This window comes from Phocoena sinus, chromosome 2 (genome assembly GCF_008692025.1).
Source record: "Phocoena sinus isolate mPhoSin1 chromosome 2, mPhoSin1.pri, whole genome shotgun sequence".
NCBI lineage: Eukaryota > Metazoa > Chordata > Mammalia > Artiodactyla > Phocoenidae > Phocoena > Phocoena sinus.
Window position 1 is genome coordinate 55,101,105 of NC_045764.1, and position 72,089 is coordinate 55,173,193.

The 72,089-nt window shown below is 37.4% G+C and overlaps 9 non-coding genes across 9 annotated transcripts; all 9 read right to left on the reverse strand.

Annotated features, from left to right (window-relative positions):
* Positions 1-14,882: 14,882 nt before the first annotated feature.
* On the reverse strand, positions 14,883-14,963 carry LOC116750097. Its single transcript, XR_004348828.1, has one exon. It is a non-coding gene; the product is annotated as a small nucleolar RNA SNORD115 (small nucleolar RNA).
* Positions 14,964-16,968: 2,005 nt separating this feature from the next.
* On the reverse strand, positions 16,969-17,049 carry LOC116750098. Its single transcript, XR_004348829.1, has one exon. It is a non-coding gene; the product is annotated as a small nucleolar RNA SNORD115 (small nucleolar RNA).
* A 2,042-nt stretch (positions 17,050-19,091) lies between these two features.
* Positions 19,092-19,172, reverse strand: LOC116750096. Its single transcript, XR_004348827.1, has one exon. It is a non-coding gene; the product is annotated as a small nucleolar RNA SNORD115 (small nucleolar RNA).
* A 2,042-nt stretch (positions 19,173-21,214) lies between these two features.
* LOC116750095 lies at positions 21,215-21,294 on the reverse strand. Its single transcript, XR_004348826.1, has one exon. It is a non-coding gene; the product is annotated as a small nucleolar RNA SNORD115 (small nucleolar RNA).
* Positions 21,295-23,326: 2,032 nt separating this feature from the next.
* LOC116750100 lies at positions 23,327-23,404 on the reverse strand. The gene has a single exon (XR_004348831.1). It is a non-coding gene; the product is annotated as a small nucleolar RNA SNORD115 (small nucleolar RNA).
* Positions 23,405-24,393: 989 nt separating this feature from the next.
* LOC116750099 lies at positions 24,394-24,474 on the reverse strand. The gene has a single exon (XR_004348830.1). It is a non-coding gene; the product is annotated as a small nucleolar RNA SNORD115 (small nucleolar RNA).
* A 2,009-nt stretch (positions 24,475-26,483) lies between these two features.
* On the reverse strand, positions 26,484-26,564 carry LOC116750102. The gene has a single exon (XR_004348832.1). It is a non-coding gene; the product is annotated as a small nucleolar RNA SNORD115 (small nucleolar RNA).
* A 5,230-nt stretch (positions 26,565-31,794) lies between these two features.
* On the reverse strand, positions 31,795-31,873 carry LOC116750103. The gene has a single exon (XR_004348833.1). It is a non-coding gene; the product is annotated as a small nucleolar RNA SNORD115 (small nucleolar RNA).
* An 11,828-nt stretch (positions 31,874-43,701) lies between these two features.
* Positions 43,702-43,777, reverse strand: LOC116750104. Its single transcript, XR_004348834.1, has one exon. It is a non-coding gene; the product is annotated as a small nucleolar RNA SNORD115 (small nucleolar RNA).
* Between the last annotated feature and the right edge of the window lie 28,312 nt (positions 43,778-72,089).

A 72,089-nucleotide genomic window follows, 5' to 3' on the forward strand; every position in this document is an offset into this window, starting at 1 on the left:
ATCAATTACAAGAAAAAAATAGCAAAAAATGCAAAAACATGGAGTCTAAACAATATGCTACTAAATAGCCAAAGAGATACTAAAAATATACCTGGAGACAAATGAAAACATAAACACAATTTCCCAAAATCTTTGCAGCAAAAGCAGTTCTAAGAGGGAAGTTTATAGTAGGCTATAAAAGCTTACTTTAGAAAACCAACAAAGAAATCTCAAAGAGTATAACCTTACACCTAAAGGAACTAGAAAAAGAGCAAACAAACCCAAAAGTTATTAAAAGAAATAATAACATAAGAGCAGAAATTAAAAAACATAGAGACTAAGAAACAATAGAAAATTCAATGAGACCAAGAATCATCAAGAAAGAAAGAGAGCAGACCCAAATAAATAAAATCAGTAAAAAAAATGAAAAGTTACAATCAGCACCACAGAAATACAAAAGGTCATAGAGATTACTATGAACAACTATACACCAATAAAATGGAAAGCCTAGAAGAAATGAATAAATTCCTAAAAACATACAATCTGCCAAGATCGAATCAGGAAAAAATAGAAAGTATAAACACCCAATTACCAGTAATAAAATTGAATCATTAATGTTAAAACTCCTAACAAACAAAAATCAAGGACTAGATGGCTTCACAGGTGAATTCTACTAAACATTTAAAGAAAAGTTAATGCTCATCCTTCTCAAACTATTTCAAAAAATTGAAGAGGAAAGTACGTTTTCAAACCCATTCTACAAGGCCAGCATCACCTTGATATCAAAATCAGACAAAGACTATATAAAAAAAGGAAAATTACAGGTCAATATAACTGATGAATATAGATGTAAAAATTCCCAAAAATATATTAGCAAACTGATTTCAACAATACACCAAAAGGATCACACTTGACCATAATCAAGTGGGATTTATCCCAGGGATGCAAGGATGGTTCAATATTAACAAATCAATCAATGTGATACTCCTCATTATCAAATTGAGGAATTAAAAATCATATCACCTTCTCAATAGATACAGAGAAAGCTTTTGATAAAATTCAACATCTATTTAATATAAAATACCAACAAATTAGGTATAGAGGGAACGTAACATAATAAAGGCCATTTATGACAAACCCACAGCCAACATCTTATTCAATGGTGAAAAACTAAAATCATCATCTCTAAGATAAGGAGCAAGGCAGGGATGCCCATTCTTACCACTTTTATTTAGCATTGTATTGGAATATCTAGCCACAGCAATCAGACCAAAAAAAAAGGAAATTAAATTGGAAAGAAGTAAATGTGTCACTGTTTGTAGATGACAGGATACTATATATAAAAAATCCTAGGGGGCTTCCCTGGTGGCGCAGTTGTTGGGAGTCCACCTGCCGATGCAGGGGATGCGGGTTCATGCCCCAGTCCGGCAAGATCCCACATGCCGCGGAGCGGCTGGGCCCGTGAGCCATAGCCTCTGAGCCTGCACGTCCGGAGCCTGTGCTCTGCAATGGGAGAGACCACAACAGTGAGAGGCCCGCATACAGAAAACAAAAGTCCTAAAGATTCCACCAAACAACTACTAGAGCTCTTCTATGACTTCAATAAAGTTGAAGGATAGAAAATTCACACACACAAATCTGTTGTATTTATATACACTGATAACAAACTATCAGAAAGAGAAATTATGAAAACAGTCATTTACAATTGCATCAAAAAATAACATACCCAGGCATAAATCTAACCATGGAAGTAAAAGATTTGTACTAAAAATTCTATAAGACGTCAATGAAAAAAGTTGAAAATGACATAAATAAATGGAAATATACTCCATGCTTATAGATTGGAAGAATTAATATTTTAAAAATGACCATAGTACCCAAGCCAAACTTAGATTCAATTCAATCCCTATCAAAATACCAATGGCATTTTTTACAGAACAAGAAGAAATAATTCTAAAATTTTATTTAAAACTTTAAAAAAAGCCAAAACAATCTTTAGAAAAAGTACAAAGCTAGAAGTATCATGGTACCTAATTTCAAACTATAATACAAAGCTACAGTAATCAAAACAGTATGGTACTGGCACAAAAACAGACACAGAGGTCAACTGAACAAAATACAGAGCCCAGAAATAAGCCCATGCTTATATGATCAATTAATCTACAACAAAGGAAGAAAGAATATACAGTGGAGGAAAAGACAGTCTCTTCAATAAATGTTTTTTGGAAAACCAGACAGCTACATGCAAAAGAATAAAAATGGACCACTTCCTCACATCATATACAAAAATAAAAAAATTAATTAAAGGCTTAAATGTAAAAGCACAAACCATAAAACTCCTACAAGAAAACCTAGACAGTACATTCTTTGACATCATTCTTAACAATGTTTTTTTGGATTTGTCTTAGGCAAGGTATAAAAAGCCAAAAAAAAAAAAAAAGGGTGGGTGGGACTACATTAAACTAAAAGCTATTGCATAGTGAAGAAAACTATCAACACAATGAAAAGCCAGCCTAATAAATGGTAGAAGATATTTTCAAATGATATATCTGATAAGAAGTTAATATCAAAAATATGTAACAAACGCATACAACTGAACATCAAAAAAACCAAACCACCCAATTAAAAAACGAGCAGAGGACCTGAACAGCCATTTTTCCAAAGAAGATATACAGATGGACAACAGATACATAAAAAGATGCTCAACATTACTAAACATCAGGGAAATGCAATTTAAAAACATGAGATACCACCTCACACCTATCAGAATGACATTAAATAATCAAAATGACAACAAATAAGCGTTGGTGAGTATGTGGTGAAAAGTGAACTCTTGGGACTTCCCTGGTGGCATAGTGGTTAAGAATCTGCCTGCCAATACAGGCGACATGGGTTTGAGACCTGGTCCGGGAAGATCCTACATGCAGTGGAGCAGCTAAGTCCGTGCACCACAACTACTGATCCTGTGCTCTAGAGCCCATGAGCCACAACTACTGAGCCTGTGTGCCACAACTACTGAAGCCTGCACACCTAGAGCCTGTGCTCTGCAACAAGAGAAGACAATTCAATGAGAAGCCTGCACACCGCAGTGAAGAGTAGCCCATGCTCACCGCAACTAGAAAAAGCCTGTGCCCAGCAATAAAAACCTAATGCAGCCAAAAAATGAGAAATTTATTTTAAAAAATCATTGAAAAAAATAAAGAAAAGTGAACCCTCATGCACTGTTGGTGGGATTGCAAATTGGGGCAGCCACTATGGAAAACAGTATGGAGGTTCCTCAAGATATTTAAAAATACAACTGTTGTATAATCCAGCAATTTAACTTCTGAGTATTTACACAAAGAAAAAAAAACTCTAATTCAAAAAAATATAGATGTACCCCAATATTTATTGCAGCATTATTTATATAGCCAAGATGTGGAAACAGTATAAGTGTCCATTGATAGGTGAATGAATAAAAACAATATGGTGTATGTATGCAATGGAATATTATTCATCCATAAAAAGAATGAAATCTTGACATTTATGAAAACATGGATGGACCTATAGGGCATTATGCTAAGTGAATTAAATCAAATAGATAAAGACAAATACCATATGATCTCAATTATCTTTGGACTCAATTAACAATACAAACAAAAAACCAAAATAAAAACAGACTCACAGAGAAAAAAAATGGGTGGTTTCCAGAGGGATGGTGGGTGGGGGATGGGCAAAATAGGTGAAGGGAATTAAGAGGTATAAATTTTCAATTATAAACTAAATAAACGACTGGAATGTAGTATATAGCAGAAGGAATATGGTTAATAACATTGTAATAAATTTATATGAGGACAAATTGTTACTAGATTTATTGTGATTATTTCATAATGTATTTAATAAATGTCAAATGACTGTTAGTACACCTGATACTAATATAATATTATACATAAATTGTATTTCAATAAAAAATAAAATATATTAAAAGCTACAGTGACACCATTTTATATAAGGGACTTGAGCATCCCAGGATTCTATTATCCTCATGGGTCCTGGAAAAAATCCCCTATGGACACCGAGGGGCAACTGTACTTACTGCTCTGAAGCTAGCATGGTTGCTGAATGCTTATTCAGAAAATATCTTCACAGGAGTGGAATGGCTATTCAGGGGCTGAGCTGCCCAGTTCAGTCTTTCAGATGTCTCATGTGGCAAAAGCTGAACTGACCTGAGGGAGCCAGCAGCCTGGATGCAAGGCTGATGGTGTAGTAGAAGGACCTGATCTCACCTACTCTCATGAAAACACCAAAATCACAACAAACTGCTGAACAGCCATTGACAAAAAAAACTGGAACCTAGAGAAAGGATATTCTACTTCTGAAGAGGAAGCCACAACAAGATGGTAGGACAGGCACATTCATGATACAATCAAATCCCATAGCCACCAGTTGGGTGACCCACAAACTGGAAAATAATTATACTGAAGAGGTTCTCCCACAAGAGTGAGAGCTCTGAGCCCCACGTCAGGCTCCCTAGTCTGGGGTCTGGCATTGGGTGGAGGAGCCCCCACAGCATTTGGCTTTGGAGGCCAGTGGGGCTTGATTGCAGGAACTCCACAAGTTTTGGGGAAAGAAACTACACTCTTGGAGGGTGCACATAAACTCTTGTGTACACCAGGACCAGGGGAAAAAGGAGTGACTTCAGAGGAGCCTGGGCCAGACCTACCTGCTGGACTTGGAGGGTCTCCTGAGGAGGCCTGAGGTGACTGTGGCTCACTAAGGTGACAAGGACACTGGTGGTGGAGGTACTGGGGAGTACTCATTGGCATGAGCTGTTCTAGAGGCCATTTAGATATCAAGATGTGGTCCCACCCAAGCGCCCTTAGGCTCCAGTGCTAGGATGCCTCAGACCAAACAACCAACAGGGCCAGAACACAACTCCACTAATTGGCAGATAGGCTACTTAGAGTCTTTCTGAGGCCACAGCCACCACTAAACACACACCTTGCCACGGCCCTGTCCACCAGAGAGACAAAACCCAGCTTCACCCATCAGAGGGCAGGCACCAGTCCCTCCAACCAGGTAGTCTGAACAAGCCTCATCCACAAGGGGGCAGACACCAGAAGCAAGAGGAACTACAATCTTGCAGTCTGCAGATTAGTTAGACAAAATAAGATGGCAGAGGAATATGTTCCAGATGAAGGAACAAGATAAAACTCCAGAGGAACAACTAAGTGAAGGGGAAATAGGCAATGTACCTGAAAAAGAATTCAGACTAATGATAATAAAGATGATCCAAGATATCAGAAAAAGAATAGAGGCATGGACTGAGAAGATACAAGAAATGTTTAATGAAGAGCTAGAATATATAAAGAAAAAATAGAGATGAACAATAAAATAATTGAAATGAAAAATACACCAGAAGGAATCAATTGCAGAATAAATGAGGCAGAAGAACAGATAAATGAGCTGGAAGACAGAAAGGTGGAAATCACTGCTGCAGAACAGAATAAAGAAAAAAGAGCAAAAAGAAATAAGGATAGTTTAAGAGGTCTCTGGGACAACATTAAATGCACCAACATTCACATTATATGGGTTCCAGAAGGAGAAGAGAGAGAGAAAGGGCCTGAGAAAATACTTGAAGAGATAATAGCTGAAAATTTCCCTAATAAGGGAAAGAAAACAATCACCCAATTCTAGCAAGTGCAGAGAGTCCCAGGCAGGATATACCCAAGGAGGAACATGTGGAGACACATATTAATCAAACTGAAAAAAAATAAATACAAAGAGAAGATATTAAAAGTAACAAGGGAAAAACAACAAATAACATACAAGGGAATTCCCATAAGGTTATTAGCTGACATTTTAGCAGAAACTCTGCAGGCCAGAAGGGAGTGGCATGATATATTTCAAGTGATAAAAGGGAAACACCTACAACAAATAATACTCTACCATCAAGGCCCTCATTCAGATTCAAGAGAGAAATCAAAAGATTTACAGACAAGCAAATGCCAAGAGAATTCAGCTCCAGCAAACCAGCTTTACAACAAATGCTAAAGGAAGTTCTCTAGGTGGAAAAGAAAAGGTCACAACTAGAAACAAAAAAATTACAAATGGGAAAGCTCACTGGTAAAGGCAAAGAAAAAGTAAAGGTAGGAAATCATCCACATACAAATATGATATCAAAGTGAGCAATTATGAGGAGTGTACAAATGCAGGATATTGAAAATGTGTTGGAAATTAAAAGACCAGCAACTTAAAACAATCTTGTATATATATAGACTGCTATATCAAAACCTCGTGGTAATGACAAACCAAAAAACTACAATAGATACACACACTAAAGAAAAAGGAATACAAATACAACACTAAATATAGTCATCAAAAAGAAGAGAAAGAAACAAAAGAGGAAGAGAAGGAAAAAACCCTACAAAAACAAATCCAAAACAATAAACAAAATGGCATCATGAACAAACATATCAGTAATTGTCTTAAATGTAAATGGATTAAATGCTCCAACCAAAAGACACAAACTGGCTGAATGGACACAAGAACAAGACCTGTATATATGCTGTCTACAAGAAACCCACTTCAGATCTAGGAACACATACAGACTGAAAGTGAGGGAATGGAAAAAGTTATTGCATGCAAATGGAAATCAAAAGAAAGATGCCATAGCAATACTCATATCATATAAAATAGACTTAAAGACTGTTACAAGAGACAAAGAAGGACACTATGTAATGACCAAGGGATCAATCCAAGAAGAATATATAACATTTGTAAATATATATGCACCCAACATAGGAGCACCTCAATATATAAGACAAATGCTAACAGCCATAAAAAGAGAAATTGACAGTAACACAATAATAGTGGGGGACTTTAACATCCCCCCTTACATCAATGGACAGAACATCCAGACAGAAAAGCAATAAGGAAACATAGGCATTAAGTGACACATTATACACTTAATTGATATTTATAGAGCATTCCATCCAAGCAGAAAACACATTCTTTTCAAGTGCACATGGAACATTCTCCAGGATAGATAATATCTTGGGCCAAAATTTGAGCCTCAGTAAATTTAAGAAAATTGAAATCATATCAAGTATCTTTTCCACCCACAATGCTATGAGATTAGAGATCAAGTACAAGAAAAAAAAACTGTAAAAAACACAAATATGTGGAGGCTAAAAAAATGCTACTAAACAACCAATGGATCACTGAAGAAATCAAAGAGGAAATCAAAAAGTACCTAGAGGCAAACAAACAAACAAAAAAAACACCACAATCCAAAACCTATGGGACACGGCAAAAGCATTTCTAACAGAGAAATTCATAGCAATACAATCTAACCTCAGGAAACAAGAAAAATCCCAAATGAATTATGTAACCTTACACCTAAAGCAACTAGAGAAAAAATAACAAACAAAACTCAGAGTTAGTAGACGGAAAGACATCATAAAGATCAGAGCAGAAATAATTGAAATAGAGCCAAGGAAACAGTAGCAAAGATCAATGAAACTAAAATCTGGTTCTTTGAGAAGTTAAACAAAATTGATAAACCTTTAGCCAGACCCATTAAGAGAAAGGGGGAGATGATTCAAATCAATAAAATTAGGAAGGAGAAAGGAGAAGTTACACCTGACACTACAGAAATACAGAGGAACATAAGAGACTACTACAAGCAAATATACACCAATAAAATGGAGAACCTAGAAGAAATAGACAAATTCTTCGAAAGGTACAACCTTCCAAGACTGAATCAGGAAGAAATAGAAAATATAAAAAGACAAATAACAAGTACTGAAATTGAAACTGTGATGAAAAATCTTCCAACAAACAAAAGTCCAGGACCAGATAGTTTCACAGGTGAATTCTATCAAACTTTTACAGAAGAGTTAACATCTATCCTTCTGAAACTCTTCCAAAAAATTGCAGAGGAAAGAACACTCCCCAGCTCATTCTATGAGGCCACCATCACCCTGATACAAAAGCCAGACAAGGATACCACAAAAAAAGAAAATTATAGGCCAAATCACCAAGAAACATAGATGCAAAAATCCTCAACAAAAATACTAGCAAACCAAATCCAACAATACATAATAAAGGATCATACACCATGATCAAGTGGGATGTTTACAAGGCATTCAAGAATTTTTCAATATCCACAAATCCACAGCTTTCAAAAGAAAGCTGGAGTAGCAGTACTCATATTAGACAAAATAGACTTTAAAACAAAGACTGTTACAAGAGACAAAGAAGGACACTACATAATGATCAAGGGATCAATCCATCAATCAGTGTGATGCACCACATTAACAAATTGAAGGAAAAAAACCATATGATCATCTCAATAGAAGCAAAAATATAATTTGACAAAGTTCAACACCCATTTATGATAATAACTCTCCAGAAAGTGGGCAGAGAGGGAACCTACCTCAACATAATAAAGGCCATATATGACAAACCCATAGCTAACATCATACTTAATGGTGAAAAGCTGAAAGCATTTCCTGTAAGATCAGTAACAAGACAAGGATGTCCACTCTCACCAATTTTATTCAACATAGTTTTGGAAGTCATAGCCATGGCAATCAGAGAAGAAAAAGAAATAATTGAAAAGAAGAAGTAAATCTGTCACTGCTTGCAGATGCATGGCACTATACATAGAAAATCCTAAAGATGCTAGCAGAAAACTACTAGTGCTCATCAATGAATTCAGTAAAGTTTCAGGATACAAAATTAACACACTGAAATCTGTTGCATTTCTATACACTAGCAAGGAATGATGAGAAATTAAGGAAGCAATCCCCTTTACCACTGCATCAAAAAGAATAAAATACCTAGGAATAAACCTATCTAAGGAGGTGATGCTGATAAAAGAAATCGAAGATGACATGTACAGGTGGTAAGATATACCATGTTCTTGGATTGGAAGAATCAATATTGTCAAAATGACTATACTACCCAAGGTAATTTACAGATTCAATGTAATCCTTATCAAATTACCCATGACATTTTTTCCAGATCTAGAACAAAAAAATCTTAAAATTTGAATGGAAACATAAAAGACTCAAATATCCAAAGCAATCTTGAAAAAGAAAAAAGGAGCTGGAGGAATCAGCCTCCCTGACTTCAGACTATACTACAAGGCTACAGTAATCAAAACAGTTTGGTACTGGCACAAAGACAGATTTATAAATAAATGGAACAGGATAGAAAGCCCAGAAATAAACCCATACACCTATGATCAACTTATGTATGCCAAAGTAGGCAAGACTATACAATGGAGAAAAGCCAGCCTCTTCAATAAGTGGTGCCAGACAGTTACATGTAAAAGAGTGAAATCAGAACATTCTCTAACACCATACACAAAAATAAACTCAAAATGGATTAAACACCTAAATGTATGACAAGATACTATAAAACTCTTAGAGGGAAATACAGGCAGAACATTCTTTGACATAAATTGCAGCAATATCTTTTGGGTTCCATCACCTAGAGTAATGAAAACAAAAATAAACAAATAAGACCTAATTAAGCATAAATGCTTTTTCACAGCAAGGGAAACCATAAACAAAATGAAAAGGCCATCCACAGAATGGGAGAAAATATTTGCAAATGATGCAACTGACAAGGGCTTAGTTTCCAAAATATACAAACAGCTCAGGCAGCTCAATATAAAAAAACAAACAACACAATAACACAAATGGGCTGAAGATGTAAATAGACATTTCTCCAAAGAAGACATACAGATGGCCAAAAAGCACGTGAAAAAATGCTCAACATTGTTAATTATTACAGAAATACAAATTAAAACTACAGTGAAGTATCACTTCACACCAGTTAGAAAAGCCTTCATGAAAATGTCTATTCACAATAAATGCTAGAGAGGGTGTGGAGAAACGGGAATCCTCCTACACTGTTGGTAGGAATATAAATTGGTATGGCCACTATGGAGACTAGTATGGAAGTTCTTTAAAAGTTAAAAGTAGAGGTACCATATGATCCAACAATCCCACTACTGAGCATATATCCAGAGAATATATATCCATAATCTGGAAAGATACATGCACCCCAATGTTCATTGCAGTATTATTTACAATACCCAAGACATGGAAACAACCTAAATGTCCATTGACAGATGAATGGATAAAGAAGATGTGATATATATATATACATATATATATATATATATATACAATAGAATATTACTCAGCCATAAAAAAGTATGAAATAATGCCACTTTCAGCAACATGGATGAACCTAGAGATTAGCATACTGAGTAAAGTAAGTCAGACAGAGAAAATTATCACATGTTATCACTTATATATGGAATCTAAAACATTATACAAATGAACTTATTTACAAAACAGAAACAGGCTCACAGACTTAGAAAACAAACTTATGGTTACCAAAGGGGAAAGGTGGGGGGAGGGATAAATTAGGAGTTTGGGATTAACAGATACACTCACTACTATATATAAAATAGATAATCAACAAGACCTACTGTATAACACAGGGAACTCTACTCAATACTCTGTAATAATCTGTATGGGAAAAAAATGTGAAAAATAATAGATAGAAGTATATGTATAACTAAATCACTCTGCTGTACACCTGGAACTAACACAACGTTGTAAATCAACAGTACTTCAATATGAAATAAAATTTTAAAAATAAAATAAAAGCTACAATAATTTAAAATGTATGTTACCAGCATAAAGACAAATATATACATCAATTGAATAGAATAGTGAGCCCATAAATAAACCCACACATATATATTCAACAGACCTTCAACAAGGGAAATAAGAATACACAATGGAAAAATAGTCTCTTCAACCAGTGGTGTTGGGAAAACTCCAACACCACACGCAAAAGCATGAAACTGGACCCCTACCTTATACCACTCACAAATGTTAACACAAAATGTATTAAACACTTAAACATAAGACCTGAAACCATAAAATTCCTAGAAGAAAACACGGGTAAAATGGTTCTTGATGTTGGTTTTGGCCATAAATTTTTGATATGATACTAGAAGTGCAGGCAACAAAAGTAAAACTAAACAAGTAGGACTACATCAAATTGAAAAGCTTCTGCACAGCAAAGGAAACAACTAGTGAATTGAAAAGACAACCTACAGAATGGGAGAAAATATTTGCAAACCATGTATGTGATAAATGATGAATACACAAATACATAAGGAACTTGTGCAACTCAATAGCAATCATCATCATTCAATTAAAAATGGGCAAAAGACCTGAATATATATTTTTCCAATGAAGACAAATGCAAAAGAAGCTCAATATTATTAATCATTAGGGAAATGCAAATCAAAACTACAATGAGTTATCACCATTATGAAAAACAGTATGGAGTTTTCTCAACAAATTTAAAATAGAAGATTATATGATCCAGCAATCTGACTCCTGGGTATATAGCCAAAGGAAATGAAATCAGTATCTCAAAGAGATATCTGCACTTCCATGTTCTTTGTAGCATTATTTACAACAGGCAAGATATGGAAACAATGTCCATTCATAGATGAATTGAAAAAGAAAATGTATACATATATAAAATAATGAAATATTATGCATAGAAAATAAGAAAATTCTGTGATTTGTTATTACATGGATGAACCTGGAGGGCAGTATGGGAAATAAAAATACCCAGACAGAGATACAAAAATACAGTATGGTATCATTTATATGTAGAATCTTTTAAAAGGCCAATTTTATAGACACAGAGAATAGAATACCAGGGGATAGAGGAGAAGGGGAATTAGGAAGATTAGATCAAAGGGTACAAACTTTTAGTTACTAGATTAGTAACTAATCTAATCTAGTATATAGATCTAATATACAGCATGGTGAATATAGTTAAGAATACAGTACTGCATACTTGAAATTTGGGGGAAGATTTTAAGCATTTTCAACACACACACACACACACACACACACACACACACACACACATGAATTAACTCTGGGGTGGGGGATGGAGGTGTTAATTGTCTGGATCTTGGTACTTATATTATGATGTAGAGTGTATCAAACCTGTACACCTGAAATATATTCAATTATATTTGTCAATTATTCCTCAATAATTCTGGGGAAAAAGAAAAGCTCTTATTGATTTGAACTATAAAACTACCCACAGATATAATCATTTTGTCTTGAAAATTCTTACCAGATATATGTATCCTTAAGCCCTGGTGTCAGAGTAAACTGGAGACTGGAACATTTATTACAACATTCCTGGGTAGCTACCAGGTATTTCAGGAGATTGAGATTTCATTTTTTCATTATTATTCAATTTGAAAATAACAGTAGTCAAGGATGAGAACTATATCTCTAATGTATGTATTGTTCATGTGGACTATTCTATAATTTCTACACAAAGAATATTTTTCTTACTCTAAAAAGTCCAAAATACTTCTGTTGTAGACTAGAGATATATCAATCACAGACATAAACAAATAGATATTTGACAAGTCCTTGGACTTGCATATCTTCAAGGATGCAATATCAAGAACAATAATAATTAATCACAGCACGTACTTCCTTTCTAAGGAAAGAAGTAAAGCAATGTAAAAGTCAGAAACATTAAAAGGGATGTCAGTTTGCATATATTTTATCCAAGATCACATATCATAGGCAAAGCATATATATGAATCTCAAACTTGAGGCCTCAGTTGCCTGGGTCTCTTAATTGTGAGTAGTTTGCCAATGATTAAAACATATCACAACACTGTAACCACCCTGGAAATATACAATAGGAATGAATATGTCTAAACATTTTTAGGTTATAATAAATATCACCATAGAATAACAAAACTTCTCAAGTTTCAATTAAAGCAAATTCAGAAGAAAAACAAAAAAATTCTCATAAGAATTTTGGAAGTAGGCCGGTCTTTTATGAGAAGAAAACCCATTATAATATTTATGTTTCCAAATTGAATAAAACTATCAGAGAGCCCTGCTTTGCACTTGCCCAATGTTTTATTTGGAACTTTACAGCCACCACGTGGTACATTGGTGCTGTCATTCACATAACATCATAGACTGGGATATCACCTATTAACCAGACATGCAGAAAGAAAAAATGAGAACAAAAAGCACCATGAATTAGTATCAAAATTCCAAAGAATTTAAAAGTGAAGAGTACTAGAATCAAACTGAAACATTTGGAAACTTCCTGCTAATTAGGATCAGATATTAAGAATTTATTCAAGTAATAACTAATTTTTATCAAAAACACAAAACATGACTATTCACAAATATAAATAAAACAGTTCCAGAAAACTCTTACCCAGAATGGAAAGCTTTAATTTTGGTGTACAAGTGACCAGATTGAATGCAGGAAGATCTGATGGTAAAGGTACAGTCAAAAACAATGTCCAAAAAGTCATCTTACTAAATAGTATTTAACTAAAAGAAAAATAATGGAGAGTATTAAATGATTAGACATAAAATTTTTATAGGTAAATGACTTACATTTGACATTCCTTCATATCTAAAGAGAAATATACATTAAATGCACAAAAAGAATCATTAATTATGCAATAGTTGATTCATTCAACATAGGATGATTAAAGAATGAAGAAATTCATACTGGTTCTTCATTGTCTCTTAAAACAATGGGAAGCAGGCAAGACATTGGGGTTGTATTCTTGTCAATAAACACACAGACAATGTGGCTGTGAAGTCACGTGGATTTATGCTTTAGGAAGCAAATATCTGGAGACTGGCCCATGGGCTTACCATCAGTCAAACTGGCAAAAACATGCAAGGGAACTTTCAGGCCTGAAAAGAGAGCCATCAACTTTTAGTTTGGGGACCCCATCAATGGCCAGACAATGAACAACAAAAAACAGAAAGGCAACTACTCCCCCACTAGGACCACATCTTGGGCCACCACTCTAACTCATGCCTCAAAATGGTCTAACGTTGGAGATGATACAATGGCACCAAAGAGCTGTAAACAGATTTTCCAGAACTGTGGGGGTGGGAGGCAATATAAGAGGGCAGTGTCCACAGAGAAAAAGATTCCACATGAAATGCAGTGGGCCCCACTGAAAGTAGGAAAACAAAGAGAAGGGCCCATCAAAAGCAACTGGCATTAATTAGAGCCCACTATCCCTGAAAATGTCCTGGCAAAGCCCTACATAATATCAGGGGTCACATTTCAGCTCAAGTAATAGCCAGCAGTGTCTACAAACCAAGATCAGTGGACTGGTTCATGAATGCATCTGAATGAGTCCAGACTGGGGCTAGACCACACCATATAATAGATTCTTGGGAGACCACAAAGCACACACCACAAGTGACTGTCCCCTCAATAGATCAGCATTCTATGCCTCCAAATGTGCAGAAACGTGTGGGGATGTAGTTCAGGGTGCCAGGGAAGGAAACATTGACTCCATGTGCAATCTGACCAGAATTCAAGTCTAACAAAAGGCTATTCAGAGCCTGAGATCCTAGAATGTAGAAAAGACACCAGAGAAGGAATCCCATCTTTATGAGGATTGCGGTTCCCAAAATAACTCCCCCCTCCAGATGTTTTAAGATGGGCCTCCATCATAGTCCAAAGTCCTCTGAAGCCTGTGTCAAGGACCAAAGAGAGTCTCTCAACTCGAAACATTCAGGTCGTGGAAAAACCTTGCCAGAAGGTATAAGAGAAAAACACAAATCAAAAGAAAGAGATAAGGAAAAGCCACGCCTATGGCATCTGGGCTGGGCGGTGGAACTAGGGATCAGGAAAGAAAGCCAAAGACAAGACCACGTCTTGGCCATGTGGCAACCCCTAAACATGGTAGAGTCTCAAGAGCTTTCCTTCCTCCATACCCACAGCCCAGGGTTCTGTAAGGGACAGGGGTATCCCCAACCTCCTGCCCATGGATGGCCACCTCCATTGGGCCTCAGTGTAATCCTATTGAGCATGACATTTAGGTCATTCTCTCTCTTCAGGACCATATAAGTTCTCATCATAGACCCAACCGAGGCACTCCCCACACATTGGGGCACTGGCACCTGAGTAACCTTACCTCAGATGCTTTCTGGAAATGAGGGTGCTCAAAAGGAAGTGGGTATCTGTCTCTTCCAGGTGCTGGACCAAGGCTGACATTGATTGACCCACAGGAAGCAGGCCAAACAAGGAACTGAATTCCTCTGAGGAATTGTCTAGCTAGAGAGGAGTAGGACAGCAGTGAGAACTCCTACTCCATCACTTTAGGAATTGGGGGTCATGCATGATACACCTTCATGGATCAAATGATGCTACAAGACACACCAACAGTGATACATTCAGGAACACAAAGAGTGACAAAATGCACCTATACACATTACATAAACAAGTAGCTGAAATGCATATCTAAAACCTAAGTATCTACCTACATACCTACCAAAGCAAACACCTACCTCTCTACTCCTTACCTCCCTAAATCCTTTTATCCCTCCCTCCCACCCTCCATACATTATTACAAACATGAAGGAACCAGTGGACGAGTGGATCAGTGCATAAATGTATATATGAATAATATGTCAAGATATGTAGAAATGACGAATCCCTAAGAAACTTCCAAGAGAAGGCAGAGCATCATTGGCTCTCCTTCTAAAGCGAGAGACTCTCAGCCAGCAAAGTTCTAAGGATGAGTCTTGGGGAACAGAGGTGTTCCTCTGGGCTTGATCCTGGTCTGTGCAAGCATGGCTGATGGCATATTGGGCTTGGCCACTTGCCCACCAACACTCAAAAAATGAGGACATGAGTCCCAAAATTGGATGATCAAGGAAGCAGATATATGGAGATGGGCAAATGGGCTCAGCACCAGTGAAACTGGCAAAGCCCTGAATGGGAATGTTTAGGCCAGGACAAGAACCATTGACTATTGGTGCAGCGTCTCCATCTATGGCATGCCCAAGGCCTACAAACAACAGCACTGCAATTACTCCGTCCTAACCCCATAACATGGGGCCATGCCTCTACTTCAAGCATACAGGGGCTCATGATGGAGATGATACCAGGGCTCCTAAGGGTTCTCAACAGCTTTACTAGAAATGGACAGTCAGGAGTTTCTACTTTGGAGGGTGCTCTCTTCAAAGGCATTGACTCCCACAGAGGAAGAGCTCCCCAGGAGGATCACTGGACGGGAGTGGGAGGCAAAACCCATCAGAGGGCCCATCAGGAACAATTGGCCTCACTGAGACACCACCATCCCTAAAAGTGACCTGGCCAAGTCCCATTAAAGCTCAGGGACTGCCCTTCAGCTTCTCAAAAGCAAGCAGTGTCTACCTGCCAAGGGCAAGTGGATGGGTTCTTGAATGCCTCTCACCACCTCCTGGCCTGGGGCATGATTCTTCCCTACCGATGGTTCTTTGGAGAAGGCAAAGCACACATAGCAGTGACTGTCCCCTCAGTAGATCAGTGTGCTCTGCCTTGGGGTGGGCACAAACCAGTGTGGATGTTCCCCAGGGGCCCAGGGAAGGAAATGTTGTCTCCATGTGCAGTCTGACTATGTCATTAGATGTGGTGACATAGCAGAAATCAGCTGACTAGTTCCTTAGATGTGGTGCCATAGCAGAAATCCCCCATTTGCGAGGATTGAGGTTCCAGAAAGGACTACCCCGTCTTGACGCCTTTGATGTGGGCCTCCCCCATAACCCAAAGTCCATTGAGGCCTCTGTCAAAAATCAAAGACAGCCACTCACTCAAATCATTCTGGCTGTGACGAGACCCTTGCCAGAACATCTGACTGAAAGACACAATTTGAAGAGAAAGAGCTAAAGAAAGGCACCACCTAGGGCCTCGGGGCAGGCAGTGGAATCAGGGATCAGGAAAGAAAGCTGAAGACAGGATCACGTCTTTGCCACGTGGAAGCCTCTAGACATGGTAGAGTCCCAAGGGCTCTCCTCCAGGGATAGGTGGCCTCTACACTCACACTCCAGGGTTCTGGAAGGGACAGGAGAATCCCTAAACTCTGGCCCCTGGATGGCCACCTCCTTTGGGCCTCAGTGTAATCCTATTGTGCATGATTGTTAGGTCATAATGTCTCTTCAGGACCATATGAGTTCTCACCATTGACCCAACCGAGGCACTCCCCACTCATCCGTGCCCTGGAACATGAGTAGGCTTACCTCACATGCTTTCTGGAAATGAGGATGCCCAAAAGGAACTGAGTTTCTGTTTCTTACAGGTGGTGGACAAAGGCTGACATCACTTGCTCCATGGACAGTGGACCAAACTCAGATCTTCCTTCCCATGGGGACTTTGGCTAGAGAGGAGCAGGACAGCTGTGTCAACTCCAAGTCCATACCATTGGCATTAGGGGGTCATGCGTGTACACGTACATGCATCAAATGATGCTATGAGACATACCAACAGATGTCTTGTACATCTAGGAACACTTCCACAAACACAAAGTGTGCCCAAATGTACTTGTATGCATTAACATAAACACCTACCTGAAACGCATACCTAACACTCATCTACCTACCTATCTGCCTACTTACCTACCAACCCACGTACCTACATTTCTAGCTCCCCACCTCTCTACCTCTTTGCCTTTCTCTCTCCCTCCCTCCATACAAACATAAAGGAACCAGTGACAAGTGGATCTGTGTATGAATAGTTACATAACTAATGTGACAGGGAAGGAAGAATTGATGAATCACTAAAGACTCCCAGGTGAAAGCAGAGCATCGCTGGCTCTCCTCCCATCAGAAGGCCTGAGGCAAGGGCTTCTTGGCCAGTAAAACTCTATAGATCTGTCTTGCGGAATGGAGATGTTACTCTGGGCTCGATCCTGGTCTGTGTAATCATGGGGTGGTCGATGGGATACTGGGCTTGACCACTTGCCCACCAACACACAGAAAATGGGGCCAGGAAGTCCCACAGAATGGATGCGGGAAGAATCAGATATGTGGAGATGGGCCCATGGGCTCAGCAGCAGTCCACCTGGCAAAGCTCTTCATGGAACATTCAGGCCAGGGACAAGAGCCATCGTCTGTTGGTTCAGCGTCCATTCTTGTGGCCCATGGAAGGCCCCCAAACAACAGCAATTCAAGTACTCCCTCCTCAGCCCATGCCATGGAGCCACCCCTCTTCTTTGGTAAACAGGCCCTCAAGATGGAGATGATCTCAGGGCTAAGAGGGTTCTCAACAGCCTTACTAGGAATGCACACTCAGAAGGGGTTTCTCCTCTTGAGGGTGCTCTCTTTGAAGGCAGGGGCTCCCGGGGAGGAAGAACTCCCCAGGAGACTCATTGACCACTAGTGGGTGAAGCAAAATCCATCAGGTCTCATCAGGAAGAACTGGCCTCACCAAGACCCCACCATACCTGAAAGTAACCTGGCCAACTCCCATTAAAGCTCAGGGGCTGCCCTTTAGCTTTCTCAATAGCCAGCAGCATCTACCTACCAAGCCCCAGTGGACGGGTTCTTGCCTGCCTCTCAACTTCTCCTGTCCTGGGGCACGATTCTTCCCTACTGATGGTTCCTTGGAGACAACAAAGCACACATCACAAGTGACTGTCCCTTCAGTATGTCAGTGTGCTCTGCCTTCTGGTGCACTCAGACCTGTGTGGATGTTCCCCAGGGGCCCAGGGAAGGCAACATTGCCTCCAGGTGCAACCTGACTAGAACTCAAGTCTAATGAAAGTCTTTTCAGTGCCCAAGAAACTGGTCCTTATATGTGGTGCCACAGCAGAAATCCGCTCCTTTGCAAGGACTGAGGCTCCTGAAAGGACTCCCCCTTCTTGACGACTTTGAGGTGGGCCTTCCCCATCATCCAACTTCCAATGGGCCTCTGTCAAAAATCAAAGAGAGCCACTCACCACGAATCATTCAGGCTGTGGTGAGACCCTTGCCAGAATGTCTGACTGAAAGACACAATTTGAAGGGGAAGAGCTAAGGAAGGTCCCGCCTATGGCCTCTGGGCAGGCAGAGGAACAAGGGATCAGGAAAGAAACCCAAAGACAGGATCACATCTTCACCATGTGGAAGCCCCTAGACAAGGTAGAGTCCCAAGGGATTTCCTCCAGGAATAGGGGGCCTCCAAACCCACACTCCAGGGCTGTGGAAGGGACAAGAGAATCCTCAACCTCCAGGCCCTGGATGGCCACCTCCTTTGGGCATCAGTGTAATCCTACTGAGCATGATTTTTAGGTCATCATCTCTCTTCAGGACCATATGAGTTCTCATAACTGACCCAACCGAGGCACTCCTTATGCATCTGTTCCTTGGCACGTGAGTAGGCTTACCTCAGATGCTCTCTGGAAATGTGACTGCCCAAAGGACATGACTTTCTCTCTCTTCCAGGAGCTGGACAAAGGCTGACATCGCCTGTCCCATAGGCACCAGGCCAAAGTCAGATCATCCTACCCTTGGGGACATTGTCTGGCTAGAGAGGAGTAGGACAGCTGTGTCAACTCCTAGTCTATACCGTTAAGCATCAGGGAGTCATGCATGAACCCCTATATACATCAAATGATGCTACAAGACATACCAGCATATGTCTTGTACATCCAGAAAGACTTCCACGAACACAAAATCTGACCAAATGTACCTGTATGCATTAACATAAACACCTACCTGAAACGCACAGCTAATACCTATCTACTTACCTACCTCCCGACCCAACTACCTACCTTTCTAGCTCCCTACCTCCCTATCTCCTTACTTTTCTGTCTTCCTCCCTCCTCCCAGACTTACAAACATAAATGAGCCATTGGCCAATGGATCTGTGCATGAATAAATACAGAACTAATGTATTACGGAAGGAAGAATTGATGAATTGCTAAAGACTCCCAGGTGAAGACAGAGCATCATTGGCTCTCCTCCCCTCAGAAGGCCTGGGGCAAGGGCTTCTTGGCCCGCCAAACTCTATGGACATGTCTTATGGAATGAAAATGTTCCTCCAGGCTCGATCCTGGTTTGTGCAAGCACGGGGTGGCTGACAGCACATTGGGCTTGGCCACTTGCCCACCAACACTCAGAAACAAGGACATGAGTCCCCAAAATTGGATGATCAAGGGAGCAGATATATGGAGATGGGCAAATGGGTTCAGCACCGGTGAAACTGGCAAAGCCCTGAATGGGAATGTTCAGGCCAGGAAAAGAGCTACTGTCTATTGGTGCACAGCATCTCCATCCATTGCATGCCCAAGGCCTACAAACAACAGCAGTGCAATTAATCCATCCTAAGCCCATATCATGGGGCCATGACTCTACTTCAGGGAAACAGGGACTCACAATGGAGATGATACCAGGGCTCCTAAGGGTTCTCAACAGCTTTACTAGAAATGGACAGTCAGAAGGAGTTTCTACTCTGGAGGGTGCTCTCTTCGAAGGCAGTGGCCTCACAGAGGAAGAACTCCCTGGAGGATCATTGGATGAGAGTGGGAGGCAAAACACATCAGAGGGCCCATCAAGAACAACTGGCCTCACTGAGACACCACCACCCCTAAAAGTGACCTGGCCAAGTCCCATTAAAGCTCAGGGTCTGCCCTTCAGCTTCTCAATAGCAAACAGCATGTACCTACCAAGATCCGGTGGATGGGTTCTTGAATGACTCTCACTATCTCCTGGCCTGGAGCATGATTCTTCACTACCTATGGTTCTTTGGAGATGGCAAAGCACACATCACAAGTAACTATCTTCTCAGTAGATCAGTGTGCTCTGCCTTGAGGTGTGCAGGGACCTGTGTGGATGTTCCCCAGGGGCCCAGGGAAGGAAACGTTGCCTCCAGGTGCAACCTGACTAGAACTCGGGTTTAACGAAAGGCTTTTCAGTGCCTGAGAAACTAGTCCTTTGATGTGGTACCACAGCAGAAATCCCTCACTTTCCTAGGACTGAGGTTCCTGAAAAGAATACCCTCCTTCATGGCTTTGAGGGGGCCTCCCCCATAGTCCAACGTCCATTGTGGACTCTGCCAAAAATCAAAGAGAGCCACTCACCTCGAATTATGCAAGCCGTGGGGAGACCCTTGCCAGATTGTCTGAATGAAAGTCACAATTTGCAGGGAAAGAGCTAAGGAAAGGTCCCGCCTATGGCCTCCAGGCGGGCATTGGATACAGGGATTAAGAAAGCAAGGTGAAGACAGGACAACGTCTTTGCCACTTGGAAGCTCCTAGACACGGTAGAGTCTCAAGGGCATTCCTCGAGGGATAGGGGGTCTCCACACCCACACCCCTGGGCTCTGGAAGAGATAAGATATTCCCCTAAACTCTGGCCCCTGGATGGCCATCTCCTTTGGGCCTCAGCGTAATCCTATTGAGCATGATTTTTGGTCCTCATCTCTCTTCATGACCATATGAGTTCTCATCATTGACCCAGCTGAGGCATTCCCTACGTATCGGTGCCATGGCACCTGAGTAGGCTTACCTCAGATGCTCTCTGGAGATGTGGATGCCCAAAAGGATGTGACTTTCTGTCTCTTCCAGGTGCTGGAACAAGTCTGACATTGCTTGCTCCATAGGCAGCAGCTCAAACTCAGATCTTTCTTCCCCTGGGGATGTTATCTGGCTAGAGAGGAGTAGGACAGCTGTGTCACTTCCTAGTCCATACCATTAGGCATTGGGGGGGGTAATACATGTACCGCTATATGCATTGAATGATGCTATGAGACATACTAACACATGTCTTGTACATCCAGGAACATTTCCACGACCACAAAATGTGACCAAATGTACCTGTACGCATCTACCTGACACACATACCTAACAATTATCAACCTACCTACCTCTTGACCCACCTACCTACCTTTCTAGCTCCCTACCTTCCTATCCTTACTTTTCTCTCTCCTTCCTTCCATCCAGACTTAGAAACATAAAGGAACCACTGGACAGTTGGATCTGTGCATGAATAGGTATTAAACTAATGTTTCCGGGAAGGAAGAATAGATGAATCCCTGAAGACTCCCAGGTGAAGGCAGAGCATCATTGCCTCTCCTTTCATCAGAAGTCCTGGGGTGAGGGCTTCTTGGCCAGCAAAACTCTACAGACATGTCTTGCAGAATGGACATGTTCCTCCAGGCTCGATGGTGGTCTGCGCAAGCATGGGGCAGTCAATGGGACATTCGGCTTGGCCACTTGCCTGCCAAAACACAGAAAACGAGGCCATGAATTCCCATGGAATGGATACTTGAAGAAGCAATTATTTGGAGATGGGCCCATGGGCTGAGCACTAGTCAACCTGGCAAAGCCCTGCATGTGAACGTTCAGGCCGGGAATAAGAGCCATCATCTTTTGGTGCAGCAGCCCGTTTTATGGACCATCGAAGGCCCCCAAAGAACAGCAGTGCAACTACTCCCTCCTTGGCCCACATCATTGGGTCCCCCTCCACTTCGGGCAACAGGGCCTCACAATGGAGATGATCCCAGGGCTCAGAAGGGCTCTCAACGGCCTTACTAGGAGTGCCCCCTCAGAAGGGTTATTTCCTCTTGAGGGTGCTCTCTTTGAAGGCAGTGGCTCCTAGAGAGGAAGAGCTCCCCATGAGAATCACTGGACCCGATTGGGCAAAGGAAAATCCATCAGATGTCCCATCAGGTGTAATTGGCCTCACCAAGACACCACCATCTCTGAAAGTGACCTGGCCAAGCTCCATTTAAGCTCAGGGGCTGTCCTCCAGCTCTCTCAGTAGCCAGCAGCATGTACTTGCCAAAACCCTGTGGACAGTTTCTTACCTGCCTGTCAATTTCTCCTGTCCTGGGGCTCAGTTCTTCCTTACCAATGGTCCTTTTGAGACTGCAAAACAAACACCAAAAGTGACTGTCTCCTCAGTAGATCAGCATCCTCTGCCTTGAGGTACACACAGACCTGTGTGGATGTTCCACTGGGGCCCAGGAAAGGAAACATTGCCTCCATGTGCAGCCTGACTAGAACACAGGTCTAATGAAAGGCTTTGCAGTGCCTGAGAAGCTAGTCCTTAGATGTGGTGGGGCAGCAGTGTTCCCCCCTTTGCGAGGACTGAGGTTCCCGAAAGGACTCCTCCCTCTTGAAGGCTTTGAGATGGTCCACCCCCATTGTCCAACATCCACTGGGCCCACCGTCTCAAAAAGAAAGCCATTCACCTCGAATCATTCAGGCCGTGGTGAAGCCCTTGCCAGAACATCTAACTGAAAGACACAATAGGAAGAGAAAGAGTTAAGGAAAGGTCCCGCCTATGGCTTCCAGGTGGGCATCAGAACCAGCGATCAGGAAAGCATGGTGAAGACAGGACTATGTCTTTGCCACACGGAAGCCCTTAGACTCGGTAGAGTCTCAAGGGCTTTCCTAGAGGGATGGGGGCCTCCAAACCCACACCCCTGGTCTCTGGAAGAGAAAGGAGAATCCCCAACCTCCTGCCTCTGGATGGCTACCTCCATTGGGCCTCAGCATAATCCTATTGAACATGATTTTTAGGCCATCATTTCTCTTAACCATATGAGTTCACATCATTTACCCAACTGAGGCACTCCCCACGCATTCGTGCCCCCTTACTTGAGTAGGCTTTACCTCCGAAGCTTTCTGAAAATGAGGATGTCCCAAATGACGTGAGTTTCTGTCTCTTCCAGGTGCTGGACCAATGCAGACAACCCTTGCTCCATACGCAGCAGGCCTAACTCAGATCTTTCTTCCCCTGGGGATGTTATCTGGCTAGAGAGGAGTAGGACAGACAGCTGTGTCACCTCCTAGTCCAACCCTTAGGCATTGGGGGTCATGCGTGTACACCTTCATGCATCAAATGATGATACAAGACATACCAACACATGTCTTTTACATCCAAGAACACTTCCACGAACAAAAAATGTGACTAAATGTACCCATACACATTAACATAAACATCTAGCTGACACGCATACCTAACAACTATTTACCTATGTACGCCTGGATGTTCCCCAGGGGCTCAGGGAAGGAAACGTTGCCTCCATGTGCAACCTGACTAGAACTCAGTTTTAATGAAAGGCTTTTAAGTGGCTGAGAAGCTAGTCCTTAGATGTGGTGCCACAGCAGAAATCTTCCCTTTGCAAAGACTGAGGTTCCTGAAAGGATTTCCCCCCTCTTGACAGCTTTGAGATGGGCCTCCCCAACTGTCCGGGCCTCCCCAACTGTCCAATGTCCACTGGGGCCTCTGTCAAAAATCAAAGAGAGCCACTTTCCTCGAATCATTCAGACCATGGTGAGATACTTGCCAGAACGTCTGACTGAAAGACATAATTTGAAGAGAAAGGGCTAAGGAAAGGCCCCGACTACGGCCTTTGGTTGGGCTGTGGAACCAGGCATCAGGAAATAAAGCCAACGACAGGACCATGTCTTCGCCACATGGAAGACCCTTGACATGGTAGAGTCTCAAGGGCTTCCTTGAGGGATAGGGGCCTCCACACCCACACCTCAGGGCTCTGGAAGGGACAGGAGGATTCACAAACTCCTGCCCCTGGATGGCCACCTCCACTGGGCCTCAGCATAATCCTATTGAGCATGATAGTTAGGTCATAATGTCTCTTCAGGACCATATGAGTTCTCATCGTTGACCCGACCAAGGCAATCCCCACACCTCCGTGCCCTGGCACTTGAGTAGTCTTACCTCAGATGCTTTCTGGAAATGAGGATGCTCAAAAAGACGTGACTTTCTATCTCTTCCAGGTGTTGGACCAAGGCTGACATTGATTTCACCATAGGCAGCTGTCCAAACTCATATCTTCCTTCTCCTGGGGACGTTGTCTGCTTAGAGAGGAGTAGGACATTTGTGTCAACTCCTAGTCCATAGCGTTAGGCATTGGGTGTAGTTGCATGTACATCTTCATGCATCGGATGATACTACAAGACATACCAACAGGGATACATGCATAAACACAAAGAGTGACCAAATGTACCTATATGCATTGACATAAGTATCTATCTGAAATGCATACCTAACACCTACCTACCTACCTATCTACCAACCCACCTACGTACCTTTCTAGGTCCCTACCTCCCTAGCTCCTTATTTTTCTCCCTCTCTCCCTCTATATATACTAACAAACACAAATGAACCAGTGGACGTGTGGATCTGTGTATGAATGCGTACATAAATAATGTATCAAGGAATGAAGAAATGACGAATATCTAAAAGACTGCTGAGAGAAGGCAGAGCATCAGTTGCTCACCTCCCATCAGAAGGCCTGTTGCCATGGCTTCTTGGCCACCAAAACTCTCTGGACGTGTGCTGGGGAACAGAGACGTTCCTTTGGGGTCGATTCTGGTCCATGCAAGCATGGGGAGGTCAATGGGACATTCGGCTTGGCCACTTGCCTGCCAAAACACAGAAAACGAGGCCATGAATTCCCATGGAATGGATACTTGAAGAAGCAATTATTTGGAGATGGGCCCATGGGCTGAGCACTAGTCAACCTGGCAAAGCCCTGCATGTGAACGTTCAGGCCGGGAATAAGAGCCATCATCTTTTGGTGCAGCAGCCCGTTTTATGGACCATCGAAGGCCCCCAAAGAACAGCAGTGCAACTACTCCCTCCTTGGCCCACATCATTGGGTCCCCCTCCACTTCGGGCAACAGGGCCTCACAATGGAGATGATCCCAGGGCTCAGAAGGGCTCTCAACAACCTTACTAGGTAAGCACACTCAAAAGGGGTTTCTCCTCTTGAGGGTGCTGTCTTTGACGGCAGTGTCTCCCCTACTGGAAGAACTCCACAGGAGATGCAATGGCTGCTAGTTGTTGAAGCGAAATCCACCAGAGGGAGTATCAGGAACAATGCACCTCACCGAGACCCCACCATGCCTGAAAGTTACCTGCCCAAGTCCCATTAAACCCAGGGGCCGCCCTTCAGCTCTCTCAATAGCCAGCAGTGTCTACATGCCAAGACCTGGTGGATGGGTTCTTGCCTGCCTCTCACCATCTCCTGTCTTGGGGCATGATTCTTCTCTACCGATGGTTCTTTGGAGACTGCAAAATACACACCACAAATGATTGTCCCCTCAGTTGATCAGAGTACTCTGCTTTGAGGTGTGCTCCTCAGGGGCCCAGGGAAGGAAACATTTCTTCCATGTGCAATCTGATTAGAATTCAGGTCTAATGAAAGGTTTTTCATTTCCTAAGATCATAGCCCTTAGTTGTGGTGCCACAGCAGAAATCCCCCTTTGGGACGACTGAGGTTCCTGAAAGGACTCCTCTCTCTTGACTGCTTTTAGCTGGGCATCCCACATAATCCAATGTCCTTTGGGGCCTGTGTCAAGGACCAAAGAAAGCCACTCACCTCGAAACATTCAGGCTGTGGCGAGACCCTTGCCAGAAAGTCTGACTGAAAGACACAATTTGAAGAGAAAGGGCTAAGAAGGCCCCTCCTAAGGCCTCCGGGCGGGTTGTGGAACTAGGAATCAGGAAAGAAAGCCAAAGACAGGACTATGCCTTTTCCACATGGAAGCCACTAGACAAGGTAGAGTCTCACATGCTTTCCTAGAAGGATAGGGTGCATCCACACCCACATCCAAGGGCTCTGGAAGGGACAGGAAGATTGCATCCTCCTGCCCCTGGATGACCAATTCCCTTGTGCTTCAGCACAATCCTGTTGAGCATGATTTTTAGACCATCACCTCTCTTGACGATAATATAATTTTTCTTTTCTAATCCTTTCTGCTATTTTCATGTATCATTTTTCTTTCTTCAACATGCGTACTACAAAATATTTTAAAATTAATACATTATGCTGAATATTATTTCCATAATATTTTTTGATATTTAGAAGAAATATTTTTAGTGTTATTTTTTATTATATACAATATTTTTTGTTCTTTTTTACTTTCTCAATTTTCGGATTGATGTAATTGTATATGTTCACTTAAATGTCCTAAATATTTCTATTTTTTAATTATCATTATATATTTTTTGAATGTTATTATAGTTTTGTTTACCTTTCATTTTTTCCTGTAGAATTAGAATGGTTGTGAGTTAGTTTTCCTTTTTTCCACCTTTAGTGTTTAGGAAACATGAGGTCATTTCACTGATCAATTTTATTTTATTAAACACTGATCTATATTGTTATCTCTGTATTTTTCTCTTTGCATAAGAACTTCCCCAAGTTCTATTTCTGAAGCCACATGAGTCTTTGGATTACAAATAAAATAACAGTACAGTTGTCATTTTGATTTTTTAGTGATGCTTGAACATGAATTTTAGCCTTTTTGAACATGGTTAATCATTAATCATTAGAGAAATGCAAATCAAAACTACAATGAGATATCATCTCACACCAGTCAGAATGGCCATCATCAAAAAATCTAGAAACAATAAATGCTGGAGAGGGTGTGGAGAAAAGGGGACACTCTTGCACTGCTGGTGGGAATGTGAATTGGTTCAGCCACTGTGGAGAACAGTATGGAGGTTCCTTAAAAAACTACAAATAGAATTACCATATGACCCAGCAATCCCACTACTTGGCATATACCCTGAGAAAACCAAAATTCAAAAAGAGTCATGTACCAAAATGTTCATTGCAGCTCTATTTACAATAGCCAGGACATGGAAACAACCTAAGCGCCCATCATCGGATGAATGGATAAAGAAGATGTGGCACATATACACAATGGAATATTACTCAGCTTTAAAAAGAAATGAAATTGAGCTATTTGTAATGAGATGGATAGACCTAGAGTCTGTCATACAGAGTGAAGTAAGTCAGAAAGAAAAAGACAAATACCGTTATGCTAACACATATATATGGAATTTAAGGGAAAAAAATGTCATGAAGAACCTAGGGGTAAGATAGGAATAAAGACGCAGACCTACTGGAGAACGGACTTGAGGATATGGGGAGGGGGAAGGGTGAGTTTTGACAGGGCGAGAGAGAGTCATGGACATATACACACTAACAAACGTAGTAAGGTAGATAGCTGGGGGGAAGCAGCCGCAAGGCACAGGGATATTAGCTCGGTGCTTTGTGACAGCCTGGAAGTGTGGGATGGGGAGAGTGGGAGGGAGGGAGACGCAAGAGGGAAGACATATGGGAACATATGTATATGTATAGCTGATTCACTTTGTTATAAAGCAGAAACTAACACACCATTGTAAAGCAATTATACCCCAATAAAGATGTTAAAAAAAAAAAAAAGCCATTGTCATATTGTGTGTTTTCTTCAATATCTTACCCACTTTATAGGTACAGAAGAAATGAATTTCATAATCAATGTAAATATGCCTTCTTATATATTTAGTTAAAAAAATCACATCATCACCTGGCAACCACAGATCAGTAAATATCTCATCAAAAATATTGGATTTGCCCTTGATAATTCTTTAAAGTTAGTTGGTCACTCATTGAGAAAAAATACTTTTCATTCAGTGACACTAGCATAGTCAATTTTAAATGAGAATCTTATGGCATCATTTATAGCAGGGGTCCCCAACCCCCAGGCCACAGGCTGGTACCAGTCCTTGGCCTGTTAGGAACCAGGCCACACAGCAGGAGGTGAGTGGCCGGTGAGTGAGCTAAGCTTCATCTCTATTTACAGCCACTCCCCATTGCTCACACTACCACTTGAGCTCCTCCTTTCATATCAGTGGCAGCATTAGATTCTCATAGGCCTGTGAGCCCTACTGTGAACTGCACATGCCACGGATCTAGGTTGCATGCTCCTTATGAGAATCTGATGCCTGATGATCTGAGGTGGAGCTGAGGTGGTGATGCTAGAGCTGGGGAGTGGTTAAAAATACAGATTATCATTAGCAGAGAGGTTTGATTACACAGAGACCATAATAAATCAATTGCTTGCAGACTCATATCAAAACCCTATCTGTGAGTGGCAAGTGACAATTAAGCTGCATCTGGTGGCAGATTTATAGTGTCAAGTGAGTTGATGTACTTCAATTGTACAGCTGCATCTGGTGGCAGGCTTTAAGTCAGAATTCAACAATCATTTTAGTCTGTGCGTGGCCTTCCCACTATTTTATTTACTACTTCCATCCACAACTCTTTCCCATACTGTGCACTTTTCTCAGTCACAGTTTTGGTAAGCCCACAAGCTAACCCTAGCCAAAATGAATAAAAAACAAACTTTGCTGGAGAGCTTCTTTGAAAATTGGGAAAGACCCAATCATGAGACAGCAGAAGACTCCAATACTGCCAAATAAAAAAAGCTGTATTTAAAAGAAAATACCAAGAGTCCTACTTAAATTATGGGTTCATTGCAACAGGTGATTCACATTCTCCAAGCCCACTTTGTATTATATGTGGCAACTGACTATCCAACAAAGCCTTGAAACCTTCAAAAACTGCTTCACCACATGGAGACTAATCACCCTGAATTAAAAGACAAGACTTTGGAGTTTTTCAAAAGAACAAAACATGGACACGAAGAACAGAAGTAATTATTGAAGGCCACAACTTCATCAAATGTGTCTGCACTGAGAACATCATTCTTAGTGGCTAACGGCATTGCTAAAGCTAAGAAGCCCTTTACTATTGGTGAAGAGTTGACCTTGTCTTCTTCTAAGGACGTTGGTTGTGAACATTTAGGAGAGGCTGCAGTTCAAAAGGTGGCACATGTTCCTTTTTCAGCTAGCATCATAAATAGACAAATTGATGAAATAGCAGAGGATATTGAGGAACAATTGTTAGAGAGGATCAGTGAGTCACCGTGGTATGCAATCCAGGTTGAGGAGTCTACCAATGTTGACCACAAGGCAACAATGCTTGTTTGGGTGCAATATATTTTCCAGGAGGATGTGCATGAGGATGTTATGTGCACTTTTGTTGCCAACCAACACCACAGCTGCAGAACTATCCAAGTCTTTGAATGATTACATATCAGGAAAACTGAACTGGTCATTTTGTGTTGGTATATGCATGGATGGAGCGGCTGCCATGACTGGACGGCTTTGTGGTTTCACTGCTCGGGTCAAAGAGGTCACTTCTGAATGTGAGTCTACACACTGTGTCATCCATAGAGAAATGCTGGCTGGCTGGAAAATGTCACCTGAACTTATTAGCGTTTTACAGGATGTGATTACAATTATCAACCATATTAAACTACATGCCCTTAACTCACGTCTGTTCGTGCAGCTCTGGGAGGAGATGGATGCAGAGCACATATGTTTTCTCCTATACACAGAAGTGACATGGCTTTCTAAAGGTAGATCATTGGCCTGAGTTTTTGAGCTATGAGAGCCGCTCCAGGGATTTCTTTTAAAAAACTGTCACCACTGGCAGCACACTTCAGTGACACAGAATGGGTCACAAAACTTGCTTACTTGTGTGACATATTCAATCTGCTCAACGAACTCAATCTGTCACTTCAGGGGAGAATGACAACTGTGCTCAAGTCAGCAGATAAAGTGGCTGCATTCAAAGCCAAACTGGAGTTATGGGGGCAACAAATGAACATGGCTTTTTGACATGTTTCAAACATTAGCAGAGATTTTGAAAGACACTTAGCCAGGGACTTCTTCCTCCCAGCTGGTGCATGATCACCTATCTCAGCTTTCAAAAGAGTTTGAGCATTACTTCCGAACCACAAAAGACCCCTAAACTGGGAAGGAATGGATCCGTGACTCATTTGTGAATAAACCAGGTGAATTGACTGTCCGTGCTAGAAGAGGATCAACTGCTTGAGATCGCAAATTACGGTGGCCTTAAAAGTACGTTTGAGACAACTTCAAATCTCCATATGTTCTGGATTAAAGTCAAGATGTAATATCCTGACATTGCCACAAAAGCACTGCAAAGCCTGCTTCCATTTCCAACATCCTGTCTTTGTGCAGCAGGGTTTTCTGCAGTGACAGCAACCAAAACGAGATTATGGAGTAGACTGGACATAAACAACACACTTCGGGTGTCACTGTCTCCCATCACCCACAGTTGGGACAATCTAGTTGCAGGAAAACAAGCTCAGGGTTCCCACTGATTCTGCTTTATGGTGAGTTGTATAACTATTTCATTATACATTACAATGTAATAATAATAGAAATAAAGTGCACAATAAATGTAATGAGCTTGAATTATCCCCAAACCATCCCACCCCTCCCCCACGGTCTGTGGAAAAATTGTCTTCCACGAAACTGGTCCCTAGCGTCAAGAAGTTTGGGGACTGCTGATTTATAGAAAATTGTTTATTATATTATATACACTTGGTCCATATTAAGATCTGTAATTTTGTGTGTTTCTTAGTGTAAGTACTAAATTTTAAGCTTAAAATTTTAGTTCTTTAACAGTCCAACTACTGTATCTCAAATCTCTTTAATGGCATTTTCCTTCAGCTATGGGAGATTCTTTAGTACTTCAAAGTAGCACAAAGTTACTTTTAGAATCCTGTAAAATTATAAAAATATTGTTCTCATCTTGTTTGTTGAAGTAGATTAAACATTGTACTGGGGACCAGTGAATCAAAATTTCTCAACTTCAATATTACTAATTTCATGTTCAAATGAAACATAAATTTACATCAAGTAAGTCAGTCACTGTTTCAAAAGGAAATTCCATATTCCTATTCAGTTTACCTTCTGCTTAAATCTATTATGCTTAGGAGTGCATCTTCTTCAGTCAATTTTCTATTTGGAATATAACTATGACTAAAGGAATCTAGACACCGATCATCAATGCAGTGTTGCATTCCTTCGTTGAATGTCTTACTCAAAGACACATTGAGAAAAAAACAGTGGACTAATCCCTGAATGTACCTTACTATTAAAAATTATAAATCTCTGAAACAAAGTTTATAGGATGAGTATTTCTTTTTACTTTTTAGTAGATAGACAGGATTGGTTTACATAAGTTTCTTTTAAGGTTTCATTGTCTCAAGCACCAAACAAAATGTCTATAAAGGAAATAATGATTCCATATATATTTCCTTTTATTGTCACCTAGGTTTACCTTCATTTTAATTCTATTGATCATGATTTCCAGGTCATCATCTCACTTCAAGACTGTAAGTTCTCATCATTGACTGAAGCCCTGGCTTTCCATACACATATACACACTTGGACCTGAATATATGTACCAGCCAATTATGGCACCAATTTGGACTGGCATATTGACATATTCAGTGGTAGGTACCTGACTCACATTAATTCTCTAAGGCTGCAGGTCAAACCATGCTCTTCCTCTGTACTCATTATTTAAGTGTACAGGAGTAGGACAAGTATCAAAATATAGAACAAAGTCTTTCATGGAACATGGCTCTTGAAAGTTTTTCCTTAATGGAGCAATATGATAAATACTCAGAAAATGACCTAGTATAGAGGTTGTAGACTATTGACAACCCTACACAAGAATGACACAGAACACAAGTTTCTTTGGAGAACCACTCAGAACGTGTCAGGAAAACACAAGAGCATCCCAATTATCATCCTTTATCTATATATCAAAAGATGCCATACTGGTAACATTTGGCATTGTCTATTGCATATGAACTCTCCTAAAATGACACACCTGAAGCCTCTTGAAACTTGGAGTTTACAAATCAAGTATCAGGTTACCGGAAATAGTATTCATTTCCAGGCAGCCTCCATCATTCATAGCACATACATCATTATACTGAAAATAATGCATTAACATGATATTCAGGCACTGAAATTTATATATGGGTTTCCTCATTAATATAATCAACTTTAGGGTTAATAGAAACAGAAAATTACTGAATTTCACATTTTAATCTATGTTGGCAGAATTGTCATTTATTAAAAGTTATTCAATGGTCCTAAAGCAGCAAGACACTATTAGGATCCCATTCAATATTATATAAATATTGGTCTAGTCATTATAGAGACCTAGATGAGTATTGAACATTGATCTATATGCCAGTTAACAAAATTTTTCTTAACTGTTAATCATGTAAAATTCAAATAATAAGCAAATATTTTGTCATAAGATTACATCAAGTAGATCAGTCAATCAATAAGAACACCCCATATCAATATTCAGGCTGACTAAATGAATAAGTCTAAGTGCTTTAGGGTGAAACTTCTCTAGTCCAGTGATCTATTTGGAATGACTTTATGAGTAAGGCTGTCATTTGTCACTTAATGAGAAGGTGTAACTCTTAGCAGTATATCTTACTGTAATATGTAAAGAGAGAAAAAGAGCGAAGGATAGAACCCAAAGGTGCAACACTATTAGGAATTATAAATCATTAAACAAAGCTTAATAGATGAACAATTTTTCTTTACTTATAAGCACATAGATTGATTTAGACACATACGTTTTTCTTAAGGCTCCATTGTCTCAATTCAAATATATCTCCTTGAAGGACTGGCACCCATCTAACATATTAGTTTCACATATGTATAGGAGAAAACATGTTTTTTAGTGAAGTTAGTTTTAGTAGTTTTGTTTTCAGAAGTTTCAGTCTGCGATTGCCAAGTTTCAGCTCTATGATTAATCTTTTTACATTATTTAATCTCTCCATATATAGTAACACGCCCAAATCTAACTGTTGTTCTAAGTATGTGCAATCTTATATTTCAGTACTAGTAAGTGTATATTGCAATTGTTGAATAACTAATTGTTCAGTTATATGAGTGAAGGCTTGTGAAAAATATTTAGGTACTTTTTTTTTGCAGCAGGGTTTCATTCCCAGGTGTCCAATTCCAAATTATTTCTCAATTCCATTTTCACTTTTCTCTATAGTTGTATTCTGTATTAGGTTTTGATTCCACCCTGTTTGCATCTGAATTACATCTTTCTGCAATTGTCCCAAGGCACTAAGTATGTTTGTCCATATTTCTATATCAATAGAGTTTGCAGTTGTTATCCCAGCTTCTACTTACCTATAAATATGGTATTTAGTAAATCTCTTTTAGTTTGATCATGACACATTTTATTATTCATGTAAAAACTTTTCATAGTCATAAAGCCTATTGCATACAAGTAGAATTGAGTTGAATTGACTCAAATTAGAAGTAGTAATATTAAAAGCAATAGTCCATTTAATGACCCTAAAAACCTTAAGTATGGAGACTGGACATTGCTAAGTTCTAAATGAGGTAGGCTTATTTTTAATGGGACACTATATTTTGGGACTTTTAAAGGAAATATGCTATATAATTTGGGCTGGGATATGTCTTCCTCATTGTACATTCATTCCAGTTTTGTCAAACTGGACTCCAATGGCTATATAATGTAGAGAGCAGCTGGAGTTTTGTGTTATTGTTCAAGGACTTTCAATTTGAATATACTTGTATTTAGTTCGACTGGTTAAAAATTTCTTCCCATTAGTATATTCAATAACACAAAGGGTGATATTTAAGATTGTTTTATTTGGGTAAATAGGTCAACAGATAGTCTGTGGGTTTCATTCTTCTAAATTTAAACTATTCAATTGAAGGATATGAAGTATTATGGCAAAATATGTATTTCTTGAGTCCTCACTCCATATTCAGAACATTTGTAATCAATTCAAAATTCCCTGAGGTTAATATACTCACTTTTAAAGGAAGAAGGTCTAATACTGTAAGCTTCATGTTCAACTGATATAAAATAGAATAAGTATCAAAATTATAATGGTCAAGGTAATTAAGAAGTAACACAACAATCTATGTCTCCTACTGTCTGTCCACTAGACAAACTTTTTCTTCAGCCTGCATATTATTTTAAATTACTATCTAGAGAATTTAACCTTAAGGTTCTTAATGGAAATTGTGGCCCACTCAGTCATAGGTGTTGGTCTCACAAGAGAAGCATGCATCTACTTGGATTTCTTCTTCACCTTGATGTGAATTATCAACAAACCTGGTAGGATTCTATCTGGTGTGATGACCATCAGTCTGATATTGGAACAATTTGATATATACCAGGTCTCCTGTTCAATATTGATGGCATACCTCCTCAGGGAAATTTTTCCAGCGTCTGGCAAAATAAGTCCAGGGAAGCCTGCAAACTCTTTAAGTATTATATTTGATCATGACTATTTTTTATTGCATCAGATAATGGGTTAGGCTTAAATCCTAAATTCAAATATCTTCTAATTGAATTGAAATTTGCTTATTAGAAGGAGTTAACCTAATTTTAATGAAACCAATGGTAAGGCTTTGAGCCACTGCAAGTGAGTGGTTTGATGTAATTTAGACAAATAAATTTTAGGATATGGTTCATTAATTCCACTTGTCCAGGAACTGGAAATGATAAAAAGTAGGCAAAATTTGAGTACTTGTAGGATGTTACAAAGCTCCTAAATTACAAAATATATAATTACTTTCTCTATTGGATTCTAGATATTTAGGAATTCAAAAAGTTGAGATGATATAATTTAGAAAGGTGTTTTTCACTGCTGGAGCATCAGTTTTAGCCTATGGAAACATGTCTGGCCATCTAAACATCATACTCAACATTACTAAAAATATTTGATACCTTCTAAAGGTCTAATCTTGATCAAGTCCATTTGCCACCATATTCCAGGTAACATTGGCTTTAGATGGCTTCCTTGACTTATCTTAGGTGTTACCTGTAAATAACTTTTTTCAAACAACACATCTTTGTATTATTTACTGAATTATAAGTGCTGCAATATTCCAAAATATTCAGTATATTCCTTCTCTTTGAAGGAGTCTGTCAGTGGCATGGAAAAGTCACCCAAGCATTCAATGGAAATATTGTAAAGAAAAATTTCCATCATGTAATTCCCATTTTCCTATGGTGTTATTCTTATTTACCCTTGATTTATAACTTTCTAATTATTATAGAGTTAGATATTTCTGAAATTATGAATAAGAGTTTCTGGGTAGAAATAATGGGCATTTAATTTTTCCAGCCCAAAACTCAGTAACTCTTTTCACAACTTGGTCTGAAAATTCTTTTTTTAGATAATTTTTTTTCCAGAGTATGAATTTTACAATCAATAATATAATTCTGTTAGAGAATTTTCAATGACTCTAATACATTGGTGATTCATTTCCCATGTAATATTTTAGTTTCTACCAACGTTTGAAAACCTCCATTCTTCCAAAGTTGGCTGGTGGCCTAACAGACCATAAAGATATTTATTATCAGCATAGATATTCATTTTAAGACTAAAGGCTAGTCTAAGGTAACATTGGCAAGATGGTAAATAGGCATCCCTGTCCCTAGTTCCTTCACAGGAAAACAATTTAGCAACTATACACAGATGAAAATGCTGTCCTGAGTGTCTGACACCTCAGGGGTAAGGCTATATATAGTACACTGGTGGAGCATGAAAAAACAAGAAAACTACATCAAAAAGGGTTAGAATAAACATTTCACTTTTTATATGTCACCCCTTCCCTGAGCTGGAACAGCAACACACTGAGAAGGATCTTTTTGGCCCATGATTTCTCCAGTTGGGGAAAGAGAAACTAAGACATACATCCAACTTCCCCAGGGTCTCAGGGCGTTGTCTGAGAGGCCCACTTATCTCTCAGCTCACATGGAACGCTGAGGGAACTGGCATTGGTATACCACCTGGGGACAGCTAGGAACAAGGAAAAGGGTTATGGGTTCACAGTAACTTATACTGCAGATCTTTACAGAAGCCTTGTGCTCCTAACAGCAACATTGCCTTGTCCAACCAGGGCCCTTGCTACCAGCATTGTTAGAACAAGGAGTCTCCCACCAATCCCACCCAGCCAGAGAACACAGGTGCAGTCCTGTCCAACTATAAGGCCCAACTCACACCTCCCCCTATGACAGATCCCAGCAAGTGTCCTCACCCAACATCAGAGTATTGGTAGTTTGCCTCTCCTGTCTATGGGTGCCAAGAACTGGCCTTCCCATAATCCCAGGCTGAGCTGACTGGTGAATGGCTTTCTTCTGAAGCCAAGATTTAATGAGTTGCTTTAATGAGTTTGTATAAAAGAAACTAATACAACCACAATAACTAACCCTAAAGAAATAGAGATCTACCAACAACCTGATAAAGAACTTAAAATAATTGTTTTAAAGGAGCTCAGAGAACTAAAAGAGAACACATATAAACAACTGAATGAAATCAGAAAAATAATACATGGACAAAATGTGAAGTTCAATAAATAAATAGAAACAAGAAAAAAATCAAACAGAAATTCTAGAGCTAAAGAATACAATCATTGCACTACAAATTTCAATAGAGAGCTTCAGCAGTGCACTTGATCAAACAGGAGAAAGAATTAGTGAACTTGAAAACAAGTCATTTAAAATTATTCAGTCAGAGGGACAAAAAGAGAAAAGAATTTTTTAAAAAAGAAAGCCTACAGGAGTATGGAACACCATCACATGGAACAACATTTGCATTATGGGAATTCCAGAAGGAGAAGAGAAAGAGAAAGAGACAAAAATTCTATTTTTAAAAAAATGGCTGACAAATTACCAAATTTGTGGAGAGAAATGGATTTCATGAAGCTTAAGAGTCACAAAATAGCTTGAACCCAATGAGGTCTACACCAAGGCACATTATAATTAAATTGGCAAAGGCAAAGAGATATCCATGAAATCAGCAAAAGATAAGTGACTTATCACACACAAAGGAATTCACATACGACTATAAGTGGATTTATCTGCAGAAACCTTGTAGGCCAGGAGAGAAAGAAATAATATATTCAAAATACTGAAAGGAAAAAACACTTTGCCAATCAAGAATATTAAACTGGTAAGACTGTCCTTTAAAAATAGAGGTGATATTAAGACTTTCCCAGTTAAATAAAAAATTGAGGGAGTTTGTCACCTACCTTACAAGAAAAGTTTAAGGGTGCTCTTCAAGTTGAAATGAATAAACACTAAACAGGAACACAAAAGTGTATGAAAGTACAAATCTCACTTGTAAAAGTAAATATATAGACAAACACAGAATAGTGTTAATAGTTTTAATAGCGTATAAATTAGTTTCATCCTGCTACATAGTATAAAAATGAAAAGACAAAACTATTAAGAATAACTATAACCACAAGAACTTTTTAATAGATTCACAATTTAAAAACAGAAATAAAATCCAACATCGATAAATAAAGTTGAGCATATGGGGGAAAATAAAAGTGTAGAGCTTTTTATGCATTTGAAGTTGTTATCAGTTTAAATTAGACCATTATAACTATAGATAGTTCAATGCAAGCCTCATGGAAACCACAAAAGAAATAACCTATGGTAGATCCACAAAAGTTGGAGAGAAAATTACCAGTATAACTGCAAAAAGAATTATCAAACCACAAGAGAACAGGGGAACAAAGGAACTACAAATCAGACAGAAAACAATTAACAAAATGACAATAGTAAGTCCTTACCTGTCATGATACTTTCAATGTAAATGAATTAAACTCATGATTCAAAAGACATAGAGTGACTGAATGTCCTCTAAAATAACAAGGCCCAACCATATGCTGTTTACAAGAGACTCAGATTTATGTACATATATAGGCTGAAAGTGAGAAGGAAAAAGGTATTTCATGCAAATGACAACAAAAGAGAGCAGAAATGGCAATATTTACGTTAGGTGAAATTGACTTTAAGACAAAAAAAACTGTAATAAGAGACAAATAAGTCATTATACAATGATAAAAGGGCCAATTCAACAAGATGTAACAGTTATGATTATATATGCACCCAACACCCAACATCAAAGCACCTAGCTGACTTAGATTTGACAGAAGTGAAGGGTGAAATAGCAACAATAGAATAATAGTAGGTGACTTTAATAACCCACTTTCAATAATAGATAGATAATCCAGACAAAAAGTCAATAAGAAAACATCAGACTTAACACTATAGACCACTATAGACCTAATAAATATATACAGGACATTCTATCCAATAGCTTCAGAATACATATTCTTTTAAGTACACAAATATTCTCCAGGATATATTATATGTTAGGCCACAATGCATGTTTTAACAAAATCAGGATTATTGAGATTATCATGTGTCTTTTCCAACCACAATGGTATGAAACTAGAAGTCAATAACAGAAGAAATGTTGGAAAATTCACAAATATGTGGAAATTAAACAACACACTCCTGAACAACTAATGGGTCACAAAAAGAAATAAAAAGTCATAAAAGAAATAAAAAGTAAAATTAAAAATATCTTGAGACAAATGAAAATGGAAACACAACATACTTATGAGGTGAAGCAAAAGCAGTTCTAAGAGGGAATTTTATAGGAATAAATGCCTACATTAAGATAAAAAGAAAGATCTCAAATAACCTAACTTTACAATTCAAAAAACTAGAAAAAGAAAAAACTAAGCTCCAAGTTAGCTGAAGGGAGGAAATAATAAAGATCAGAGCAGAAATAAAGGAAATAGAGACTAGAAAATGCAATATAAATATTTTTAAGTTGTTTTTTTTTGTAAAAGATAAACACCATTGACAAATCTTTAGCTAGACTACCTGAAGAAAAAAGAAACACAAATAAAATTATAAATGAAAGAGGAGACATTGCCACTTGGACTAACTTTATGTTTGAGGGAACAGAAGCATCTAAAATCTCATGAGGGTTGACTACTACATAACATACTATTATAGTCTCTTGTGGGTCAGTGAACAATATTAAGTCAGCTTTGGGAATAGGAATATTAGGTGAATCAGACCAAGGTCCAATATCTACATCAGTGACTGTGAGACAGTCATATTCAACCTGTTTTGTCAGGATAAGGCAACATAGTAGCTGGGTTCAAGAGGCTACACTTGCCCAGAGTACTATTAGGATTAGAAAATAAGATTTGTTCATAGCTAGACTGGCAACACAGTGAGAAATGAATCTTAAAAACTTGTAAAATAGTAACATCATGAGGTATCTATAAGTAAATTGTGTTCCAAGATTAAAGCCTGAGTCTTTCAATCAGGAGAGTTTTTGCTATTATGCCTTGTAAATACCTTTGCATTCCCAGAGCAACAAAATCTAATAACACAGAAAAGTAAGCAATATGCCTATAATTAGGGCCTAAGTTTTGAATAAGCTATTAGAAGCACCCTAAATCTTATGACAGAACATGTAGAAGGTTTTATCAAAGTTAAAAACTAATACACATGGAGAAACAACAGCTATTCTAAGAATGTGAAAGGCTTCTTGATTTTATCTGTACTATAATTTTGGTATTTCATGTAACATACCAGGAGAGGTTTAGCCTTTTCATAAAAGGCAAGGATCCACAACCAACTCTCAAAATCAGTGGAGGGGTGTGTGTGTGTGTGTGTGTGTGTGTGTGTGTGTGTGTGTGTGTGTGTGTGTAACATTGTTTCATTTGTATATTAGGCTGAGTTCAGGATACAACCATCTTCTGTCTGTTGGCCAATAATACATATCTCAAATATTTGACTTCAGTTTGATAATACTGCAACATGTTCAGGAAGACATTATGTCTTGGGAGACTAAGAAATTTAGTAAAGCTAAAGTATCTTCTTTACTAACATGTAAGATATTAGTAGCTATCAATAAATCAACCAGCATTAAATTAGTTTGGAGCATCAAGGCAGAGACAATTTGTTAATTTTTCTTGTAAATACCTAGAAAATACAGTAAATAAATCTCTGAATTTCTGGGGAATCAATTGCCACAAATATTAAAAGCCTACATAGGTAAAGTCAAGTAGGAACATTGACTCCTTAGCTAAAGGTAAAGGAAAGAAAGCTGAACATAAGTCTATTACATAAAAATAATTAGCTTACTCAGACACAGAAGTTAATGTAGTAGCAAGAATGTGTACCACAGGTATCAGACCAATTATGACTTATTTATTGCTCTCAGATCATGGACAAATCTATAAACAGATTGATCTCCTTGTCAAATATTTCTTTCTTTCTTAAGGTAATATGGGAGAATTATAAGGTAAATATACTTTCTTTATTATGCCTATTTTCACATTTCTCTAATTACTCTTTCTATACCTTGTATTTGAGCTACAGATAGAGAATATGTTTTATACATGGCCATGTTGTTTCTTTATTGTAAACTATAACAATGAGATTCGTCCCTTTTATTAAATTTCTCTATTTTTTTCTGCCCATAAATATAGATTTCCTGTAATTTGGGTGTACGTTTTCAGCACTAGGTGAGACTGCTGTTCTCCCATAGTCTCCCCCCCCCCTTTTTTTTTCGGTATGCGGGCCTCTCACTGTTGTGGCCTCTCCCATTGCGGAGCACAGGCTCCAGACGTGCAGGCTTAGCGGCCATGGCTCACGGGTCTAGCCACTCCGCGGCATGTGGGATCTTCCCGGACTGGGGCACGAACCCGTGTCCCCTGCATCAGCAGACGGACTCTCAACCACTGCGCCACCAGGGAAGCCCCCCTTTTGTTTTTGAAAGCACTTATTTACCAACCTAGATACCTTGCATCCCAGGTGCTCCAACAACACTCTATCCAGAATATAGAATATCATATCCCTTTGTTACATGGTTAAGTCCCTTTTTGGCATTATCAAGCACATCAGAAGACAAGGCACATTCTTCTATGGAAATACCTGTTTGCATGGGAACTTCAGAGGAGAAAGAACAGATAGGTCATCCAGAAACACCCATATCTTGGATATTTTTCTGAGTTAGAGTAAAACAAGAAAGGTAGTAGAAATTGCAGAATTCATGGCTTCAGTATCCACAAGAAAGGACTGGAAAAGTTTAAAATGGGGAAAAGAAACAGAAATGTAAGTTCATTCCATTCCCATTTCTAAGGTTCTCTCATTATGTCAATTTTGTCCATAAGTTTGCACCATTTGCCAATTACTTTCTGTCTGATTTCCTGGAGTGGGAAAAAACCTCTTGAGGAGGTGGTAAAGCTTCAGAGTTAGGTTGTATCTCTTGCATTTCCTCAGTCTGTTCCAGCATTATTTTTGCCAATGTCTTGACTTTTCAATAGTGAATTATTGACTTTCCATCAGGGTGTGCCTTCTTATTTGTTGGGGTCTCCAGATAATATTGTGTTCCCTTGTAAATAATTATAACTAGGCAGCTAAGCTGCAGTCTTAAGTTTCTTTACGGCTAATCTTTCTACATATTTTCTCAAAGCTGGATTGTAGCCACCAATATCTGAGAAATTATCTGTTCTTATCATCAACCTACTTTTTCTCCTACTTGTATTTAAATTCCTGGCAACAAAAGTGCCATAATTCTATTCTGATCTTCACATGGATTTATATATATAAACTTATAAAATGCCTCAGTGAACTGTGTTGAAAAACAATGAAGGACTCAGCTTCTGAGTACAGCATTTAGCTTCTCTCAGTTTACCTTCTGCAGAAAGGTTTCGAGGAATCTTGTCAGTAGTCTCTCATGTTAGGTTTCCAAGGTACAAAGAATAGAATAGCCTGAGTTGTTGGAGGAAGTGTACAGTTGGATTCCTGAGGACTTGGAACTCCCTAATATGGGGATTACTATTTTACCTTCATTGTGCCTGTTCCATTAGTCAACTGGAGGCAACAGTTTGTGTAGCAGCCAGTATGCATCCCCATGTATAGGGCCGTAGACTGAAAACACAGTGCAGAGCACCTCTGGAAAATTTTGTGGATCTCTCCAGAGCACTAGGGAAAAGGACATATGAATTCTTACTATTTCTAGTCCTTCCAGCAGCCCTTAATAAATTCTACCAGTTATTTGAGTTGCTGGAGATACAAAAGCATAGGGCTGATATTCTTCTTATTGAAATGAAAAATAAATTATTTTCTATGACAATGTAGTTTCAGTTCTCATTTTGCCATTTAGTAGTATGACTGTTTTGATTCCCTTTCTTCCAGGTCATTAGGCAACCACTGCCCAACCTCATGTTTTCATTCTATGACACAGTCTCTTACACTTTTCAATGACTACTTGTGTTTTACTCTTAATCATATCTGCTTCCATAGCTCTGTTTTGCATAGCCTAGAACACTCCTACATCCTTTCCCAAGAATGACGCCTATGCTGGGGATTAACATAATGACATAAGCCATGGCACTTCCCTTATAAATTTATTTGATCCTGAAAAGTCTAACCAGGGTTGGGTTTCTTAAAAACCTTGTGCCAAAGTAGATTAGGGTTTGGGTAGATTCAGTGAAGTTAGTCTGTGTAGCTTTCATGTATCCCTGGTGTAGCAGGACAGAAAGTCATCTTTCTCAGTAGTCTTTGTATAAGAGGACAGTAGTCAAAAATGAAAACTGTATTTCATGGGTACTATTCCTAAAAAGCAAATAGGATACCAGGAAGCTCCTAATTTTATTGATTTTTACATCCACAGGAAAACAAATATCTGGATCGCATGGATTCACACTTCCCAGAATCCTTGAATAGTCATAGTCCAAAAATGATCCACAAGTATAACACATTAAAAATCTGAAATAATATAACAGGCTTGAATTTTTCTACTTGGACATTTAGAACCAAGCAAATATTGCACCATAGAGATGGTATTGATGAATCACAAACCTTTTGCAACTTCCAGTAAAGCACACTCAGGTGAAAAGCGAAATTCTTCTGATGAAGATCCCATTTTATATATATATATATATATATCACTCATGGAGAAAAAGAACCCATAATGATATTTATATCATCAGAAAGAATAAAGCTAAATGCCCTAGAAGTAAGTCTTTACTAGTTTAGAAGTGTGTTTCACACTTACCAGTTATCAAAGGCAGCCTAATCCATTTAATGTACACACAATGTAAAAAAAAAGAGTTGAGGTATAATTTCAAAAAAATATGAGAATAAACCACCACAGTCTGATTAATATAAAAGAAACCATTGTTTACCTGGAAAGAGGTAGAAGAGGTGGATGAAACAAATTTCCCATATAGGCTTTATTACCTGAAGTCCATGAATAGAGTTTCTACTACAGTGAAGCTAAGAACCCTCACTCCCACTTCGTAATCCAGGATTGTCACCTCTGCTGGGCCCCAGAGTAATTTTATTAAGCATGATTTTTATGCAATCACATCTCCTCAAGATATGATGTCCTCATTCACTCAAACCATGGCATCACCCACAAGTATAATTTCTTTGTCCTGTAATTTTTTACTAATGGCATCCTTAAATTCTGGGTCCCAAGTGGACTGGAGATCTGAGAGATTCAGTGCAGGACAACTGGGTAGTTAATCATGCCCCAGGGGAAGTGAGCTCAAGTGTCTTCTTCCCCATTTGTTTTTGTCTATGAGGAAGGATCAGGGCGGTAGTCAAAGAAGAAAACTATGTATCTCATGTTTGCATTTCTCATATGTTCCTCTGTGATTTATACAGGAAGGATATTACTAAAAAAAAAAAAGACAGGGCCACATTCCTTTGTATATAGACCAGTGATTCACCTAACATATTCAAATTGAAGCAAATAAGATACCTTGGCCTCAAGAACCTGTCAGGAGCCTTTATGCAGAAATAAAATTTTGCTATTAACCAGCTCTTGGCTGTATCTTCCAGGAAGCCAGAGCAGAAAAATTAATGGCATCACTCATAGCATGGATTTTCCACTTAAAATAAATCTAATGAAGCCACATGATATTCAGAAGCTAGATACCGGTATCATGCTGCTTATAATTTTATTCAATCTCACTTATTATACCTGAATCTTAAACCTCTGGCTGCAGTTGCCATGGCCCTTCAATTGTGAGTAGTTCATTTATGATGCACAAATATCACAACACCTTAGCAAACTCAAAATAATCTAACAAGTAAATTTGTCTATATATGAATTTAGATCTAACCAAACAATGCACCATAGAAATAATACTAGTGAATGATAAGATTTTTCAAATTTAATCAAAGGAAAGCTCAGGTACAAACTAAAGTTTTTTCTCATATCATATCATCAATATGAGTCACTCATGGAGAAGAATTAACCATAATAATATCCATGTTTCCTTAAAGAACTAACCTAAACACCTTAGATGCTAGTCTCTATTAGTCCATAGATCTATTTGGAATTATAGCTCTCTGTAATCACTGAAGAGGGTGAGGGTCCAGATTAATTTTCATTTCTGTTAGTTCTCATTCTACTTGTACTTCATACCTATTGCTTCTGCAGACTCTTTTTTCAACTCAGCTCTGAAAACTGTGGATGAGTTATTCCTGTGCTAAAGAATTTTTTAGCTTAGCTTTGTAGCTTGTTATTCCACACTGTGTAGGTATTTATTATCTAGCCCTGTGCAGTCCAGATTTTAGTAAAGCAGCATTGTGCTTCTTGGTCCAGCTCCAACAAATGTGGTCATTCTATATGTGAGAGAGCCCCTGTTGAGGCTCTCCCTCCTCTACTGTGTTAGCCTCTCTATTTTTATTTCCCCAAGATCTAGCTGTTGTTTCAAGGTGTGCATATTCCGAGGTTTACTTATGCTTTCAACTCGAGATGGACACTTGGTTTTCAATGTTGTTGCTGTTAGAAATGGTGCTACTGTAAGCATTCATGTGTATGTTTTTAGGGCATAGATATATGAATTTTTCTTGTACCTGGGATTATGTTTGTGAACACAGTCTAAGAGTATTCTAAATAGACATATAGGAAGATTTTTAAATTTTTATATATCTTGGTGATTGTTTATTGTTTGAATGTTCTTTTCTCTCATGGCTAATAACCTTGAGTACCTTTTCACATGCTTATTAGCCATTTGGATATCCTCCTTTGTGATGGACCTGTTTAAATGTCTTCTTTCTCACTTTTTGACATGTATGAGTTTACTATAATTGTCTTTCATTGAATATACACTTTGATAAACAGAAGTTTTCATTTTGATGCAAACCAACTCATCAATTTTTCCTTTATGGTTAGTGCTGTTGTTATTCAATTTTAATTTTTTGCATTCACCAAATCATTATACTACTCTCCTATGTTATGTTCAAGAATCTTTATTGTTTTGCTTTTCATATGTGTCTACATTACACCTAGAAATTATTTTTCAGCATGGCTGGAAAACGGACTCAAAACAAAAGTTATTTGTTTTGTAGAGTGTCTCTCAAGAGGGATTTGTCTAATTATCATCTCATAATTATGCTGGGGTTATGGGTTTTGGGAAGGAAGACCATAAAGTACCATTCTCATCCTGTCATATCAAGGGTACATTCTATCAATATGACATGACTATTTATATTAGTCTTGATTATCTGGCTGAGGTAGTGTTTGTCAGGTTTCTCCACTGTAAAGGTATTTTTCCTCATATGCAACAGCAACACCTTTATTATAGATCAAGTAACCATATAACATTTGATCTGTTTGTGAAGTCTCTATTTTTTCCCATTAGGCTAGTTTTCTATCTTTTGTCAGTACACGCAGTCTTAACTACTGTAACCTTATGAAATGCTTTGAAATTTTGTCATGTAAGTTATGAAGTTTTTTTTTCACGTTGTTGACATTTAGACAAAAACTAACATGTTCCTTTTTTTAAAAATATATCTTTATTGGAGTATATTTGCTTTAAAATGTTGTGTTAGTTTCTGCTTTATAACAAAGTGAATCAGCTATACATATACATATATCCCCATATCTCCTCCCTCTTGCGTTTCCCTCCCATCCTCCCTACACCACCCTTCTAGGTGGTCACAAAGCACCGAGCTGATCTCCCTGTGCTATGTAGCTGCTTCCCACTAGCTATCTATTTCACATTTAGTAGTGTATATATGTCCATGCCACTCTTTCATTTCATCCTAGCTTACCCTTCCTCCTCCCCATGTCCTTAAGTCTGTTCTGTATGTTTGAGTCTTTATTCCTGTCCTGCCCATAGGTTCTTCAGAACCATTTTTTTTAAGATTCCATATATATGTGTTAGCATACAGTATTTATTTTTCTCTTTCTGACTTACTTCACTCTGTATGACAGACTCTATGTCCATCCACCTCACTAAAATAATTCAATTTTGTTTCTTTTTATGGCTCAAACTTGACTCTTCTTGGCTCTTTGCATTATATGTAATTCTTGAAATCAGACTGATAATTTACAAAACACCTAATGGGATTTGGATTTGGAATGCTATTCCATTGAATATTTAAAATGAATTTGGGGGAGAATTAAAATCTATATAAATCAAACCTGCCAATCTGAATACACCTCTTCATTTGCACGGTACTACTTACTTCCTTTCAATAATGTTTTGTAATGATATATTTGATCTTTTCTTATGTAATTGATATTTTTGATGTTCCTGAAAATGTTATATTTAAAAATCTTTATTTTTTTATGTTTGTTGTGTTGCATAAACACATTTCATTACACTTATTTGCTTATTAATACAGCAACTTTGCTAAATTAACTTTCTAATTTTGTTTACTTCAAGTCATTTGGGGATATTGATATATAGATAGATAGAGATATATATTAACACACACATACATATAAACACCATTTTTTTGTCTGTAAATAATGATGTCTACATATACCTTTCCATTTCTAATCCTTATCACGTTTTATTCCTTTTCCATGACTTACTACACTAAAACATCCAGTATAGTGTTGAATAGAAATCGTGATAGAAGATTTGTTTTATTCTCAATTTCAGGAGAAAACTTTCAATAGCTCCATTATCAATGATTTTGCAATTGACTTATTTTGTAAATACTCTTTATCTCATTAAAGAATTTTGGTAAGTTCCCAGTTCCCATGAGATTTGTGAGGAATAGGTTTTGTATTTTATCAAATGCTTTTTATTTTTGAGATGATCATATGATATTTCCCCTCTGTTGTGTTACTACAATGAATTACATTGAATGATTTTTAATTACTTAAAATTATACTTAATTTAGAATAGCTTTAGGCTTGTTTTAAAAAGTTGTGGAAAAAAAAAGTTGTGAAAATAGCACAGAGAGTTACCAAATATCCCATACCCTATTTCACATATTATTACCACCTTATATTAGTATGGTATATTTGTCACACAACTAATCAATATTGGTACACTGTTATTGAGTCTAGCCTTTTTTCAGATTTCCATTGTTTTTGCCTAATGACCTACTACTGTTCCATGATCCCATACAGGATGCTACATTTTGATGTCATGTCTACTTAGGATCCTCTTGACCATGACACATTCTCAGATTTTCCTTGTTTTGATGGTCTTCCCATTTTTGAGGAGAACTAGTCGTGTTTTGTACAGTGTCTGTCAAGTGGGATTTGTCGAATTATTATCTCATGATTATGCTGGGGTAATGGGTTTTGGGGTGGAAGACCATAGAGATAAAGTACCATTCTCATCCTGTCATATCAAGGGTACATTCTATCAACATGACATGACTATTTATATCAGCCTTGATTACCTGGCTGAGGTAGTGTTTGTCAGGTTTCTCCACTGTAAAGTTATTTTTCCTCCCACCTGCCATTTTAATACTGTATTCTTTGCAAGGAAGTCACTATGTATAGACCACACTTGAGAAGTGAGGAGTTGTGTTGCATGTCCTTGAAGTCAAAGTATCTACAAAATTTATTTTTAATTATTCTGCATAAGAAATTTGTCTATTCTCCCAATGTATTTATTCACTTTTTTATATTAGTGTGGATTCATGGATAATTATATTTTGGTTTCTAATTCAATACTATAGTATTTATTTGTTCAAATTGCTCCAGCTTTGATCATTGGAATCTTTTTTGGTTTGCTCCTGTCACTTTGACACTTTGACATGCTTCCATCAATGTATGTGTGTGTGTGTGTGTGTGTGTGTGTGTGTGTGTGTGTGTGTGTGTGAGAGAGAGAGAGAGAGAGAGAGAGAGAGAGAGAAAGAGAGAGAGAGATGAGCACTTCCTTACTTTCTGGCCATCTAAGATGCTCCAGGTTCATCTTTTATATTTCCTGCTCCTTCATAGAATCAGCCATTTTTGAAAGGACCCCTGGCTTGTTTTATTGGAGAGTGGTATTAGAAACCAAGATATGGGTTCTAGGTGTGACATTTGTTACTAGATTATCATTGCTTCTAGGCTTTCTTAACTGATAGATTAAGGAAAAATGTACGTGCACAGTAACTGTGTGTATACGTATATTTATAACTATTCATATGTGTAACTACATATGTATATACATATATAATTGGGTGGGCCAAAAAGTTCGTTTGGGTTTTTCGTGTTATGGAAAAACCTGAACGAACTTTTTGGCTAATCCAATATATAGAACATAAGTTCACAGTGATGTTTCCAACTTGAATCCATTATTACATGGATTATTCTAACCACTTTTTGTTTGTCTGTAACCTTCTACTCCAATGTCAAGAAACCTTACACCATCTGCCAACCATTTACTTAATTGTTTAAATCTAGTATACATATGTAGTGGTTTCATACACCGATGAGAAATGACTTTATCTAGTTAAGTACAGGGCTATGTGCAGTTGTTTTGCCTTTAATCTTACAGATTGCACTAACTACCCTAGTTACTTAAATTAGCACCTTTTCCTTCCAACCCCATCAGTGAGGTTGTTTCATGCATTTGTAATACAGTAAATCATTTTTTCACATTTTATATTCCATCCTGGGATCCCCCAACTACTAAATGGTTTTTTAAAATTCATGTATCTTAAGGTTTACTCTTTGTGCTGTAAAGTTCTATGGGTTTTGACAAATGCATAATGTCACGTATATGCCATTACAGTATCATACAGTATTAACCCCTGGGCTGCGGACAGGAGGTGAGTGGCGGGCTAGTGATCAAAGCTTCATCTGTCTCTCCCCATCGTTCACATTACCGCCTGAATTAGCACCCTCATCAATCGCATTAGTGCCTGAGCCATTCCCCAGATCACTTGCATTACCGCCTCAACCATCACTCGAATTACCACCAGAACCAATCTCCACCCCACCCTGTCGGTGGAAAAATTGTCTTCCATGAAACCGGTCCCCCTGGTGCCAAAAAGGTTGGGGACTGCTGTACAGGATAGATTCGCTGTACTTTATCTATTCAGCCCTTGCCTTCCCCCTGACAACCACATGTATTTACTGTATCTTTAGTTTTGCCTTTTCCAGAATGTCATATAAATGGGAGCACACCATATATATCCTTTTCAACTGGCTTCTTTCACTTAGCAAAATGCATTTAAGATTCATCTGTGTATATATATATATTTTTAAACGTGGATGTACCACAGGTTTTTTTTTTTGCTGTTGTTTTTTAATGTCTTTATTGGAGCATAATTGCTTTACAATGTTGTGTTAGTTTCTGCTGTATAATAAAGTGAATCAGTAATATGTATACATATATCCCCATATCCTCTCCCTCTTGTGCCTCCCTCCCACCCTCCCTATCTCACCCCTCTAGGTGGTCAAAAAGTACCGAGCTGATCTCCCCGTATCACAGGGTTTTTAAGCATTAACCTATTGGAGGATATCTTACTTACTGCCAGTTTTTGGCAATTATGAATAAAGCTGTTATAAATATTCTTGTGCTAGTTTTTGTGTGGACCTAAGTTTTCAACTCATATGGTTAAATACCTAGGAGCACAGTGGCTAAATGTAGAACATTTAGCTTTGTAAGAAACTTCCACACTGTCTTGAACATTGCTGTACCATTTTTCATGCTAGCCACCAATGAATAATAGTTTCTGTTGCTTGCATTTTCACAAATAATTGGCATTGCCAGTTCTTTGGATTTTAGCCATTCTCCTAGGTGTGTAGCTGTATCTTTTTGTTTAATTTGCATCTCCCTAATGACAGATAATGTAGGGCATCTTCACCTATGCTCATTTGTCATCTGTATGTTTCTGTGGTGAGGTCTCTATTCAGATCTTTTGCCCATTTTAAATGGGTTATTTTCTTTTTGCTGAATTTTAGGAGTTCTTTGTATATTTGGATTGAAGGCCTTTAGCACATATGTATTTTGAAAATATTTTCTCCCAATCTGTCCTGTCTTTTCATTAGCTTAATAGTGTCTTTTGCCAGAGCAGAGCTTTTAATTTTAATAAAGCTCAACTTATTTTTTTCTTCATGGTTTTGTGCTTTGGGTATTGTATCTAAAAACTCACCACAAAACATAAGGTCATGCCTATTTTCTCCTATGTTTACTTCTAGAAGTTTTATAGTTTTATATTTCACATTTAGTTCTATGGTTTCTTTTGAGTTAGTTTATATGTAACACGTAAGGTCTGTGTCTAGGTCCCCTTTTTGAACATGGACATCCCCTGTTCTAGCATCATTTATTGAAAAGACTATTTTTTATGCATTAAATTGCCTTTGAACACCTGTCAAAGATCAGGTAATTTTAAGTGTGTGTATCTACCTTTGGATTCTCTATTCTGTACTATTGACCTATGTCTATTTATTTGCCAATACCATGCTGTCTTGATTACGGTAGGCTTATAATAAGAGTCTTAAAATAAGGTAGTGCAAGTCCTCCAAATTTGTTCTCCTTCAGTATTAGGTTGGTTAACACTAGTTCTTTTGTCTTTCCATATAAACTTTAAAATCAATTCAGTGATATCTACAAAACAACTTGCTGGGGTTTTGAATAGGATTGAATTGTATCTATATGTAAAGTCGGGTAACAATATTGAGCCTTCCAATCCATGAATACAGAATATCTGTCCATTATTTACATCTTCCTTGTCATTTTTTAGCAGAATTTTGTACTTTCTGCCTTTAGATAATATACACACACGTTTTGTGTGCATGTGTATGATGTATACCGAAGTTTTTTCTTTCTTATTGCGACTGTAAATGAGATTTAAAAAATATTATTTATTTCAAACTCCAATTGTTCATAACTGGTATATAGAAGGCAATTGACTTTTTAAATACTAACCTTATATCCTTTATCTCTGTTATACTCATTTATCTCACTTAATTCCAGGAGGTGTTTGTTTTGTTTACCTTAGTAGATTCTTTGGGATTCTCTATAGATAATCTTGTCATCTCTGAATAAAGACAGTTTTATTTCTCTCATTTTCAATCTGTATGCTTCTTAATACTTTTCTTGTCTTATTGCACTAGCTAAGACTTCCAGTATGATGTTGCATCATACTTCCAGTATGATGTTGCAACATAAAGTCTCTCATCAGGAAGTATGATATAAGCTATAAGGCTTTCTGTAGATGTTCTTTATCAAACAGAAAATTTCCCCATGTTACTAGTTTACTGAGAGTTTTTATCTTAAATGAATATTGGATTTTGTCAGAAGTTTTCATAGCATATGACCATATGATTTTTTTTATAGCCTTTCAATGTATCGGATTATGTTGATTGATTTTTGAATGGTGAAAAAGCCTTGCATACCTGGAATAAATTTCACCTGGTTGTGGTGTACAATTTTTCTTATACATTGCTGGATTTAATTTGCTAATATTTTTTGATGAGGCTCATGACAGATATTGGTCTGTAGTTTTTCTTTCTTGTAATGTCTTTATCTGGTTATGGTGTTAGGGTAATAATGGTTTAATGCAGTGAATTACCAAGTGTCTCCCTTCTTTCTATTTTATGGAAGCAATGGTGGAGGACTGGTATTATTTCTTCATTAAATCTTTGGCAAAATAAACCAGCAAAACTATCCGGGCTTGGTATTTTCTTTTTTGAAGGTTATTAACTATTAATTAATTTCTTTGGTAGATTCAGGGCTATTTAGAATATGTATTTGTCCTTGTATGAATTTTGGTAGTTTGTCTTATGAGTAATTGGTCTATTGCATCTAAGTTATCTAATTGGGAGCATAGAGTTCATAGTATTATGTTATTATTCTTTTAATATCCATAGCATCAGAACTGATGATTCTTATTTCTGTTTTTGGTCATTTGTGTGTTTTTATTCCTTTGCTTAGCATGGGTAGAGTTTTAGCAATTTTATTGGGCTTTTAAAAGAACTACCTCTTAAAAAAAAAAAAAAAAAAAGAACTACCTCTTGTTTTTGTTCATTTTCTCTACTGTTTTCCTTTTCTTAATTTTACTGACTTCTAATTATTGTTATTAATTTTCTTCTATTTGCTTTAGGTTTAAAGTGTTCTTTCTGTAGTTTTCTAAGGTAAAAGCTGAGATTGTGGATTTAGATCTTTTATATTTTCTAACATAAATTTAATGTTAAATTTTTTCCCTGTAAGCAATGTTTTAGCTGCATATGACAAATTATGATAATTATTTTCATCTTGACTTCACTCAAAATATTTTAAAAATTTCTCAAATGTTCTTTGATATATCTGTTATTTAGAAATTTTTTTTAATCCAAATATTTGGGGATTTCCCAGCTGTATCTTTATCAACTACCAGCTTTATTCCATTGTTGCTTTGTATAACTTCTAATCTTTTACATTTGTTAAGGTCTGTTTTATGGAACATAATATGATCTATTCTGGTGACTATTTTATATGAGATTTAGAAGAATGTGTATTCTCCTTTTGATGGATGAAGTAGTCTATAAGAATCGGCTGGACAAACTAATTGATAGTGCTCTTTAGATCACCTATATCCTTACTGTTTTTCGGCCTGCTTGATCCATTACTGCCAGAGGGGAGTTGAAGTCTCCAACTGTAATAGTGGACCCGTCTATTTCTACTTTTGGTTCTTTCAAATTTTACCTCACTTATCTTGACACTTTGTCATTAGGAACATACACATTTATGATTGTTATGTCTTTGTTAAGAACTGATCCTTTAACATTAAATAATCTTCATGCCTGATAACCTTCCTTGTTCTGAAGTTGGTTTTGTTTGAAATCAATATAACTTCTCCAGCTATCTTTTTTTTTTTTTTTGCAGTACGCGGGCCTCTCACTGTTGTGGCCTCTCCCGTTGCAGAGCACAGCCTCTGGATGCGCAGGCTCAGCAGCCATGGCTCATGGGCCCAGCCGCTCCGCGGCTTCTGGGATCTTCCCGGACCAGGTCACAAACCCGTGTCCCCTGCATCGGCAGGCGGACTCTCAACCACTGTGCCACCAGGGAAGCCCTCCAGCTATCTTTTGATTAGTTTTAGCATGATGTACCTTTCTTAATCCCTTTACATTTTTTGACCTAAATCTTTAATTTTAAAGTAAGTTTCTTGTAGACAACATTTAGTTGAGTCTTGCTTCTTTATTCATTCTAGCAAGCCCTGTATTTTAATTTAAACCATTCACATTCAAAATAATTATTAATATTGTTGGATTAGTATCTACCATGTTTATAACTGTTTTCTAGTCACTGCACTACTATTTCTTCATTTCCCCATTTTACTGCCTTCTCTGCTTTTAGTTGATCTTTTTACATGATTCCTTTTTATCTCCTCTCTTAGCATATCAATTATTCTTTCTTTTTCATTTTTTCATTAGTTTCTCTAGAACTTAACAATAAAAATTTTCAACTAACCCAAACTCACTTTCAAAGTACACTATACCACTTCATGTGTAGTACAGGTTCCATAGATCAGCATATTCTCAACTTCTTCACATCTCTTGTGACATTACTGTCATTTATTTCACTATCCATATGCCGTAATCAACCAGTATCTTGTTACTATTATTATTTTAGACATTTTTTAGATTATTTAAGAATCATGGAAATAATAATTTTATTTTACCTCATTTATTTCTTCTCCAATGCTCTTCTTTTCTTTATGGAGATCCAAGTTTCTGACCTGTATAATTTTCCTTCTTCCTGAAGAACTTGTAAAATTTCTTGTAGGGCAGGTCTATTGGCAAGAATTCCTTCATTTTTGGTTTGTCTGAGAGTATTTATTTCTCCTTTACTTTTGAAGTATAATTTTGCTAGATATAGATAGAATTTTTTTCCTACAACATTTTAAATATTTTACTTCACTCTCTTTTAACTTTCCTGGTTTCTGATAAGATGTCCACTGTAATTCTCTATAGGTAATGCATTGTGGGTATTTTTCTAGTTTCTTTGAAGACTTTCTCTTTGGTTTCCTTCAGTTGAATATGATATGCCTAGGCTTTAATGTTGTTATTGTCTGTGTGCTTTGCATTTTTTCCTGCTTTGTGTTCTCTAAACTTCCTGCACCTGCAGTTTGATGTTTGTTATTCATTTAGAAATATCCTTGACAATTATTATAATAGTTTGAAAATTTCTTCTGCTCTGTACTCTCTCTCTTCTCATCCTGGTATTCCAATTATGTCTATTACATTAAAAAATTGTTCAACTGTTCTTGGATGGTCTGTTCTGTCTTTCCATTATTTTTTTCTCTTTGTATTTCATTTTGTGAAATTTCTATTGGACTCTTCAACATCACTGATTTTTTTTCCCTCTATCTTGTTGAGTCTAGTGAAAAGTCTGTTGAAGGCATTCTTCATCTGGGTTACAGTGTTTTTTATTTCTAACATTTCCTTTTGGTTCTTACAGTTTTTATTTCTCTGCTTATATAACCTATCTATTCTTGCATGATGTCTTCTTTTCCCCTAAGAGCTCTTAACACATTAATCACACTTATTTTAAATTCCCCATTTGATAATTTCAACATCTGTGTCCTGAGTCTGGTTTCATTAATTGTTTTGTCTCTTCAGAGTGTTTTTTCTTGCCATATAACTTCACTGTAATTGTTTGTTGAGTTGTGTCTGGTATTAGGAATTGAGATAAATAAGCCTTTAGTATGAGATTTATAGTAATCTAACTAGGGGTTATGTTGTTTAATGTTTGCTGTTGCTAGAGGTATCAGAAGTGTCAAACTCCTTTAGTGTGCTTGTTTTTGTCTCCTCTCTTGACTCTGGGTTTCCCTAAGTACCGCTGAGAGAGTTGGTGTCTTTCAGCTCTTTTAACTCTAATCCACTGTTATTATAGTGAAGCCTATTGGTGGAATGGTAAGTTTGTGTGGGAGTTGGGTGATCCACAACGTTTTTGAGTAAGTCTCTGTTTTTATGTGCCTGTGTCTTAGAACTGTGACCTTCACAAGTATTTCTTCAGTAACATAGTTTTTTCTCCTTGTTCTGACTCTAGTGTTCCCAATCTATTTCCTCGAAGCATTGACCTCTATTGACAACTGTGTGTGTGTGTGTGTTTTCTGATTGGTTAGAATGGCTAGTGACCAGAGTTAGATGAATGCCCTTCCCTCAAGTGTGATAATACTTTGCCCAAGTCTTTCCCTTGAAGATTAGGCCTTTGTCATGGAAAATTCTTTGGGTGTATTTCACAATGATCACTCTACCCCAGCACTCCAATTCCAGAGTCATTAAAGGCATCTTGGGGGGTTTTCTTAAATCTTTACCATAAGAAACATGTGAGGTTCTTCTAGGTAAAGCCCACAGAAGTGTGAGAGTTTCCAGAAGTTTCCCCCTTTCACTCTAGTCCACATTCAGTCCAGCTATTCATCTAAATTGTCACTCAAGTTTTCCTACCAATTTGTAGCTTCTGTTTCAGATAAGCAAATCTCACCTGTATCTCAATGGATGTCTGTATCTCCAGAATTTGGGGTGGCAGTTTTCTCTGCAGCTTCAGGTCTCTGATGGATCCTAGGAAATCAGTTGATTTTCTCAGTTTTCCCACCTTTATCTTGTAAGAGCAGAAATAATGATTTCTGATCCCTTCACATGTCAGAGTTGGAATCAGAAGTCTTAGATAACTTTTTGAATGTAAGGAAAAACTTTTATTAAATAAGTAAACCCCAAGTGGTTCTGATGCATTAGTTTTGACATGTTTTATGCAATTTGATTTACTATTATTGTATTTAGGATGTTTGCATCTGTATTCATAGTAGTCATATTCTGTAAATTCATTTTTTACATTGTCATTATCAGGTTTAGTTAAGTTATTCTGGGAAAATGAGAATTAATAATATATTTTTCCTTAAATACTTGTTAAAATCTACTAGTGAGAATATTTATGCCTGGAGTATTCTCGTTTGGAAAGATTTTCACTTTGGATTCAATGTCTTTAACAGATATAGGACAATTTATACTTTCTATTTCTTTCTGCAATTTTTTCACTAGTTATATTTTTAAGAAAATTTCCTATTTCATTGGTACAGTTGACCATTGAACAACATGGTTTGACCTGCGTAGATCCACTTATACATGGATTGTTTTCAGTAAATATGTGCTACAGTACTACAGGATCTGCAGTTGGTTCAATCTGTGAATGTGGGTCCTAGGATGCAGGACCACAGATACAGAGTGCCGAATGTAAAGTTACATGCAGATTTTCAACTGGGGAGGGGAGACTTGCCTGCACCTCTAACCCATGTTGTTCAATGGTCAACTGTATTTATTAAGGGGCAAAAAAGTTAGATTTCAAATGTTATTTATATTAAAGAAATTTAATTTAGGAAAATTGCAATTATTTACAAAGGCAAATAAGAGTATCTAGATGATTATGAACATTATGTTCCCACTTTTATGTTCCCTGTACTTTTCCAGGTTTTGATGGTTAGATTTTAACAAATGCCACCCTTGCCTGAAGGACATCATCCACACATACAAAAATACTGCAAATTTTACTTTCCCGTGGTAGAATTACCCAGTACTCAGGAAGCTGGAAAAGTGGTCAAAACTGGTTTTTAACTAAATCCCCACATTTAGCAAACACTACTGGAACTGACTTGCTCTCCAATCCTTCCAATCATCTCTATTTGGCTTTGATCAAATCAATCCCATCCAACCAAGTCCGCTTTTGCTTTGATCTACCCAAAATACTGCTTATTATAAATTTGGCCTAAATTCCACTCATCCTCAAAAGTCTATGTAATTTTGCTTTTTTCTTCAAGAAGCAAAAAGTTGAATTTTCTCTTGCAGTTTCTCCTTTACCAAACTAATAATTTGAAGTAAATTTAGCATTTGATTTTCAAATTTAAGTTAATTTTTATGGTATTAGTATAGTAAAGGACACACAAAAGTCTCTATGCTCAGCATGTTTACATTCTAGGGCAAGAAGGAAGACACTCATTAAAAAATATTAAATAAAGTACTTCATATTAGATGATAAGTACTAAAAATCATGGAACAGGATGCAAGTAAACTTAAAGCCAGAAATAGAGGATTTAATATGAAAAAAACACCCTAGAATGGGAAGTAGTCACATTATCAGATCTCTATTACCTCACTAATCATTTTGAGTTTTATAATAAAAACAAAATCAGACTAGAGACAAAACTACATCCTCTCATCCTAGACACCTATAAACATTAAGTACATTGGGAAAATAATTGTCCTGCATTAGCTGAGAATCTAAACAGAAAAAAAAATGAAATAAGTAATCAATCAAGGTGCTTCAAGTGTGTATCAAGCAAATAATAATCCATTTTACCCTTAAAGTCAAAAAGAAAACTTTCTTTAAATGTTAAAGGATAAACTTGCAATTTAAAAAATTAATATTGGTGCTACAATATGAATTTTACACACTACCACTATTACATGCATTTCACAATTTGTTCCTCAGAAATGACAAAGTATTCAGGTGGTAGGTTTCTCCAGTAACTCTCACATATTCCATGTTCCCCATATTCCAGCTTAGGACAAATCACCCTCAGACTTTAATTAAATTACACTTTCTTCTACTGTAATACCACCTCTGCTTTCTTGCTAGGTAGAGATTTACTGTACAAATGGAATTGCAAACTAAACACTCTCTGGATGTTCTGGGTCTCAAGTCCCTGAGGATTCCCCTCCTCATAAAGAATTTATAGATAATCTGGAAATTGATTTACTGTTACTTTTGTATCTAAACTGAACCCAAATTGAAGATCTCAAGGAAGCGCCCAATATTCCTGTGCACAATAATTTCTACTAATATACATAGGATTATTTGGGCTAAACCCAGTAATGTTTAGATTTATCCATCTAAATTGCTATCCAAACTTGCACAGTATCTTCTAAAACCAGGAACTGAAAAGGACTAAAAACACAAGTCAAAAACTTGTACCAGTCCTTATAAAACTTTTACCCTCCAATTCCAAAAACCTACCTGGCAAAGACTGAGATTTGTTTAGGACCTCAGAGCCATAAATAGAATCATTATTCCCTGTTTCCCTATAGTACACACACAAATACCATTTTATTTTCAGTGACTTCTTGAGGCAGTATATTTTATGGTGGTAGATTTGGTTCTAGTTTTTTGTTAGTGTCACTTTGTATCAAAATAGTCTATACTTATTTGTCCACTCGGGAAAATCAACAGTATAGTTGGACTATGTCCCAAGGCAAAATATATCCAGAAGGCAGAACTCATTATACTCCACAAATCTGATCATTTAGAGAGTGATAAGAGAGTGATACAGAGTGAAAATGAGTACACTTTGAGTGTAGCCCACGATTTTGGAATTCTTTGAGAATAAACAGGGTTCTTGATCTCAGCAGGAACATCAATGAAGAAATAGTCAGCAAATTAAATAACTTTAGTTTGAAGTTTCCTAAAGAGGTGGCTATTATCAAAGTAAACACTCTGAAGTTTCCTAAAGTGGTGGCTATTATAAAAGTAAACTCTCATACAAGAAGGGATACCATGGGAGCTGAAGGAAGTGCCCAAGAAGTGCTCACTAAGCTTCTATCCCTCATGATTAAATCTTTTGAGAGATTAAAATAGCCTCTTATACAATGCCAGAAATTGGCTCCAGAGTTGACAAAGTGTTACTGTGAGAAATCTGCAGGTAAATTACATGAGAATAATCTCTAGCACTCTCATTATGGACACTTAGTAGTAGCAGGAAACCACAAATGGAAAATTGCAAACATCTAACATGAAATTATCCACCACAGCAAAGACGAATTGGCTATTAAAGATATTCAACATTAGTGGAGAAACTTTACTTAAGACCACTCAATGTGTCTGTGGTGAATGTCTCACAGCAAAGACAAATTGGCTACTATACGTAACCAACATTGGTGGATAAACTTTACTAAGATCACTCAGGGTGTTTGTGGTGATTGTCTCATTTGTTTTCTTGGTAAAACTGTAAAGGTGGAGCATGGATAAGAGCTCAAACCTCAGGGTTCCTTTGAACACGACCAAACAGATTTCATATTTTCTGGAATGGGTTTTAAATATATATTGAAACAGTACCATACGGTCTTGATTACTGTAGCTTTGTAGTATAGTCTGAAGTCAGGGATCCTGATCCCTCCAGCTCTGTTTTTCTTTCTCAAGATTGCTTTGGCTATTCGGGGTCTTTTGTGTTTCCATACCAATTGTGAAATTTTTTGTTCTAGTTCTGTGAAAAATGTCATTGGTAGTTTGATAAAGATTGTACTTAAGCTGTAGATTGCTTTCGGTAGTATAGTCATTTTCACAATGTTGATTCTTCCAATCCAAGAGCATGTTATAACTCTCCATCTATTTGTATCATCTCTAATTTCTTTCATCAGTTTCTATAAGTTTTCTGCATACAGATCTTTTGTCTCCTTAGGTAGGTTTATCCCTAGGTATTTTATTCTTTTTGTTGCAGTGGTAACTGGGAGTGTTTCCTTAATTTCTCTTTCAGATTTTTTGTCATTAGTGTATAGGAATGCAAGAGGTTTCTGTGCATTAATTTTGTATCCTGCTACTTTACCAAATTCATTGAATAGCTGTAGTAGTTCTGGTAGCATCTTTAGGATTCTCTATGTATAGTAACTTTTCATTTGCAAACAGTGACAGTTTTACTTCTTCTTTTCTGATTTGGGTTCATTTTATTTCTTTTTTTTTCTCTGATTGCTGTGGCTAAAGCTTCCAAAACTATGTTGAATAATAGTGGTGAGAGAGGGCAACCTTGTCTTGTTCCTGATCTTAGAGGAAATACTTTCAGCTTTTCACCATTGAGAATGATGTTGGCTGTGGGTTTGTCATATACGGCCTTTATTATGTTGAGGTAGGTTCCCTCTATGCCTACTTTATGGAGAGTTTTTATCATAAATCGGTATTGAATTTTATCAAAAGCTTTTTCTGCATCTATTGAGATTATCATATGGTTTTTATCCTTCAATTTGTTAATATGGTGTATCACATGGATTGATTTGCATATATTGAAGAATCCTTGCATTTCTGGGATAAACCCCATCAATGGAACAGGATTGAAAGCCCAGAGATAAACCCATGGACATATGGTAACCTTATCTTTGATAAAGGAGACAAGAGTATACAATGGAGAAAAGACAGCATCTTCAATAAGTGGTGCTGGGAAAACTGGACAACTATATGTAAATGAATGAAAGTAGAACACTTATTAACACCATACACAAAAATAAACTCAAAATGGATTAAAGACCTATATGTAAGGCCAGACACTATAAAACTCTTAGAGGAAAACATAGGCAGAACACTCTATGACATAAATCACAGCAAGATCCTTTTGGAACCACCTCCTAGAGAAATAGAAATAAAAACAAAAATAAACAAATTGGACCTAATGAAACTGAAAAGCTTTTGCACAGCAAAGGAAACCACAAACAAGACAAAAAGACAACCCTCAGAATTGGAGAAAATATTTGCAAATGAAGCAACTGACAAAGGATTAATCTCCAAATTTACAAACAGCTCATACAGCTCAATATCAAAAAAACAAACAAACAAATCCAAAAATGGGCAGAAGAACTAAATAGACATTTCTCCAAAGAAGATATACAGATTGCCAACAAACATATGAAGGGATGCTCAACATCACTAATCATTAGAGAAATGCAAATCAAAACTACAATGAGGTATCACCTCACACCAGTCAGAATGGCCATCATCAAAAACTCTACAAATAAATGCTGGAGAGGGTGTGGAGAAAAGGGAACCCTCTTGCACTGCTGGTGGCAATGTAAATTGATACAGCCACTATGGAGAACAGTATGGAGGTTCCTTTAAAAACTAAAAATAGAACTACCACATGACGCAGCAATCCCACTACTGGGCATATACCCTGAGAAATCCATAATTCAAAAGAGTCGTGTACCACAATGTTCATTGCAGCTCTATTTACAATAGCCAGGACATGGAAACAACCTAAGTGCTCATCATCGGATGAATGGATAAAGATGTGGCACATATATACAATGGAATATTACTCAGCCATAAAAAGTATTGAAATTGAGCTATTTGTAATGAGGTGGATAGACCTAGAGTCTGTCATACAGAGGGAAGTAAGTCAGAAAGAGAAAGACAAATACCGTATGCTAACACATATAGATGGAATTTAAGAAAAAAAAATGTCATGGAGAACCTAGGGGTAAGATGGGAATAAAGACACAGACCTACTAGACAATGGACTTGAGGATATGGGGAGGGGAAGGGTAAGCTGTGACAAAGCGAGAGAGAGGCATGGACATATATACACTACCAAATGTAAGGTAGATAGCTAGTGGGAAGCAGCCACATAGCACAGGGAGATCAGCTCGTTGCTTAGTGAACGCCTGGAGGGGTGGGATAGGGAGGGTGGGAGGGAGGGAGACGCAAGAGGGAAGAGATATGGGAACATATGTATAACAGATTCACTTTGTTATAAAGCAGAAACTAACACACCATTGTAAAGCAATTATACTGTAATGAAGATGTAAAAAAAAAACTAAACTAAAAATAGAACTACCATACGACCTAGCAATCCCACTACTGGGCATATACCATGAGAAAACCATAATTCAAGAAGAGTCATGTACCAAAGTGTTCATTGCAGCTCTATTTACCATAGCCAGGACATGGAAGCAACCTAAGTGTCCACAACAGATGAATGGATAAATATGTGGCACATATATACAATGGAATATTAGCCATAAAAAGAAACAAAATTGAGTTATTTGTAGTGAAGTGAATGGAGCCTAGAATCTGTCATACAGAGTGAAGTAAGTCAGAAAGAGAAAAACAAATACCGTATGCTAACACATATATATGCAATAAAAAAAAGGTTCTGATGAACCTTGGGGCAGGCAGGAATAAAGATATAGATGTAGAGAATGGACTTGAGGACATGGGGTTGGTAAGAATAAGCTGGGACAAAGTGAGACAGTAGCATTGACATATATACGCTACCAAATTTAAAATAGATAGCTAGTGGGAAGCAGCTGCATAGCACAGGGAGATCAGCTCGGTGTTTTGTGACCACCTAGAGGGGTGGGAGGGAGACACAAGAGGGAGGGGATATGAGGATATATGTATACATATAGCTGATTCACTCTGTTATATAGCAGAAACTAACACAACATTGTAATTATACTCCAATAAAGATGTTAAAAAATATATAGTAATTGTTTGTTTAATTGGGGGGTGGATTAAAGCCTTTTTGGAGAATTCCAGCTCTTCCAGTTGCAATATGTTACGTGATTTTGTGTTCCCAAACTATCTCTGAGATAGTACTAGGCAAAATTATTTTAATCAGACCATGATTGAAGAGTTTGCACATCTTTTCCAGTCACACAGTAACCCTATTGTCCATATTGTTCCAATCTTCAGAAAGGATAGAATAAACAGAAATCTGAAGCTCGGATTAGCAACATTCTCAGATGCTCTCAAACTCCCATGGCCTAAGGTTTGCTTTAATGACAATGAGCTTAACTCTTTGGGTTCATTGAATTGTTCCTTTTGAGTTAGCAACAGGACGATGTATGAGTGTAGGAATATCACCTCTTCACTATTGTAAGCAATCCTAGTCAAATACTGCAGTTGTCTCAAGCAATTCATCCCGTTGTAATTATAATAAAACTTTCTACCAATTTGTATCTGAGAATGTGGACAGAAAAACTCTTGGTGTTCTGATTCAACTTCGTTGGAATCCTCAGAGACCACCTTACTAATATATCTGTCTTGACCCAGTGGCAATAGGCATAGCAGCTAAACTGGTGGAAACTTCTGCTGGCCTGGTTTTAGCTTAGGGTCTCCTTTAAATCAAGAGACACAAATAGCTTTCCTCAATATCTTCCTAAACAACTATTAAATTCTGGAGGTCTGGTCTAATATTTGTGAGCAAAAGATAACCTTCAAACTCTGGGGAAAAAAACCTTATCAGATACTGTTGAGGCTAGTGCAGAAGTAAAATTCCATGAGGTTGAGAGTGATGTATTTGAATCAAAGATGCATAAACCATATTAAATCATTACTGGAGATATCAAGCTAAGAAGTTTTAGGAACACATTAGAAGTAGACGTTCTTTGGAAAGAAATGGCTTCTACTAAAGACCTTCTAACCAAGTAGATGGCTATGTAGACGGCTTCCCCTCAATATCCACAAAAAATATGATAAATTATCATCATTTAATCTGTATTCCTTTATTGTTTATTTTCTTACCTACCTGGTTTAGGTTACATTACTTATAAGGCATTTATTATTTATATTGCTTTATTTATTTTGCATGTAATAACTCTTTAGTACAAGTCTAATATCTGTTACAGTGTATGTGCAAAGGGTTAAAGCATACAATCAAACCGACTGCTGAGTTTGTACACATTTTCCCTTGTGAGCCACACAATTTCTCTTGGTTCCAATTCTTTGAAATGAATCAGTAACTGAGGCCCAACTAATAGATGACAAGGCAGGCAAACAACAATATACTAGACAGCCAGAAATCTAAAACCACTATCCTCTCATATCTGGAAAAGGTGTATCCTATGTCTACGAAGACAATACTGGAGGGTCTTTGGTGGAAGTCAGCTTTTGTAACTGAACTTTCACAGGAATAGAGCTTGCATGAGAACTACAGAGCAGACAGTATTTATTTGGAGGTGTCTAATTTTCTTAGATCTTATAAGTAAGACCCACTACTTTTCTTTTGCTTTAGATCTACTAATGATATTGATATACAAAATTCATTGTCTAGCACTAAACTATTCTTGATGAGTAGCACTGAACCATTACAAAACGATTTGACAATCTCATAGGGGTATTTTGGCTTTAAACAGACCATTGTGTACCTCTGAAAGACTGGTATTGGATCAGTGAAGCAAGTCTCTTGGCTACATCCTGCACACTGGAGGAACCTGCTACCTTGATAAACTAAATTCTGCCTTTTGTATACTCTCTGACATCACCCAGGTTCTATTTTGACCCATTAGTTTCTCCTCTAAGAGGAGATCCTCAGATAGCTTAATTCTAGAAGAAGAAAAACGAGACCTTGATGTTAGAACACAAGCCCTACTACTCAAGGGGAATTCTGTATTGCTTTCTTTCTCAAGCCCCCATACTGAGAGATTCACCTTGAATGAAATTTCAGAATGTCCTTCCCTCTCTGATATACTGCTGAGACTCTGCCTCTCTGATATACTGTTGAGACTCTGCCAAGGTGGTCTATCTCTTGCTGTCATAAGAGAGTAAGGTAGATTTGGTGATACTTTTCAGGAGCTAGCATTTGATGTATGTAACATAATCAGTTATTTTTAAATGTATGTTTTCTCAAAGGGTCACAAGTAAAATTTATTGAACACATAATGTGCCAGATGTTGAGCTAAGTGAAACTTTCCCCAACATATCTCCCTTAATTGTGGTAATGACTGGCACATCTCACTTCCTCTCACTACAGAGACAATTAGGAAACCATGGTGAATGGGAATTTGGATCCAGGATATCTATCCTGGCATCCATTTCTTTGTACCTACTAATATATTCTATTTCCATGATTGCAGGGACCCTTACTACCTTGCCCACAGCTATTTCTCCACTGCATAGAACAGTTCTTTTCTCATATAACATGATCCACAAATATTTTTAGGATGAATAGATGAATTTAAAACATATTGCATGATGGTACACAAGAGTGATATCCTAGAACGTGGGCTTTGAATTCAGAAGTTCAACTAATATATATGCTACTTGGTTATTATTTACCTTAAGATAAATAATTTTTGTAATGGAGAAAATAATACCTAGGTTTGCTTTAAAGATTATATGGTAGAATTATATAAGGCAGCAGCCATAGGGGCTAGAATAGACTGGTACTATAAAATGGTGTCTCATATGATGATGGTAATGATGATTCTTATATTGTTTTCCCCCCAGTAGTTTTCTCTCCTAACTATGATTTCATTAAGTGATATACTCCCTTATTTTTTCACACTTCAGCTTGTTTCTGGTTATTTTGTAACATAAAATAAGCTGTTGTATAGTTTTAGTTTTTATTCCTTTTTTTATTTTGGAGGTTTTTGAGTGTCTGGAGACAATGCATGAAAGTGGACTGTAACCATTTAATGCCTATTACATCTCATCCAGAATCAGGGATTAAAAGGGGAGAGGAAAAGTAGGTAGATATGTGAGGGAGTAAACTTGCATTTTTATTGTAGTGGGGATTCTGCCCAGCTGCTGTAGAGGTAAACGTCCCTGTCACTAGGGCAATGTATGTCCCAAGACACCTTTCTTGATCTCTAAACATTGGAGTTTCTCCTCAAGTGGGTGTAAGCCCTACATAGATGTACATATGTAGATTATATAAGAAAGATGACATAGATACAGGGTAAAGCATGTGGCTGGTATATAGCAAAACCTCAATAAGCGGTAATGAAAGGAAAGTATCACATTTACTTCTGCACTATTTGCTCATTCAATGCATAATATTAATCAAACAACAGATAACCCCTCAAAAGGAAGGAATTGTGTCAGGTTAAGCACACACAGTATTATGTTTGTAATCTTCTTCATTTATATGACAGGCTAAAAAGAGACCCATCATGACTTCAAAAAATGAAATTTCATCATGATTTTAGCTATGGATTCTCTCCAGATACTACTCTATTTCATGGAGGTAATAGCTATAAGAAACTTCCCACAGCAGGTAGGGAAAAAAATCTTCTTGCCCATTCATGTTTTTGATAATTTATTCAATAGACAAGCATTGCTGTAGCATGCCCTCTATGCCCGGTATTGTACTAGACACAAGAGCACAGTCCTTCCTCTGGCTGATTTCATGGAACTCAGTATAGTGCTGACAGCCAATGTGAAGTTTCCAATGCCCTCTTGGCCTCTATATCATATCCACATGCATCTCTGACACTCACCTCAAATAAGCTTTCTTTATACTATCCTTTGAAATTTACACATTTGTTCATACTCACTAAAACTCACACCTGATTGAAAGAATAATGTATATGTGTGTATGTATGCAGCTGCATATTCCTGAATCTCTATATAGCTACATACATGTGACTATATATAAAATACATATAATAACCCATTTCTTTAATCATTGCATTTATTGAGCATATACCATGATCAGAAAGTGTGAGAGGCACTAATATCTCAATATGAAAAAGACAACCTGAAGCTTATAGTTTACTAAGGATGAAAGGAACACTGACAATAATTAAAAATCATAACTGAACAAACTTACAAACAGGTCTAAGAATGATGACACAACTTATTCCTGTAGTTTTATTTAGAAGATATTTTTCTAATATTTTCTCAATTTATACCTCTAATTTTGTTAATGAATCTAATTGTCCTCCAAACCAGGATAGAGGAAGGTCAAGCCTACCCAGAAGAGTGTGGAACATGCTGAACAGGGTTCCATGTGGTCTGACACCAGCTATGTTGTCTAGGGCAGGATTCCCAGTTAGAGGTCAGAGACAGAAAATACTGAGCACTGCCATTTTAAATTGTATAAATATAACATGCAGTTGGTATTGTTTCCTCTGTGGTCTACCCAGAACAACAGTAGCTGCTTCTTCACGTTGAGAGTTGCTAATACTGCATTTATATGTCTGTGACTAAAATTTAAAAATATGTACCCTGATTGCAATTAGAAAAATGAATGATCCCCAGTGTTTTCCTTCACCTGGTACTATTTTCATTTATGTGGATGGAACCTTTCCATTTGTAGTACAGGTCCTATTTCTATATCAGAGACATAGCTTCTTTTTCAAATTTCTTCCTTTTGTTTATTTTACAAGTGTTAGAAGGAAAAATATTAATTTAATTCTACACACTCAATTCCACAACAGCCTGAAAATAGCCTCACTGAGGTGAAGGATGAGCAGGTAGGGTGGGGGTTGGGAGCTCACTCATAATTCAGTAGAAAGGAATCAAAGGTAAAAAGAACAATAATTTGTGTGCCTAACGTACATTACATTATTCACTCCCCTAGTTCCTTTGAGGAAGTTCTATTCTTATGTTCTATGTCTAACTGGTTTGGCTTTCCAATGGAAAACTGGCAGTCACTTTGAGATTATACCAAAGAAGTGTATTACCATATCTTTTGGGATAGTCTTGACCTGAAGTCTTTGGGTCTTGATCAAAAAATGTAATAACGTTAAGGATGTGGTATCTAGTCATAATGGTGCTGCCACAATGAAATAAGTGCCATCCCAAGCTGTCCTTTTAAAAGCAGAGAATAGCATACAGCTTTGTGGAGAAGTCTTTTCTGTGTACAAAATGTAAGGAACCTGAAGGTCAAATTTTCATGAAAGTAGAAAATTTGTAGTAGTCATATTCTTCCCAAGCCAGAGTGAGATAAGAAATCTTTAACAATGCCTCCAGATGCACACTTCCTTCCTGAATGGAAGGTGTACATCACTGGCCCTTAAAAGAATTCATTTAGGAGGTTATTGCCTCAGGAAATAAGTGATGCTCTATTACTCACTTCAGCAGCCTGAGGCCAAGACAGAAAGAATCACTTTTTCTCTAAAGGTAGAGTCATGATTTAAATACCATGATAAATAATGGTGCCTGATAATGTTTCATATCCCAAGAAGTTTCCTCAATCGAACTGCCTGTGTTCTTCAAGAGAACTGCATATACAAATTAGAAACCTAAAGCCTAACCCTGAAGCCATGATAAAAGGAATTTTTAAGTCATAATAGTCCACAAAGAGGGAACTCTCCAACCACTGTCATCATATAGCTTCTAAGGCCTCTAGAAAACTGAGCTCTTCCACAAAAGCAAAACAAGAACAACTGGATTAATTGACCAATGAACCTAAGTAGGGAGGGAACCCTTGCTGTTGTCTATCAGACTGTACTTCATATTTCGTGGTATGTAGGGTTGTTTGATAATGTAAGCTTGTTGTAATTATTAACATGACATACATGGTCATAAAGGCTTGCATTAGAGCACATGGCACACTAGTGGTGCATGGTGGCACTTATGCTTTATGGCTGCCTGGCCATGTTTGCAACTAACTCCCTTTCCCTTTCTCTTAGGGGACATTCTCTTCTAGACTATGAGATATTGGAAGGGCTGATAATCATGGGGTACCTTACCTCCACTGGGGATATAACCAGACTACCCAGAGTTCCTATTCTTGGGTCAGTGAATATCTTAGTGACTCAAGTCAGGCCCATCCCTCGACACTTGGACTTCTATATAGAAAAGGGGAGAGAAAAGTTCACATTTTACTAAAATTGCAAAGTTGATAACTGAATTTAGAACTTAAAAAGGTTTTTGCCAATCATCTAAAGAAAAAATTGACTGCAGAATTAATTGAAGCCAAGAAACATAGAATTAAGAACTAAGAGATGTGGAATGAGCACAAGGTCAGATGCTTCTTTAGATCCTGAACTCCTGGATTCCACTAAGACTGAAGCTAGACTCATGATTATAGAAGCTTATGAATTTCCTTTCCTCCTTTTAAGGTATTGTGTTGTATATCTTTCATTTATAACTGAGAGATATGACTAACCAAGACAATTATGAGGAAATGTAAAGAAGGGTTAATAATATCAACATTGAGGAATTATATTATTCCCAGAGTGCTTCTTGAACAATTCTTCTTGAGAACATAATACTGCCAATGGGGGAAATAAAAGATAAAATAAAAGTGATGTGAAAGTGGTACCATGGAGCAAGAGGTGACAACCAAATTCTCTTTGATATGTGATTAATTGTTGATCATGTTGTATCTAGTGCTGCAAAACAGAAGGCAATGATGAAATAAATTCAATAATGTGACTTTCTGTAATGTTACATATTTGTACAGATATTGTAATTGAATATAACTGTGCAAATGTAATATGTGACCATGGGATTAAACTTTCAGATTATGCCAACAAAGTGAAGCAAGGATGTGGAGAGAATTAAGGTATAGTGGTTAAGCAAACAGTTCTACAGTTAAGACATATCTGGGTTCAAATGTTACCTCAACCAGTTACTATAATGACTACCATTATTGTTGCTGTTCCCAGCATCTGTTCACTGCAGCATTATGTTCTAAATTTTTCCAAACTGCTTTATCTATATGAAGACATTTACTACTTAAAAGAGAAATGTGAGAAAGGCAGTATGAGTATCCTCACTATTTAGGCACATATATAAAATATATAATATATATATATCAAATTTATAACATTCTAATACATATCTCATGGGGTAACTGGAAAATTTTAAAAATTCAAGGTTTACAAACCAAAAATATTCAAGGTTTACCCTACCACCTTTAAGTGTGCACTTAATAAATAAAAACATTTATTATCATAGTCATTATTTTATTACATGAATAAGGAATGCATAGACCTGTTATTTTCTTCTTTCAAAAAAGGAAGCCTCTATTAAGATGATCAAATTAAAAAAATATGTTTGCTTCCCAAAATAATTTAAAGGTATGTAAGTAACCTAAACTAATCAAAACACACATGCAACACATCTTCTAAATAAGTGAAATGGAGGAAACAGAAGTTATATAAAAACAGATTAAAGTCAAATAAAACACCACAAATCACTTTTAAAAAAGGGAGGATTATAAAACAGTAGGTAATAAAAACAACACTGCCTGTTATATAAATAAGAATAACAGGATTATAATATCTAATTTAAAACATAACATTAAATTAAAATAATGTGACAAAATTTTTTTTCAAAATGACACATCTGAGATTAAAAAGAGCTTTCAACAGAAAAATAAGATAGTTACAATCCACAAGAAGATAAAATTAGATTGACCCCATTAAGGGTAAATATCATAGTATTAGATTTTACAAAGTGAAAATTGTACAAAATCCATGAGATTTAAAGAAAACTACGAAGAAGCTTTAAAGCATTTTACTCAGTATTAGACTAATCAAAGCAATGAAAAGCTAGAGTATAAAGTAATTATCAATATGGTTGGCTTTAAGTCTACCATTTTGCTTTTTATTTTCCATATACCCCTGTATAATTTTTCTTCATTCTTTCCTGTACTATTTTGGGTTAATAAAATATTTATTATCATTATATTTTAATTCTGTTATTGGCTTTTTAGCTATAGTTCTCTGTATTTTTTAGTAATTGTTGTATGGTTATAATATGTACCTTTAACTTATCAGAGTCCACTTATAGTTAATGTAATATAGCTCCATATAAAATATAAAAACCATGCACCACTATCATTACATTCTTCCTTGCCCCATCCTGTGTACTACTGCTGTAATATAGATTATATTTACATGTGTTACAACACCCATGACCTAGTATTATAATTGTAGGTTTCAATATTAATATGGCTTTCAAATTTTGAAAGAAAAGATAAACTTCTTTTATATCAATGTATTTCCTAAATTATTTTTTCTCCCCACTCTCTCTTCTTCCAAGACCCCAATTACATGTATGTCAATAGAAACATATTCTAAAATGACTCAGATGTGGTATTAATAGGTAAGGACTTTAAAGAACCCATTAAAATATGTTCAGAATAGTTAAAGAAAAAAGATGCTCATAATGAATGAATAGGGCATATAACAGAGAAAGGGAAATTATAAAAATGAACCAAATGAAAATTCTAGAAATAAAATATTAATTCTAAGATAGTTGTAAGTTAAAGGTACATACTATAATCCATATGAAACCCCTAAATAAAGCTAATTAGAAGTAAAGATAAACATAAATAGAGTTGATACAGAACACTAAAATATTCAATAATTTGGCAGTTATTCAATTCTTTGCCAAAAGAATAAAGCAAAGCATGGAGAATGTAAAAAAAAAAAAGCATGGAGAGAAGAGAAAATTAAAAGGGACAAAGAAAAAAAGCTAAAAGGTAGGCATAAATCCAATTATATCCAAATATATAAGTATATTTAATGTAAATGGACCAAAAGACTACAAATGATTTAAAAGGAATGGTGGGGGACTTTCCTGGTGGTACAGTGGTTAACAATCTGTCTGCCAATGCAGGGAACATGGGTTCAATCTCCAGTCTGGGAAGATCCCACATGCTGTGGAGCAACTACGCCTGTGTGCCACAACTACTGAGCCTGTGCTCTAGAGCCTGCGAGCCACAACTACTGAAGCCCATGCACCTAGAGCCCATGCTCCACAACAAGAGAAGCCACCACAATGAGAAGCCTGTGCACCACAATGAAGAGTAGCCCCCACCTACCTCAACTAGAGAAAGCCCACTCACAGTAATGAAGACCAAACACAACCAAACATAAATAATAAATAAATAAATATATTAAAAAATAAAATAAAATAAAAGGAAAGGTGGTTAAACTGGATAAAGATCAAGATCGGTCTATATGCTGTCTACAACAGAAAGACTATAAATATAAAGACACAAATAGACTGAAAATAGAGATAAAAAAAAATCAGACAAACAGTAAGCATAAGAAATCTGGTATTACTACTCCAATATAAGACAAAGTAGACTTCAAG